This window comes from Pelecanus crispus, chromosome 1 (genome assembly GCF_030463565.1).
Source record: "Pelecanus crispus isolate bPelCri1 chromosome 1, bPelCri1.pri, whole genome shotgun sequence".
NCBI lineage: Eukaryota > Metazoa > Chordata > Aves > Pelecaniformes > Pelecanidae > Pelecanus > Pelecanus crispus.
The window spans coordinates 195,356,113-195,428,201 of NC_134643.1; the positions used below are offsets into that span (position 1 = coordinate 195,356,113).

At 40.1% G+C, this 72,089-nt stretch overlaps 1 protein-coding gene across 1 annotated transcript; it reads right to left on the reverse strand.

Annotated features, from left to right (window-relative positions):
- Positions 1 to 246: 246 nt before the first annotated feature.
- Positions 247 to 31,732, reverse strand: RCBTB2 (RCC1 and BTB domain containing protein 2). The gene is made up of 12 exons (XM_075708184.1): positions 31,697 to 31,732; positions 28,661 to 28,819; positions 28,027 to 28,177; positions 25,727 to 25,893; positions 24,865 to 25,023; positions 23,183 to 23,290; positions 21,062 to 21,204; positions 19,099 to 19,289; positions 7,898 to 8,024; positions 4,680 to 4,816; positions 3,960 to 4,090; positions 247 to 422 (listed from the first exon to the last, which is right to left on the reverse strand). The coding sequence occupies exons 2-12, from the start codon at positions 28,784 to 28,786 to the stop codon at positions 282 to 284; spliced, it is 1,581 nt and encodes a 526-aa protein (XP_075564299.1). The 5' UTR covers positions 28,787 to 28,819; positions 31,697 to 31,732; the 3' UTR covers positions 247 to 281.
- Between the last annotated feature and the right edge of the window lie 40,357 nt (positions 31,733 to 72,089).

Genomic DNA, 72,089 nt, shown 5'->3' on the forward strand with positions numbered 1-72,089 from the left:
GATAGCTTAGTTTGCTTGACTTTAAGTGGGAAAGGGTAGTTACTGCATTAGATTTTGTCCTTAAATTCCGACTGTTGGCAATGAACTCTCACCATGCATCTACGCTGTAGCCATCTTTACAAAACTGTATGTTAGCAGACTTCTACGCATTTCCTAAGCTGATGGACACCAAGTCTTTCTTTCCAAACCTTTGCACATTCTGATCATGGACAAGTTCTCCAAAGGAGAAGTATTTCCAGGGGGGAAGAGGACGTGCTCTTCAGCTTGGTGGTAGTCAAACCTCAATTTCGGAATGCTCCCACTCTGCTTGCTTTGCTAATGAAGTTTTTCAGGAGGTCGTGGTCCATTTCTGCAAAGCCTTGAGTTTGTGTAACAACAGTTAAATGGTTTATGCAAAATCTGAAGCAAAATTCTTCCAAGTCCTAGGAACAAATTAAGGTAATTTATCACATGAATGACTGATAGCAAAATTTTTATTATTATTTTTCTGTTTCAAATCTGTCATTTAATTAGCAGAGAATATACAAGATTGTTCACATTACCAATCCCTTTTCTGATCAGTTTGATTAGATCACAAATGATAGGATGAAATTTGTTCATACAAACTGTTCAATAACCCCACTCTGAGAAAACAGGAGTAGCCACCTAAATCAACTCTAGAACTCCGTCACATTTATTGAGCTCATTAGAAAAGTTATTAATAAATGAAACTATCAACTTTCTCCACATACAACTACTAGACCATTAGTAACTCCTTTCTTTTCCTCCCTGCACTGAGTTCCGTAGTGCTCCTGTGAAAAACAGCAGATATCCTAGTCTTACTGAAAATAAAAGCAAATTATGATGTAACGTTCGATGATGCTCACTGAACACAAACTGGATGTTAGGATACATGTGTGTTTCATGGTGAACCTAGGAATTGCGTGTCCCTGTCTAGGAACTGGGATTCCTAGATAGCAAAAATGGTTCTGTCTTTTCCTGGCCTTGCTGAAACAGGACATTCAGATGTTCAGCACAGGATAGGTACAAGCCATTAGGCCATACAGCCATGATTTCACACAGCAGATTTTGCCCACTCAAACTCCTCACAACAGTGGCAATCCATCTCTCCATGCACTGGGTCAATCCCCTTTAGCTGGTTCCTATGCAACAACTTGCTGTTGAAGGAAAATTAATGATGTTCTGCAGCAAGCAGAGCTGAGGCCAGCCCAAGGCAAGTCTAAACTGGCAGTATGATCCATTATCTATAAAGTCTTCAAGGGTTACAGCAAAAAAGAGGTCTCTTAGTCCATGCCAGTTTTATTCTATGCTAACTACACAAACATTGCAGCCAGGGCTTAACAGTAGAAAGAAATTTAGCAGAATACCTGTGCATTTCCCTTTGAAACCTTTTCCTTAGATTGAACTTTTCAAGTCTATTGCCCCTGTCAAGGTGTACCTAAAGCTTTAAACAGAGGCCAAGCAGCATAAAAGATCCTTTAGAAAGAAATAAGATAGCAACAATGCACAGAAGTAAATTGTATCTCTCATCAAGAAGTGCTGGAAAAGCAAGAAAAAGAATGAGGATAGAAGAAGAAATGAAAAATTTAGAAGAAATAAAAAAATGTAGAAGAAAAATGTAGATTAAAGGCACTGAGCTTAAGTTTCAGCAGACCCCTGAAATGCTACTGCCAGAACCCGGGTTCCTTTACAGTCAATATGCAAATCTTTACATTAAATAAAACAAACAGCACCTGCCTTTTCTGGTACTGATCTATGAAGAGGACCATAGATATCACAGAATTCTGATCGCTGATTTTGCAGCTTGAAGAAATACTGGCTTTAATCATCTTCTATATAACAGAATTAAATCTAAACTTTGCTACAGTGTATATTAGAAATATGCTTTAAAATAATTTGTAGCAGCAACTCTTTGTATTTTTAGAGGATAGGACAAAATATTTTCAAGCATTTTTAATCCTAACAGATGCACAGAGTAGCCAAGTCAGTCTTCAGTTAATTTGATGTGTTAATGGCAGATGACACAGCATTATAATCTTTCACTTGCAGTGTTCGCATTTAATGACAAAAAATTGAATTAATTCTATCTTTTCAAACTTCCAAAATATCAGGCCTCTTTCATAATCCTTCTTTGGACAGTTTTCTGCTGAAGTGCTGATACACTGCACATGGTTCTCAAACCAATTTTTACTATATTAATGTAGTATGCTAAAAGATCCTGGCTTACTTCACGATCCCTTAGACAGAAACTATCCCATGTCTTTGATAAAGAAGCCTTTGCTGCGCTTCTCTGAAGCAGTTCTACTATACCCCTTTCTGAGCTGCGGATGTAGGGAGGAAGGCAACAATGCACTCCTGAGTTGAGCACATGCTGCACCCAGGGCAGGTGAACTAGTTCATCATTTGATGATGACGTTAAAATATTACATGTTTTGAAAGAATACTAGGTATACAGAATAAAACACTGAATCATAGAAGGAAGAGGAGGATAACATATATTTAGTCATCTAGCCAATCCCTTTTATTGTGTTTCAGCCATTATAAATCAGTACTTTGTCCAGGCTAGTTTTACTACTTCACAATACACCTAAATGTATCTTTAACTACTCTTTAACTACTTCACCTGACACATGTCAACTAAAGGTATTTCTGCTTTGGAGACGTTCAAAGCTGTTGAAAAGCTTGTAAGAGGAGGAACTCCAGAGTAAACTTTTAATGAAAACTTCTGCTGTTAGGAGAATCAAATAATTTGGTCCACCCCTCCTGTCCAGTTGAAAGTACAATTCCTCTTTGCTTCAGGTGTTCATGCCTTCCCTTACCGATACCTTGGTTACAACTGCCTTGTAACCGGCAGCTGATAATCTTCTTATCTACTAGTCTGATGTTACCACCTCTTTCCATTTACAAAAACTCACTGACTTCTGGCCTCCTCTTTGCCACTCCTACACAAATTCATCTCCTCTACTATGCTGCCTCCATACAGCACAGACTACTGCAACATTTTTAGCTCGGTTTTTGTTTCAGTCCCTTCTTTCTAGTTGCTTCCTATACCTGGAACTGTTTATCAATACAAGTATTTTCAGAAAACATTGTTACCAGCTACATATTTCAGCTCTTCTAATAGGTAATCTCTGTTTAGCTATATTAATTTCATTCTTACAAAGCAGAAGAAATCTTGAACAGAAAGATGAGGACTTCTCAACTAAGATGCTCAGTTATAACAATGGCTACTAAGTCTAAAATACATATACAGACTTCTTGAATAATAAACACCACCACATCATTACTTCCACAATCAGCGTAGCACTAAGAAGTTGAGAAAAGGCAACCACCTTTGAAAGTATTTGCCTGTTTACAAAAAAAGCGCTTGCAGTACTGCTGATAACAGGTTGAGTGCTAATGAAACATTCCAGAGCCAAGGGCAGACCAGAGGACAGGATAGGGGGAGAGGAGGAACAGTAGGTAATTCGTTGCATGTCAGCATGATTCATTGCAAACAACATGGCAAAAGTGGATTTTTGATATAAGCACAAGTGTAAATAGGGAGGGACTTTACAGGTAAATTCTCCCTCTGCCTGTTAAAGGCGGTACCAGAATGACTGTGCTAGACACTGGCAGACAAAATGATCAGGTGGAGAGCTCAGGAAGTGAACAGGCAAAGCAAAATCCAAAGGTGAAGAAGTAAATGGCAGTGAGAAATTTGCATGCCATGCCATGCCAGATGACAAGACAGGAAGCAGATTAAGAATCCTGACCCACAGGTGCAAGCCAAAAGGCCAGGAAGAAAACACTAGTATCTGCGTTTTTTAATAGCTTTAAAAAGGGGAAACCAAATGTCTGGGAAGCCGGAAAGGGAAATCGCGGTAATCATGCCTCATCTGTTAAATACAGTTATGTTTAATATAAACAGTTTCATTTCTCAGAAAACAACTGTTTGCCTGAAGAGAAGTTCTCCTTACCTGAGCTTCATATTTGACAGCGGCGGAAAGAAGAGCAATGGCATTCTCTTCACAAATGCCTTGTTTGATTGTTTGCTGGCAAAGCTTTTTCAATCTGTTTTCTCTATACAGTGTTGCCAAATCTAGCAGTCCTGTGAAAATTCATACAGCTTTAACTATCCAGGTGCAAAACATATATATTTCTTTTCAAATTAATCAATTGCCCTATTGTTTTAGACTGACCTAATCAATTACTTGTTCTATTTTTTTCCCCTAGATGATTTGTGCATTTTTAAAGGTCCTCAAAAGACATATCAAAAAGGGACCCTTTTATTACTATGCAAGCGTGCTGTCTTCTTGTTCATTGTATTGTATCTCATTCAAGGCATCAATTAGTGACTTACACCCTCTTAAATTCATGCAGGGAACAGCTCCCTTCTTTTCAACATAAAAGTTTTAGTATGGCATTAGTGCTTTTTTAAGGAAAAAAAGCCCTTACTATGAGAAACAATGAGTTCTCTTTGAACATTTTGCATCTTTGATCTTACTGCATCCCCACCACTCATTCTCCTTGGGCATGTTTCCTGCTACTGCATCCCTTCTTCTGACACGTGCCAACTCAAGATTTAAGTGCTAATAAAACTAAAATTAACAAGCCCTGCTTTCCTCACCCTGTTATGACATACAAATCCTACTTTTCACAAACAGCAACCTAGAGTTATTTCCATTTACAGCAAATACCTATTGCATCTTCAGGAGGGAGCCTAATGTTGTCTGTATACAAATATTCCAGGAAGGCTCGGTAAACAGGATAAGAAAATTCACTCATTTCTATAATTTCATCGTCGTTACTCAGTATGGAACGAAAATGTTCACACCTACAAAACATGGACAAGGATTGTATACAATAAAGAGTTAAGCTTGAAAGACGAGCTGCAGCCAGACATTGGTTAAAAAAAAAAAAAAAAAAATCAGCCATATCAGACTAAATACACAACCATAAACTCTAGTTACATGATTTCTTGGTTTGAACGTTACTTTCTTTAAGCCTTATAAGCCTTAAAAATATAATTCAGAATTTTCCTTTATTTCTGTTATTAATATTTTATAGTAGGCTCCATTTCTACTTAGAATAGCATTAAGGATGGTCCATGTGTTTTGATGTCATTTTCTTAAGTACGTTATACATTAACTATTAATTTTATTACCTGGCTTGTAACAGATAAAGTTTACAATTAAGTTAGATAATTCTCACATTTCAACCTGCTTTCTCCAACATGATCTGGTGACAAGGGAAATTATTAATATTTTAAATAACATTTATTCCAGTGTCAGTCCATACACAATTTAGCATTAGATTTTTTAGTCATTATACATGGGGATTAAAAAATATAAGTGAAGACACTCTCACCCAGATCTTTCATCACCTTTTTCTTATAAGTTTGAATACTTTTGAGACAGACAAGATACAAATGAGGAAAAAGCACTGCCTTTGATAGCTGTAGTCTGCAATTTACAGTTCACAGTAACTTACAACTCATTCTAACTTACTGCTGCCTAAAAAACATACTGTAGCATTTGAATTTTTTCCAAAATTTTTGCTGATGGAAAGGAACATCACCACCTCAGGTAACTTTTCCTATAACAGCCACAATTTAATTGGACTCTTACACTACACTACTTACTTTCTAACTATCTCACATCAGAATTTGCTTTTCTTTTACTAAAACTTTTATGTAAAAGGTAGGTTGGTTTCCTTTTAATGACAGTGGGACAAGTCTACACAGTAAAGACAGCATAACTTAGATACAAATGAAAAATAATTATTTAATTTATCACTTAATTTAGCTTTTTCACATTTGATTTTACTGGTTATTTGAAGACTTTTTTTTCTTAGTATTTTATTTTTTTAATAAAATAAATAAACATCCAGTCAAATTCATAAAGATTTTAAAAGTCATTATCCAGCTTCCACCACATCTTGTACCACATTCTGGCATTGGAAGAGGCAGACCAAACCCCATCGCTTTGTTTCCCTGAGCCTCACATGGAGTGGTGGTGACCATGCTATCCATCTAGCTGTGGAATAGACCTTGGGAATGGTCTGTTGTGTTGCCCTAATGGCACCACACAAAAGTAAAAAGTCAGAGAGAAGGTGGTACACATTGCTCCCTTAAAAATAAATAAGTAAATAAATAAAAACCAGTTGGTACTCATCCTTCGGTCTGCAAAGTACCTGGGAGTGACTCATCCTTTGGAGTCCCTCTCTCCCTCCCTCCCTCTCAGCAGAGACAGACCAGACACCTAATTTTAGCTGGCTAAATGAAGAGCAGACGAATCCCACCCACCTATTCACATGTACCTGCTTCTGCAGGCAGTATGTTGCTTGGCCAGCCTCTCACTGAGCTGGGCACTGCCCTGCCATTTTACCACCATCGTAAGCTAATAACCACCACCAATATGATCTAGTTCAACAATAGGCATAGAACAAAATGGGAAAAAGTCTTCGTAAGTGGTAAAGAAATGACTGAATAATGACAAGGAACTTTTTACCAGCACTGCATTCATCACAATGCTCTGGAACAGGCTGAATGCTGCAAAATACCATGTTAAATACATTATCCTCTGATCCAGTTGCATCATGAGACTATAAGGCTTAAAGAAAATATTAATTCTACAGACTGTGCCTGATGCTTTATTATTCCTGCATATTATTTTGCTAATGCCATACATTTAAATCCATTTTAGAATTAGACACATTTCCTTCCCAGAATGCCATATAATCTGAGAAAAGTAGAGCAAGAAAAAAGAAATAATGAAAAGTTACATACAGTCTGATTATCCAGAAAAAGAACCTCAGAAGCATTTTGGGAATACACAAGATTTGAAGTGGTATCGGATGAAGGACACGTGGCATTCCAAACAAAGAGGGCAGACTTTAGGTACAAGTGTAACATACAAGTAATGAAACCAGTAAAGGGAAGAAAACAGTAATAAACGTGAGTAGTAAGAGGAGAGCAGAAAAGACCACAAAAAGGGCAGGCAAGAATTAACAAGGAACTTTAATTTTATGCAGTAATATACAAGATATCACTAACAGGACTCAGGAGCAAAAGTAGGAAGATGAAAGTGGTGATAAGCAGGATAAGATAGCCAAGCATTTTGAGAAAGAAAATAGCAAAGAGAAACACTCTTGTAACAATGAGGAGGATGGAGCAGAAGCAGTTAGAAAGACAGAAGAGATCTAAAGCTGTGTCTCTAGAATATCCTAGTAGAAACTGCATCAGCATTGACAAGCTAATCTCCATATGTTAATAACAATGTGATTACTCTGTAGATCTGTGTATGTCAAATCTCACTGTAAAGTGGTGTTAACTTGCAAAAAACTGTAAAAACAAAGAAGCCAGCTTAAAATTCAAATTCACTGATAAGAAGGTTTAAAACAAGTAGGATAAGATATCTGACAAAAAAGGAAAAAAAAGATAGTCTGAAGAGCATCTACAGAAGTCGCTGAAACAGCTGAAGGGTCCTGTGGAAGGAAAGAAAGGCAGGCAAGAATAAACACAAAACCCCCAAATCATCCCAGTGGAGGAAGCCAAGCATATAAAGGAGGAGAAACTGCAACTACTGGGAAAGCAGCAGAAAGAAGTGAGCCTTCTCCTCAGCAGGAAAAGGTTATTAGAAATCAGGGTCATGGCCATTTAGGTGGCACGAAGGAGGATACAGGACAGATGGAGGAGAGTGATGAAAAGGCTGGTAGTAAGCAGCATGTTTGGTAATTCCAAGCAGCAAGGAAATGAGGAAAAGAGAGTAGCAATGAAGAATAGCAGGTGAATCCCATGGCTGAGGGAAAAGGGAGTTTGTAAGAATAAGTCAAGAATTTTGAGCAGTAATTACTCAGCACAGTGGACTACACTATACAGTTTAGTTTATATTAAACTATACAGTTTGTGCCTTACCTAATTTTGAGAAGAACTTTATGAACATGAATATATTTTCCATCCACTAGAAACTTCAGGTCTGCAGTTTCAGGGTTATCAAATTCCTTCTTTAGTGACTGGGCTACTGTTAGATGGTCATCAGGCTCTACAATAAAAAGGGGAATTAACAGTAGGTAATACAAGTATCTCTCATGATAACATCCTGGGTATCTGCCAGCAATTAACACTCTTAATAAATACAACATCTCTTTAAGGCTAGTAAAAAACGTAGCAGACTATGTGTTCAGTGTGAACCCCCAGAAAAGCAAATAAAGGGCAGCTTTCTTCAGTCCTTGCTAGTTTCCTACTCCAAACAAATATCCCTATTAAAAAAAAGTAAGTCCCACTCCTCTAACTCATCTATATTAAGGCCAGAAAAAAAATATACCATAGTCTCAGAAGTTTAATGCTGCATCTGATAGCAAATGCTATCAGTCATTACTGGGTAAATTATTCTAATGAAAAGTGTTAGTTATTATAAGATACTCAAAAGGTCAATAAAAATCACAATAAGATTTGCTAGAATACTCCCACGAGGAGACATTATCTTACAGCAGAAATATAGCTACTGCATAACCAACATGTTGGTTGCAGTGAAACTGCCCAGTACAATATCCCTAAAGGTGAATACCAACAGTTACAAGTCTATTCAAAAGGTGTTTTTCCTAGACTTACAGTGTTAGAAGCACTCTTTGTGTGAATGTCTGCATATTCCTGTTTGTGTCATATGCGTGCATATCCCACTGTGCATGTGACACTTCCATTATCAAGTTACCAGACAGCCTTGAAAAGTCATCCATTGTCTGCATACAAGTTTTTACTTCCTGAACTGTTTCCAAATCTCCATCATATTTGGTAGCCTCAGAGAACTATCTTCTTTAATGCTACTAAAAAAGTAACCCCCCAAAACCTCATTCTTAACCCAGAAAACATTTTGTCTTCTTACCGTATAAATACACATTATTGGTTTATACAGATTTCGTGGGTCAGTAATAAGCTGTTCTCTACAGAAAATTACATAAATGCTAGGTCCTGTAACCTACCAAGCTAGAAATAAGAATAGTATTCTGGAAATGGAAAGACCTTCACCACAAGCTCTAGAAAAAACTTAACACACACAGTTTGATACTGTTACACCTTGTTTAGCACAATTATTTTCCATTTCATTTAGAGGATGTCACTTATGTTCAGGTACACCCAGTTAGGGCAATTATTATCAAAGTGCATTGGATTACAGGTAAAAATGGGTTACATTGGAGGGGAAAAGCCAATGTAATAATAATAAAAAATCCTTCCGAAATAATGATATTGTGAAATACTTTATTAGTTCTTATTTTGTACAATGTGGTTTATTTATTCAGACCTCTGCTATCCGAATAAGTGTAGTGATTTTAACAACCAATGCAAAGCTGAAGCTTTGTAATAGTTCAAAGGATCCTGCACTATCCTGTTGTGAAGCCTATGTTCAAAGTTAACTGGCAATTCAGATGTCCATCAATATGCATCTCCAGATGACTTCTACGGCTCACAGAGGTAAGCTGAATATAGTGGGGTTCAGTTATGAAATTCTTGGAGGGAAAATAAGTGCTTTTATTTGTTATGGCAGTGAAGGGGCAACCAGAGGAAGGAAGTGAAGAGGCAGTTCACACTGACAAGGCACAAAGCCAAGAAAACTCCTTAGCAGTCAGTGCTAAGATTTGTAATAGAAATGTTAGAACTGCCATGAACAGGGAATGCAGGGGAATGCCTGGGTGTGGAAGCACCGGAATACAACAGACGGAAAAGGGCTATATGCACGGTAGCCGTCCATGGCACCTAGTTCAGCTGATGTTAAGACCCTAGGACACAGCTGCCTGATGATTCTCACCACACTTACATCAGGAGACAAAAACCAGTGAGTCAGTCCTGATGACTGGCCAAAGTGGGACACAATGGAGAGACTCTCCATCAGAGAGAGTCACTCTCAGCTCCTAGAGCGTGCAAAAAGGCACATCTGAAACCAGCACATGGTCACCTAACTAAAAGGAATCCAGCAGACAATGATGAGGGCCTGATAGCCAGCATCCTTTATCCTGGGTCATCACAAGGAACCCTGCTCAGACCACCTGAATACACATTTTAGTGCCGGGATGCTAGACAGACCACTTGGCACATACGAGAATGTGGGTTTGAAAGTCCATCTGAAACTAGTTTCATTTAAAAATAAAATAACCTTCTCCTCCTCTAAGGTTTCACCTTATGCTTTGGTATAATGTTGCAATGCTGTAGTAACCTTATTTCCAAAAGGCCCAAGAAGTCAAGATCAATAAACAAAAATAAAAGGAGCTGCTACAGTCAAAAATTACTCCCAGGGTGTGAAGCAGTGCAAGCAGGCTGGGTGTATCGTTCATGGTGACAATGAAGGTGGTGATAAAAGATATGCTGGGAAACAGTTATGAATGCAGTCTTAACCACGCTGTGTTAAAGAGAGTGAATATCTATGAGTATTAATGATCAATAAGCTTATTAATAAATGGGTTCCTTGGAAGTCTTCAGCATAAAGCTTATAATTACATGAATGATCATACATAATTCCACTCTGGACTCTCTTAGCTGACCTAAAACAGCATTTTTGACCTAATACAGCATTTGTAAAAGAAGGAAAGAAAAGGTGAATTTGCAGAAAGGAGCACTGAAAAATTGTAAGACAGTTTCATTCTCACTCAGGCAGCTGTCTTCTCTGTGAGGAACAAAGTAAGGAAAGAAGTAGTTTTTGCTTCTTGCTTTCCTCCACTCTCTGAAAAATTCCTCAGTACTCTGTGCTAAACTGAGAAGAAAAGACAAGATAAAAAGTGGAGGGGAAATTCTGACAGCATGAAATAATATTTTAACTGAGCAAGAAGAAATGGAAGCTGAAGAGCCCCAGAACCCTGCTAATATACATAAGGAGATACATATAACTGAATTAATTATTAAGCTACATTTACTAAAAATGTCCAATTTTCTTCATAAAACAACTGATTCTTATGGAAGAAAAATCCGAACATACTACAGATACTTCTGTGTAGAACTTAAAACTGACAAACACATATCTACATGGAATGAACCACCCCATTGCCTGGGATTTTAGTGCAGTAACACAATTTACATTGAATTAGTAGTAGGCAAATATTAAGAATATCAAGAATTTCCACAGTAATTAAGCATGTATCTTACAGTTCTGAACAAGCCACCCTAGAAAGCACAACTGCTTCAACCTACAGCAAATAGGTGTCTTTGGACTGTGTGCTAAAACATTAATTTTGGCAAAGAAGTTTCCTGAGAACAGGATTCTCCATTTAATCCTCCAGTCTCTTAAAGCTGAAATATGAGTACTATTAATATAATTTCCTTACCTTGGCATCCAGAAGGCACCAAGGGAGCAAAGAGTGTTCTACAATTGTCAGACAAAAGCATCCAGCAACACAAACGCAATGACAAAGGCAGTACAGAAGTGGAATGGAAGCATGGTGTCCTGGTTTCGGCTGGGATAGAGTTAATTTTCTCCCTAGCAGCAGGCATAGTGCTGTGTTTTGGATTTAGGATGAGAAGAATGTTGATAACACGCTGATGTTTTTAGTTGTTGCTGAGTACTGCTTATGCTAGTCAAGGACTTTTTCAGCTTCCCATGCTCTGCCAGGTGCACAAGAAACTGGGAGGGGGCACAGCCAGAATAGTTGATCCAAACTGACCAAAGGGCTATTCCATACCATATGACGTCATGCTCAGTATATAAACTGGGGGGGGGGGTGGCCAGGGAGCAGTGATCGCTGCTCGGGAACTGTCTGGGTGTCGGTCGGCGGGTGGTGAGCAATTGCATTGTGCATCACTTGCTTCGTGTATCATTATTATTATTATCATTATTATACTGTTACTATTAGCATTACTATTTTACTTTATTTCAATTATTAAACTGTTCTTATCTCAACCCAGGAGTGTTTCTCACTCTTACTCCTCCGATTCTCTCCCCCATCCCATCGGGGTAGGGGGAGTGAGCGAGCAGCTGCGTGGTGCTTAGTTGCTGGCTGGGGCTAAACCACGACAGTCCTTTTTGGCGCCCAACGTGGGGCACGAAGGGTTTGAGATAACAACAGATTAACCAGAGTGTATTAAGGAGTCTGTTAACAGTTGCCGGTCACGATATTAGTTCATCTGATCTGCACCATGTTCTTTTTTTTGCAGCACGCGTTAAAGCTTGTTGTCAGTTTGTGTAGTGTGCTATGCTCTGCAGTGATTCATGATCTTTTGCTTGGGAGGCTCCTTATCAAAACCCTGACCTTGAGCATTCTTTGGTATTTGGGTTTCATACAGAAGTCACTACTGTACTTCGGGTACTACCTCATAGAGAGAGTTAGCAATTATACTTCTTACTCTGAGAGGCTTGTTGTGGAGGAAATACAGAATGGCACCTTTGCTGCTTTCTTCTATGATGTTTCCTCCTTCATTACAACAACTTTCCTGTATCTTGAACACCCCTGGGCAGTTAAGATACTTCTATTGATACTTCTTGGGAATGTTGTTTCCGTTTTGATAAAGGTCAGTAAGCAGTTTAAAAATATCATCCAGAGATCTACCCCAAGGCTGGATAGTTATGAGTGGCAGGGTGTGTGGGATCGTATGCGCAAGTACCTAGGGCAGTGGGGACCTCCGGTGTTTTGGAACTTCACCCCTGAACAAGTGCAGAATCCTGAAGAATTAGTAAAGTATTTGGAAGAAGTATGTTGTCACCCTGGTAGCTCCAGAGAGACACAAATCATTGCAACATGCTGGGGACTGGCCCATGCCTATCGAGCCGTGGTCAACGCTAATCAGTACCCTCAAAAGAAACAGAAGGTCTCTGGATCTGATGACAAAACAACAAGCACTGTGGCTACTCAAACCCCCACTACAGGCCCTGCGGCTACTCCAACCCCCACTACACGCCTTGCAGCTACTCAAACCCCTGCCCCAGGCACTGTGGCTACTCCAGCCACAGCCATGAGCACTGCGGCTACTCAAACCACAGCCATGGGCACTGCGGCTACTCAAACCCCAGTGACAGACACTGCAGCTAAACCAGAGAACCAACCTGCGCCGGTATCAGTTGCCCCTATACAGAAGAAAAAATACTCGAGGAAATCAGTTCGTTTAGCAAGGGATGAAGATGAACCAGGGCCATCACGAGAACCAGAGGAGGAAGAACCCATAAATGAGATGGTGACCACCCGATCCCTATCCCTGAGTGAGCTGCGAGATATGCGAAAAGATTTCGGTCGTCATCCGGGAGAGCACATCATCACCTGGCTGCTCCGATGCTGGGATAATGGGGCCAGTAGCCTGGATTTAGAGGGTAGGGAAGCCAAGCAGCTGGGATCCCTTTCCAGGGAAGGGGGCATTGACAAAGCAATTGGAAAAGGGGCAAAACCGCTCAGCCTCTGGAGGCGACTTCTGTCAAGCGTGAAGGAAAGGTATCCCTTCAAGGAGGATGTTTTATACCGCCCAAGCAAATGGACCACCGTAGAGAAAGGTATCCAGTACCTGAGGGAATTAGGCGTGCTGGAGGTGATTTACAGTGACCTGAATGATAAGCAGCTACCCAAAGACCCAGATGAAGTCAGGTGCACACAATCCATGTGGCGGAAGGTGGTACGGAGCGCACCAGCATCGTATTCCAACTCGTTGGCAATACTAGCCTGGAAAGACGACGAGGCACCAACGGTGGATGAAGTGGCTAGACAACTCCGGGACTACGAAGAAAAGCTCTCTTCCTCCCTACGGGCCTGTGTCTCGGCTGTGGAAAAACTGTCTGAAAAAATGTGCCAAGAGTTCCAACAACTCAGAGAGGATCTGTCCTACTCCCCACCTGCACGGACCAGTGTCTCAGCCATTAGGAGTCAACGTCCCTATGCTCAAGAGAGAGGATATAGAGGATACACACCACGGGGCACCCTGTGGTTTTACCTGCGTGATCACGGAGGGGACATGAGGAAGTGGGATGGAAAACCCACCTCAACCTTAGAGGCACGGGTGCGTGAGTTGCAAGGAAAAACTATTAGAAAAGGCGGTTCTCCCAGGAAAATTGCAGCTCCAGTCTCCAGTGAGCAGTTCCCCAGACAGAGTAAGAGGGCTAATTTTACTTCCGACCTTGATCAGGGGACTCTTGATTCACATTTACAGGAAGTGAACAGTGAATACTGTGACCAGTGTTAGAGGGGCCCTGCCTCCAGCCAGGTGGAGGAAAGGGACAACCGGGTTTACTGGACTGTGTGGATTCGATGGCCTGGAACGTCAGACCCACAGGAGTATAAGGCTCTAGTGGACACTGGTGCACAGTGCACGCTAATGCCATCAAACTATAGAGGGGCAGAACCCATTTGTATTTCTGGAGTGACAGGGGGATCCCAACAGCTAACTGTACTGGAAGCTGAAGTGAGCCTAACTGGGAATGAGTGGCAAAAGCACCCCATTGTGACTGGCCCAGACACTCCGTGCATCCTTGGCATAGACTACCTCAGGAGAGGGTATTTCAAGGACCCAAAAGGGTACCGGTGGGCTTTTGGTATAGCTGCTTTGGAGACAGAGGAAATTAAACAGTTGTCCACCTTGCCCGGTCTCTCAGAGGACCCTTCGATTGTGGGGTTGCTGAAGGTTGAGGAACAACAGGTGCCGATTGCTACCACAACTGTGCACAGGCGGCAATATCGCACCAACAGAGACTCCCTGATTCCCATCCATAACCTGATTCGTCGACTGGAGAGCCAGGGAGTGATCAGCAAGACTCGCTCACCCTTTAACAGTCCCATATGGCCAGTGCGAAAGTCTAATGGGGAGTGGAGACTAACAGTGGACTATCGTGGCCTGAACGAAGTTACACCGCCGCTGAGTGCTGCCGTGCCAGACATGCTAGAACTTCAATATGAACTGGAGTCAAAGGCAGCTAAGTGGTATGCCACAATTGATATTGCTAATGCATTTTTCTCCATCCCTTTGGCAGCAGAGTGCAGACCCCAGTTTGCTTTTACCTGGAGGGGTGTTCAGTACACCTGGAACCGACTGCCCCAGGGGTGGAAGCACAGCCCCACCATTTGCCATGAACTGATCCAGACAGCACTGGAACAGGGTGAAGCTCCAGAACATCTGCAGTACATTGATGACATCATTGTGTGGGGCAACACAGCAGAAGACGTTTTTGAGAAGGGAAAGAAAATAGTCCAAACCCTTCTGAAGGCTGGTTTTGCCATAAAACAGAATAAGGTCAAGGGACCTGCACAGGAGATCCAGTTTTTAGGAATAAAATGGCAAGATGGACGTCATCAGATCCCAATGGATGTGATCAACAAAATAACAGCTATGTCCCCACCAACTAGCAAAAAGGAAACACAAGCTTTCTTAGGCATTGTGGGTTTTTGGAGAATGCATATTCCAAATTACAGCCAGATCGTAAGCCCTCTCTATCAAGTGACCCGGAAGAAGAACGAATTCAAATGGGGCCCTGAGCAACAACAAGCCTTTGAACAAATTAAACGTGAGATAGTTCATGCAGTAGCCCTTGGGCCAGTCTGGGCAGGGCAGGATATTAAAAATGTGCTCTACACTGCAGCCGGGGAGAATGGCCCTACCTGGAGCCTCTGGCAGAAAGCACCAGGGGAGACTCGAGGTCCACCCCTAGGGTTTTCGAGTCGGGGATACAGAGGATCCGAAGCCCGCTATACTCCAACGGAGAAAGAGATACTGGAAGCATATGAAGGGGTTCGAGCTGCTTCAGAAGTGGTTGGTACTGAAGCACAGCTCCTGCTGGCACCCCGACTGCCGGTGCTGGGCTGGATGTTCAAAGGGAGGGTCCCCTCTACACATCATGCAACTGATGCTACATGGAGTAAGTGGGTTGCATTGATCACACAACGGGCTCGAATAGGAAACCCCAGTCGCCCAGGAATCTTGGAAGTGATCATGGACTGGCCAGAAGGGAAAAACCTTAGAATATCACCAGAGGAGGAGGTGACACGTGCTGAAGAGGCCCCACTGTATAATAAATTGCCAGAAAATGAAAAGCAATATGCCCTGTTCACTGATGGGTCCTGTCGTCTTGTGGGAAAGCATGGGAGGTGGAAAGCTGCTGTATGGAGTCCTATACGACAAGTCGCAGAAACTGCTGAAGGAGAAGGGGAGTCGAGTCAGTTTGCAGAGGTGAAAGCCATCCAGCTGGCTTTAGATATTGCTGAAAGAGAAAAGTGGCCAGTCCTTTATCTCTATACTGACTCATGGATGGTGGCAAATGCCCTGTGGGGGTGGCTGCAGCAATGGAAGCAGAGCAACTGGCAGCGCAGAGGCAAACCCATCTGGGCTGCCGCATTGTGGCAAGATATTGCTGCCCGGGTAGAGAACCTGGTTGTAAAAGTTTGTCATGTAGATGCTCATGTACCTAAGAGTCGGGCCACTGAAAAACATCAAAACAACCAGCAAGTAGATCAGGCTGCCAAGATTGAAGTGGCTCAGGTGGATTTGGACTGGCAACATAAGGGTGAATTATTTATAGCTCGGTGGGCCCATGACACCTCAGGCCATCAAGGAAGGGATGCAACGTATAAATGGGCTCGTGATCGAGGGGTGGACTTAACTATGGACAGTATTGCACAGGTTATTCATGAGTGTGAAACATGTGCTGCAATCAAGCAAGCCAAGCAGTTCAAGCCCCTTGGGTATAGTGAACGATGGCTGAAATATAAATATGGGGAGGCCTGGCAGATTGATTACATCACGCTCCCACAGACCCACCAAGGCAAGCGCTATGTGCTCACCATGGTGGAAGCAACCACTGGATGGTTGGAAACATATCCCGTGCCCCATGCCACTGCCCGGAACACCATCCTGGGCCTTGAAAAGCAAGTCCTGTGGCGACATGGCACCCAAGAAAGAATTGAGTCAGACAACAGGACTCATTTCCGAAACAACCTCATAGACACCTGGGCCAAAGAGCATGGCATTGAGTGGGTGTATCACATCCCTTACCATGCACCAGCCTCTGGGAAAATTGAGTGATACAATGGATTGTTAAAGACTACCCTGAGAGCAATGGGTGGTGGGACATTTAAACATTGCAATACGCATTTAGCAAAAGCCACCTGGTTAGTCAACACCAGGGGATCTGCCAATCGAGCTGGCCCTGCCCAATCAAAACTTCTACGTACTGTAGAAGGAGATAAAGTTCCTGTAGTGCACATGAAAAATATGCTGGGGAAGACAGTCTGGGTTACTTCCCCCTCTGGCAAAGGCAAACCCATTCGTGGGATTGCTTTTACTCAAGGACCTGGGTGCACTTGGTGGGTGATGCGAAAGGATGGGGAAGCCCAATGTGTACCTCAAGGGAATTTGATTTTGGGTGAAAATAGCCAATGAACTGAATTGTATGATATTAATTGCTTTATAATACTGTATGTTATCTCTTAACTGCATGTTAATATAATAATATAGTAGGTTAATATTAAGTATATAATACTGTATATTATGATTGCTATATGCCACATCAATGGTATTGCAGTAAGAATTGCCCAGCTTAATGAAAATGAACTTTGATGAAACCATGTTGGAATGAGAACTGACTTCAGCATGCAACAGTCCAACACTGCACACCACCTCTCCTGCTCTGAAAGACTGTGATGACAGATGGAACCCAAAGTCATGGGCTAAATGAACTCAATGGACATTTTAGAGGGATGGGCCATAGACGAAGGGAATGATATCTGTGTGTATATCAAGATAGGGAAAGCGGTGGTGATTAATTGGAACACATTGGAAAGGGGAGGGCCTGTGCATGACGTAGATGGTATAGAATAAGGGGTGGATACTGTCCTGGTTTCGGCTGGGATAGAGTTAATTTTCTTCCTAGCAGCAGGCATGGTGCTGTGTTTTGGATTTAGTAGGAGAAGAATGTTGATAACACGCTGATGTTTTTAGTTGTTGCTGAGTACTGCTTATGCTAGTCAAGGACTTTTTCAGCTTCCCATGCTCTGCCAGGCGCACAAGAACCTGGGAGGGGGCACAGCCAGAATAGTTGATCCAGACTGACCAAAGGGCTATTCCATGCCATATGACGTCATGCTCAGTATATAAACTGGGGGGGGTTGGCCAGGGAGCAGCGATCGCTGCTCGGGAACTGTCTGGGTGTCGGTCGGCGGGTGGCGAGCAATTGCATTGTGCATCACTTGCTTCGTGTATCATTATTATTATTATCATTATTATACTGTTACTATTAGCATTACTATTTTACTTTATTTCAATTATTAAACTGTTCTTATCTCAACCCAGGAGTGTTTCTCACTCTTACTCCTCCGATTCTCTCCCCCATCCCATCAGGGTAGGGGGAGTGAGCGAGCGGCTGCGTGGTGCTTAGTTGCTGGCTGGGGCTAAACCACGACACATGGTGGACTCAATACTGTTAGAATTACAAATTAACAAGTTGCTGCATTCTAGCTTTTAGCTTAGGCTCCTAGATGACACCTACAGAGAACCCCAAGAGTCTCATCTTTGATTAGGTCCGCAAACCCAGTAACTTTATTAGCAACCAATATGGGATTGAATCTGTAGCTGAAAAATTAACTCTCTGTTAAACAACACTATATGCTTAACTCTTTCTAGTCAGGTCAGCAAGACAGACCTTAATCAAATATCTGAGATCCAGCAACTTGTCTCTTCAGAAGCTTAGGTCATGATCACTTGTGATGAGACTCTAAGTGCCTGTGGCCAATTCTGAGCATGGGAATTTGTCTTCCTCATTCTTAGTAGTCTAGTTAAGGACATCAGAGAAAGCTTCAGGGTTCCTAAATGCTCTGCGTGGCTCCCTCAAGTCTCCAAATTCAAACTCAGCTTCTCCACCCGTGGCCACTGTACAATAACATTCAGTGGTTACACAAAACAACCCCTCCCCAAACCCAAGGCATTTCCCCACAGAAATAAACCATGTCAATAAAACAGACACTCATTTAGCATTGCCATCAGGCCTTAGCAATTTTTTTACAATTCCATATCACCATTTACACAGATATAATATATGATTATGATTATGCTTATGCTTCCCAGTATAGATATTTGCAAGAAACTAAGTTTAGGCTTCAAATACATGCAACTGTTTTATGCACTAATGATTCTATTTAGAAGATGTAAAAAAAAAAAAAATTTAAGCTCACCTACTGATAGAAGACGCCACGTAACAGCAGGGGTAGCAAAGCAAGCAAACACATCATCAGTGCAGGCAAAGTGAGTGAGGTGGGGAAGGATCACTGACTGCCCACGGCATTGGCCCCACATATACACCTGGCCACTCTGGGTCTTGGCAGCCGACGTGTGAGCAGAGTGGCAGGCTGCAATCTCTATAACTCTGAATTTACAAGCAAACAAGAAAAAAAGCAAGTCACTCTCAATAAGAACAAAATGCAGTGAAGCAGCTCGCTACCTCCTGTCTTTCTCTGGTGCAAAACGTATTTGTAAGCATGCATGCACTTCCAATTGCAAGAATGTTTTCCTATCATACGCAGCAAAATTAAAAGGGCTGTCAATGTTTCTTCAAATAGCATGCACTCAGAAAGTTTCTCAGTGAAAAAGCATCTTGGGAGTGAGGAGGCACTGTTGCAGCAGAGCAGTATATCTGCTGCAGCACATGCTCTACCGACCCCCTCGGCTCCCTCAAACAAAGCTATGATGAGTTTCAATCTCTGAATGTCCTCAGTGGTGCTGGGCAGTGAGGTGAGTGGCTGCATTAAGCTGTAGAGAAGGGGCACTTGGAGAGGTTGAAGAAAAAAAATGAGGAGGCGTTTCAAAAAAAATGAAAAAAAACAACACAAAAAATCTTTTTCCTGCTTGCTTATTGGTAACAGTTATAAACCAACAATTTAAACATACTTCTTTTAATTAAAATCCTGAAATGTCATTACTCATACAATTATTATCACTTCCACTTAACAGACTTTCATTTTGAAAATAAAAATTAGAAACAGCACTAAAAACTGTTTCTAAGTGTATTTTAGGTATATTAGGCTATCTCACTAATCCTAAAGTTGATTGAGGATTTCAAAACTCCCGCTGTGTACAACATTACACAATCCACTGTTTTGCAGCCTGAACTACTGCTTGTTTACTTGTTTTAACAGCTGCCGGGGGAAAATAGCTGGGAAACAACTTGTTTAATGCTGTATGTACAAATCTTGCAGGCTTTAGTGAGGTAATATTCTCACTGACACCAGGAATACATATTCTGGCCAACAAAAGGGAAAGGCAGCATACAACATTAAAATTTATATTAAAATGTGGTAACGTTTTAACTGCAGCCAAAGTGTCTGGAAAAAAATCAGTAACATTTTAAGCAAAAGCACAAACACACATGAAGAAATAGCAACATTCAAAAACAGGCCATGTCTTATCACCAGAGAGAAGTTGCCTCTTCCTTACAGTAACATACACAGACACAAGTTTAAAAGGGACATCTCACTTTTCTTATTTTTCATTATAGGAGGCCAAAATCAAGACCTCAGTAGTAAGGAACAGATTCAAATTTCTGGCCACATATATATATGGCTTTACATTAGCAGCAGAAATAACTGCCCCACTACTCATCAAGTACTTACAGGAAAATATTTAACTTGTAAAAATATAAGCTTAATTTTCCGGCAACAATACCAAGAAAGAACTCCTTCCTTTCTCTCTCTTCTGGGTTATGAACTGGGTTTAATAGCAGAAATAACACAAGTTGCAGATGTCCACTCTTCACTTTTTCTGTGTGTACTTCTTGCCAAAAGTAGCATATTAAAATAAAATTTATATTCAGAGACAATAAAGCTTTTATCACTGACTTCAAACAATGAAACTACACCACTGAAGAGAAACTGCAATTAAGGCCTATAAAGTACAGTGTGAGCCAAAGCAAACAACAGCACGTTTGGGCTACTCGGAACATTCCTTTTCTCTTTCACAAGAATGGTTATGGGGCAGATTCAAGCACTTCCAGTGAAAATTCTATTTGCATTTAGCAGAACCACCATTGCAAAAAAATTATAGGCTATTTCTTCCCAAAAATAGATTGAAAATGCCATTGTTTTCTGTAGCTCTTCTGAGACTATGCCAACTAATGTCTGACTGCTAGACTGTAAGTATTACCTGTCCTTATCCACAATAACTGTTGTAGGGTAAGACTGGTTACTTTTATTCCCAGTACCCAACTGGCCATATGAATTGGCTCCCCAGGCATAAATCTGACCTTCATCTGTTAGCACTAATGTATGTGCGTAGCCACAGGCAACCTACAAGGAATAATAAAAAGAAAAATCTCATTTTTATGTAACAGTAAGTTAATACAGACAGATACATGTTATGCTATACATTAATGTTATTGATTCCATACCAGTGTAAAAATTACAAAAATTACAGATAAGTTTATTAAAATGGGAAGCAAAGTAGATGAGGTGACTTTGAGGAAAAGAAGTATCAGTGAGGAACCCTGCCAGATAATCTCAAGAGTCCAACAAAAGAATAGGTAGAAATTGAGAAAGAAGGAAAACTATATGGCAAATATGAACAGTATGCAGAGAAAAATGCAGAAGGTGGCAGATTGTCTTGCACTGACCTTGTTCTATGGGCAACTGCTCCAACGTGAACAGCTTACCGCTGTAAAAACCGGTGAGGTCTCCCTATCTGCTCCTCTCCTCCCCGACCGCCAGCCACACAAAACTGCCTCCTCCCTGCGCCAGTTCTAGTGCTCACCAGACCCTCTGCTGAGATAACTTACACCACTGGAAGGAAACCCTCCACAGCTGGGCCTGAGGACCACCAGTGCCCACACAAGGTCAGCAACAGGAGCAGCCAGCCAGGAAAGATTAAACTCTCCAACCTGATGGCAGCACACAACTGTGTCAGCTCATACCCTCTGGTGGAAACCCACTCGGTCCTGCTGAGCTGCCTCCTCAGGTACCCTGCATAAGCTTGCTCAAATATCCACTTTACAATATATACATGCAGCACATGCCCCACATACAGATATGCAGTGGCAAAATTACCAGCAGCAGTCTTGCTCTGCACGAGTTAATGTAACCTATTATAGCTAGATGGCTATCAATAACCAATTTACGTTGCTCAAAACTAGCTCACCTATCTTTATAAAATCTGCAAAGCAGATACACCATAAGTACATCTAGTGCACTGGCACCCGTGAAGCATGTGATGTGCTTTAAATGAAATAAATCCTTAAGTTATTTACTGATTGGAGGTCTACAACTTGGTATTAAACGATATCAAGTAAATGAAGTGGATGGAAATAGGATCCACGTCAAACTTACTGGAGCACTCATACTCTCTAAACAGGAGCATAAATACAGGGGAAAATAATATTCACTTTATTACGTTACTCTCCAACAGCAATTGTTACCAGCAAAGCTACTGTCTACATCCTAGGAACTGAATGTAAAACTATGTAATTAAATGAGTTTATTTGAAAAGGTTTAAAAATTCCATAACTTCCCAGAGTAAATGTAACAAATAGGATCCAAAGTTCAAAACACTCTTGTGAATTTTCACTAGGTTACAAACCCAATGTTTTCTAGCAGAATATGTCATTTTCCTGACAGTATCCTCTATTTTGGATAAATCAATTAGAAAACTTCCAGTATCATTTCTGCAGTTACTTTAAATATTTATCAGTCAAAAGAAGGTATCAGTTTGCTAGTTACACAGTTTGCCAGTTATTTGGTAAAGTGTAATAACCACCCCAGATCAAGACGGACCATGGAATCATACCACCTGTTGGCCAAAAGCAGTTGGAGACAATTTGTTCAGACTCCAAACACCAGTTAGTCACTGTGGCTGGACTGCAATTCTAAAAGTGATATTCAGTCTGCCAGAAAGACAAAATGCTAAACTGCAGCATTTTCCCAGAAAAGAAGACAGGGGTTATTGAAGAATGGGGTAGCCTAAGAAGACTTTCTTATTTACTAAAATAACAGGATTTTTTTTTTTTAATTAAGTTTCGCAGGAAAAAAAAAAGACCAAACATTTCTAATGCCCTAGTCCTGTTTAAGTACAATCCTGACCTCACTGAAGTCGACAGGCAAATTCCCGCTGAACCCCACAGGGTCACAGTTTCTCCCCTACTGACACAGGTCCCCTTTAAGATACATATCTTTATTCAGATAAATGGCACGTTAAACAAAGAGATAAATGTAGAATAAGCATTGGCATATTTTCAGTTGTTGATGAAGTGTTTGACACGGAGCATCACGCACATACCCGCTGCACACGAATGCCTTGCAAAGCTGCTATTCGGCATGGTGTTGGCTGATTGCCGCCGCTGCCCAGTCCAAGCTGGCCATTACCATTGTAGCCCCAGACATAGACCTTAAAACCAGAGACAGGGATTTTAACTGTTTGCTACTATCTACTTCTTTTGAAAGCAATGTAACTACTTCAGAGTTACAATAATAGTTTTCTTCAATATTTCCTGTCCCCACACCTTAGGATCTGTACTTTATTTGTAGATACACACAAACACACACACATGCATACATACCTATATAAACATACATACATACACATATCTATACACACATGTATATGTTTTTCTGTACCAGAAATTTTGGATGCTGCTTCTGTTTAAAATACCAACTGCATGCTCATCTAAAATTCCAAACCTCCATATTCATGTTGCTCTTTAAGAGTTAGATTATGTAAGACTACAATATTATAATATGAAGAGTAGAAAATAAGCAATTCATATGGCTGTTTCCCAGCACAGAGCAAATTCAGCATGAATACTTCCCCTTTTCAAAGAGCTAATTTCTCATTCAAAAAATCCTCTAACAGGAAAGAAAACACTACAAGTATAAACTGAAAGCTATGCACAACGGTTTGAGTAGGCTGTTAACAGCTTTATGCTGAACATAAGAAAAAGAGAAAATACTGAGCTCTGATAATTTCAGTGACGTGTTCTGCTGCAAACAGTCAATAGCTACTTAGGTCTAAACTGAAATACTTGGAACGATGGAGCTAGAGAGGATGTAGGCTGCCCAAAATCTTCAGCTCATATGACTAAAACAACAAGAACACTACAACCTCTTTGTATCTTTGCCATGAGGATAAAAAAAAATGAGGGATTCAAGGGGTACTGCAGTAGAGCAAATATATGCAATGTATATATTTTTATTTTCTCTGTTTCCTCTTGAGATGAAGTGTGCATATATGAACACTGAAAATTAAAATAGCATTCACTGATTATTCTCACATTCTTGATACTTAAGACTCTAGTATAGACAATAATTCATTTTTCTATGACTGCTAAAGACAGCAGTGGAATAATGTATTAATCAGTGCCTTCATTTTTGCTAGAATATAATACCAGCTTTAAAAATCAGTAAATCAGTGACGCAAACTTAGTTATTTTTACACAGAGAAAAATGAAGCTAGCATGAAATGCTAAGTATACATATATAGATTTGATATGATTTAATCCCAAAATTTGTAAAAATCTCCTGACTTTCACAATGCTCTTTTTACTTCAGAACTGTATTTTCAAGTAAATTTGAAATTTGATACTTGAATTCCTTCAATTCAAAGCCAACTTCAATAGTTGATATAGAGTAATAGCTGCTAAAATTTATGAGTAATCTCATAAACCAAAAAGCCATAAAACAAATGTTAGTTAACACATTTTCCCTGTTTCACTCTACCTCCTTTCTAAAGAAGAAACCATAATCAGCATGGATAGGAAGCTGTGCTTAAGTATGTCAGAATGTGCAGGACAATTTATGACAAAGGTTTTTATAAGCAGTATAAGCAGGTAGATTTGAGGGAGTCTGGAAAGGTATGCTTGTTTTCTGAGTAGTAGCTCATTACTGACAGGTTTGAAATGATCTACATCCCTTGATACTACATAAAATAAAATTCAGTCAGAAAATTCACTTGAAGTTTCTTACCTCTCCATTTTCAACCACAGCCATAGAGCACATCTGTCCACAAGCTATATTAACCACTATTTTATTTTGTAGGCAGCTGGTAACTCTTCGAGGAATTGGTTGATTAGCTGTTGAACCAGATCCAACTTGGCCTGAGTTATTATAACCCCATGTGTATACCTGTTGTAAGAGAATTGTCATAAAAGAAGGCTATATAACATACAGTTCAAAGTACATATTCAAGAGAGAAAAAAAGTTATACGCATAAAAAATTACATTTTGAGTTCAAGTGGATGTATTCTTTTAAAGATCTAGGCAGATACATAGGTTTACAATTTAACTGTTTCTATCAAAATTATGCCACTTATAATATTTATATATTCCATTCTTTTATACACCGCCAATCAAAGGTAAGAGGCAACATGACAGCTGCATTAATGCTGGAAGAATCCATTGCTAGTTTTCCAGAACCCAAAGTAGAATGGCTAACTGGACACAAATGGCACCTCAAAGTAAGTGACAGAAAACTTTTTACTTTGGTGGGTAGAACTCCTTACATGAACATGATTTATATTAATGTCAGCTTTAACACTGTTAAGCATTTACAGTAGAGCATAGCATAGGAAGGAACTGGCTGCCGTCTACAAAGAAACTATAATTTCTTATTACAAGCAGATGTGGCACAGAAGTTGATGTTCTGCACGCACTTCAAAGCAGCTAGACCCTAAGAGGTCTTCCATTTTTATCAAACATTTGCATTGCATCAGCACTGTGAGGATAGCAAGAAACAAGGTCTAATGCTCTAGGTGCAGAATGTTTTCCTGTTTCTCACATATGTGAATTTCATTAAGAGAAAAGAGAGATTTATTCCAGCTATTCTCACCTCTCCATCAGATGTTAACACCATAGAATGATGAGAGCCACAGGCAACTTCAATGACTTTCTTGTTCACCAAGTTAGTAGAGACTTGACAGGGAACGAAACCATGATTTGTTGTACCATTGCCCAACTGACTATAAGCATTATGACCCCATGTATACACTTCTCCTTCTATAATAAAAATGTAAAAAGCTGGTTTAAAATCTCTATTTTTCCAATAAGTACACAACATAAAATTACAAACTGTAAAGTCAAATTCAATAACAATATACATATTTAAGTGTGTGTGTGTGTATACGTGTGTGTGTGTATATACATCTGCCTTTTGGGGCTCTTAAGCCCATGGACATACCAATGCTACCTTCACATAGTGTTGACCACAAATCCAAAAGGATAGTATCGCCATAATCTTAGTAAAGGAAATCATATAGCTAAAAGAAAGGACATAGCGCAATACAGAAGAGAGAAGGATGAAATGACAGTCAGGAGACCCCTTTTCAATTTCGTTGTTACTGACAATCAATCAAAATTTCTTGTCTATGCCTTGGCACTGTTTCCCACTTTGGAAAATTCAAATAACAAGCTTTCATTCCTTTACAACGTACATGAAGATGCTTGTAAGAAAAACTTATTATTGCTTATTAATAAACATATTTACTTATTATTTAATACACTATTCATGTCCTGTATTTTGAGAAACATGCTAGTAAAATTAGAAATGCAAGAAATGTCTGACTGGGTTAGGCTGATGGTCCACCTAGTGCAAAATTCTGTCTCCAACTGACAACAGAAAAAAGGTGCTCTTTAAGGGAAACACCAGCCTGGTCACTTTTTGCAGTTCCCAAGCATTTACAATCACTACAGTACAGACACTGCCAGGTACTTCTGATTCTCTTTAATATACATATATTGGCCCATTATCCATGAAGCTAACATATTTTTGTACTCACTTTGTTTCATCTGTTTTAAATCAAGTGTCCTCTAGTTACAGTAGTGCAGGACTTGAAAAACAGCTGTCCTACATTCATCTTGTCTATCATCATCATCATTTTCTAAACTTAAATCACACTGTTATTGCAGGAGAGCTAGGTTTGACATGCAACTCCATCAGATTTCTAAAGAGATCACCAAACTCCTTATCCCTGAGAAGGGTTTCCTCAGAACTACAAAGTCAGAATGTGCTACACTAAACCAATAGTTCTCTACAATAACAGGTTAAATCTAATGACTTTATCCTGTCAAAAGCAAACAACTTTCTCTTCCTTTCACCAACATGAGAATACAAATTTCAGTAAACAGGTGAAACAGCCATTTAGAAACATACAACGTAAACTGGAAATGATAGTAATTAACAAAAGAATTGTGAAATATGTAAGGGCTTTCTGAATGGTAGTTTAAAAGGGGCTGTACTGAATGGAAATTATTCATGCAAATGGAGTTATGAGTAAAAATCATCAAGGATCAGTTCTGGACCTGTTCTTTTGCAGTACTTCAGTTCATCATCTGGGTAAGGAGAATGAGTGTGTCAGTGAGATCTGCCAGCAACAAAGCTCAGAAGAATACAGATACATATAGAAAAAGCATCCAGAATGGTTTATCCTGAAGACTGGAGAAAATGGTGGAATGTAACTGAATAGAAAGAACAGTCACACATTTACAACACAATTCCCCTCACCTACCTTTAGTCATCTAATCTAGACTACTCAAAAAGATTGCTTCTCTTTAATGGAGAGAGAGACAAACCTTAACATCATCAGTCAGACTCTAACAGAACCTCACTGGGAACACGATATTAGTCATCTGTCTTCGAGAATAATGTACTTGATTATGAACAGAAGGGCCACTAGCATGATGTGGATAATAGAGGGTCAATGAGACAACAGAAAACAAAAGGCTGAGAGGCAATATAACTGGTCTTTAAAGCATATTCAAGAGTAGGTACAGGAGGGAAAAAGATGCATTTTAGGTAAAGGACAATGTTGGCACAAGAACATATGGGCGTAAAGTAGCCACTAATGCAGTTCAAAAGCAATTCGAAGTTCCAAACTTTACTGCAAAGTAAAAAAAAAAAAAACTTCCAAAAATAGTAACAAGATCAAAGCAGAGCTTGAAAAACTTTGAAAAGAACTAGCTGTGAACAGAGCTAGCTGACATGTCATGTTCACCAATGAAAATATGTTGGACTTGATAGCCCAGAATGTCTGTCCCAGTTCCTCTCTTGCGTTACCAGCACAGACCTTTCACACCTGCTGGACTAATGAATGTGGACGTATCTGAAAAAGCAACATTCAGATCATACTTTACCTTCTGTAGCAAGAACAACATGAGGGCCACTTCCATAACTCAGACAGGCTATCTTTTTGCCGCATAGAGAATCTAACCTCCTTGGTTCAATAGTGCTCTGCATGTCACCCGTTCCCAAACACCCACTGCAGTTCATGCCAAGCACAAAAACCTGTTGTAAAAGAATCACAGAATCATAATTTAGGTTGAAATGGAGGAACTCTAAATGTCAACTAGTCCAACCCCCTGTTCAACAAAGGCCTAAATAGATCATTTGACTCAAGGCCATGTCCAGTTGAGTCTTGAACTCCTCCAAGGAAAAGATCTCACAACTCCGCCAGGATTTAACCACTCTCATCATAAATTTTTTTCCCTACAACTGGATCAGAATTTTCCATCTCCCATCTTGTGTCCATTGCCTCTCACCCCATCACCATGCTCCTCCAAGAAATGTTAAACTCCATCTTCTCTTTATCCTCCGATGGTGGTAGGAAGCCATTAATTTGAATTGAAAATGTTTTAGTAGCAATCAAAATGATCAGGCATTTTTGCATGCAACTTTTTCTAGGTATACTATCATTATACTGGCTTTCAGAATAACCTGATACATAAATGACTGAATACATCATGTTCATACACACTCTGGGACAATTACCTCGTCATTTTCAGTTGCATACAACACTTCATTACCAGCACTGCCAAATACACAGGCTTGACGAATTAACTTGAGCTCTTCTTGGGAACAGAGAGAAAAAATTGGCCATTTCCCAACATCCAGCATCTTCAGGGCTGACAATAATGTTGCCTCCAAGACCTGATATTATAAAAAATGATATCAAATACCTAGACAGAGAGAAATGTATACCTTTGCACAGTAAAAAGGATAAATTTAGAGAAACACCACCATCTCCTTGCTCAACCAGAAACCAGTATTTGAATTCTAGACCAATACTTGGAGGGAAGCCATTAAAATAAACAAATAAGCTGCATCTTGACCTAGAAAGAAAGCATCTACATGCATGGAGAAAAGTATCCTATAAGAAGTTAAACAGTGAGGTTGTATTTTCACTATATTCATACAACATAACTGCTAGCTTATAGAATTCAATGTAGATATAAATCTAATATAAAGCGTAAAGTATACATGCAAAACTTGAAAATAATTTGTGTCTTCTCCTCTGGTGCTAAAATTGGTAGTAAAAGAAGAAACCATACAAATCTGCCCAAGAATATACTTATCTTTGAAATATATACACATTTGTTTTCATGCATTGAAAATGCAAACTTAAGAAAACTTGAGAAACTTTTTCCTTCTCCTTTACTTCTGAAATTTACTTCTGTGTTTCAACAATTATTGAATCTTTGGGAACTTCCTAAGAATATCTGCATTTTATCTAAGTAGACATATAACAAAAGCAAAAAGATAATTGAGCATTCTCCATCTTAGCCAAGGACAAATGACAAGTTTATAGTTAAAGGAAAAGAAAAACAGATCACACCTTAAAACCAGTCAAGCTAATGTCTGACTCTCATGCAACATTTCTACTGCTTTAGTATATCATAAATCAGAAAAATGTTGCAGTATCAAAATTTAATAGGAAATTTTGCATGGAGCATGCATTGAATTTTCTTTACTGAAATTAAAACAGGCTCAAGAAAGGCAGCACTACTTGCCAGATCAGAAGGTAAGCAAGAATAGATTTTGCCTATCACAGGCATTATGTAGTTCACCATGTAACAGTGAGGACTGCATCATTAGTTTATTTCTAGCAAATAGCAGACTTACAAAATGATTCGTTACAGGATATAATTTTTTCTACCTCTGACTGAAGTGAAGATGTGAATAAATTCTAGTCTGGAGTCTGAAGCACATTATATCAGTCATAAAGATATTGCTTGTTTGATTAGTATCACTTCCTATGAAAAAATGTACACAGAAACATAGATAATATTTGAAACTAAAGAAATAATCTCTAAATTAATCCTGAATTAAAATCTTTAAACAAATAGCAGTTAATCACACAATTCTTTATAGTATACTTCTGAGGAAGGGAAAGGAGGGCTGGTCGTCTTCCCTAAAGAAAAGCTGTGGCTTTGATCACACTAGTTCTTGCCCCATCTCCTCACACCAAATAACTGACCAATTTCATTTTTGCAAGTTTCATTGCATTTCAAATTTGCAAGTGAAAGGGAAGTAAGATTCCGCTGACACAATCCATTTGGCAGGCAGCTGGACAATCAGACATGTATGTTATGAAATAAGTCAGCAAGCAAGTAGGTCGAAGCTAGTCCTAGCAAATGCTGTCCTCCATGACACATAGCAGGGTTATAAGAGACTAAGGACAAGAATCCATACGGAATCAGGCTTCATTCATCTGCTCTTCACAGAACAATCTGTTTGATGTCAAGAAGCTAGCATTAATTCTATGGAGGATTTTAGGCACTTTTAAAATATGATAATGAATACTGAAAGCATCACAAACTAGTCTTCCAATTGCATCAACAAAACTGCATCCCACTTTTGCTCAAGACTGATGAAGCCTGAGGTTCAAAAGGACAGTCAGGGTGCCCTTCAGTTGTACAGATATCCTTACTGGAATAATATATTGGTTTCTTTAAAATGTGGGCTCTAAGTTCCAAGTACACAGGGTCAGAACGCATTAATCTTAAATAGAAAAGGTTTCTTCTGTAACCTCCTTCTACAAAGCGCTCATGTTCTACCCTCATAATTAACAGGTTAAAAAAATCCAAACTGTAGGATTTCTTAACATTAAAATAACAAACTGAAGGAAAAAACCCCACTATTATAAAAAGCACCCAAGGGAAACATGATACTGGTTTTGGTGGGTTTGTTTTTTTTTTTTAACAAAAGAAATAACAACAAACTTTGTCAGACTAAAAAATATCCATAATCCAAATCCTATCTCTGGAATTATTACATTCAACTCAGTAAGAGATATTCTCTCATCTTTCAAGATTTTTTCCCCTCCCACACTTCTCCCAAAAATATGAAAGACAGCTTGAACTATCAGCCTGCCAATATTTATGTCCCATAAGTGATCAGTTCCCTCATATTGCACAAAGTCATGAAAGACAGAGTTAGACCAGAATTTGAGATTTCATATGGTCCAGCTACCTATCCCAAAGGTGTATCAGTTATGCCTCAAGAATTCCTAAACCTTCTACACTTCATTTGACCTCAGCAATCAGTTTGAAAGCTGGTTATTCAGTTTTATTTGTCATACATATTACCTTACAAGGCATCATCATTAAGCTCAAAATCTGAATGATGTTTCAATAAGTTTTACATAGAGTGTTCAAAGAAAATAAAAGAGAAAAATGGGAGGAAGTTTTTACATTAAGTTATGCTACAAAACTTAATTCCAACAATTTTATGTTGTTGAAACATTAGGTTGGAACATGTAACTTTAGAACTTAATATTAAATTAAACCAGCCTTGTAAGCCAAAGGAGCAATTCAACCTAATTAAAATGAATATATCGTTCTTCTAATATTTTGTGGATCACATAAGCAACATTTCTTTCGCTAGTATCATCTTCCTACCTATAGTTTTGGTGTTCTGTTTATCTTGAAAGCTACTAGCACGTACTAAGCTACTGCTAAATGGAACCAGGCTTCTTCCTTTTGAGTGGAGCAGTACGGAATTCTCAATACAAATTCACACTCTGACCTTGACACTGACTCCTTGAGAAGAAGGAGATTCATCCTCCATATGGATTTGTGCTTGTGTCCCCCTGCAGAGAGAGAACTGTGATTAAAATCACCATATCATATTGCTGCAGCAATACTTTACTTAATATTAAGCCATAACTATTTGCTTCCGTGGGGTAAGAAAACAAGAAACATGAAGCTCAGTCAATTTTGGTTTTATATTCAACTGTACAGTGATGAGTTAGACAGACTCTGCTCTTCTGTATTCTTACCTAAACAAGTAATTCTTGGACAAAATATTTTTTGAAAACAAGTAGTAAAATTAATCTGACTGTGATTGGAAAGGAAGAAGTTTTATTAAACACAACACTCCAATGTCTTTTTATTGCAGTAAAAATAAATTTAGAATCTTGCCGATGCAATTTTTCAACACATTTCTTTCAGCAAAGAAAAAGCACACTGGCTGGAGCTTTTCATTTCTGACTTAAGCCTTCAAATATTCCAGTTCAATTCTGAAAACCAATGTCAGAAAAACATTTGGGTCTTTTCAGCTTTACTGAGAATTGTTAAAATATTCACTCTGTTTCAGAAAATATTGCCAGCCCTGTAAATGACTTGCATAATTTCCATTACATGCATCATCAACAGAAACAGATTTTCAGATCAGATGTTTCTTCCCAAATAAATATGCACAACTCTACTATCCTTGAATTATTTCCTAACATGAAGCCATACAACTCCATTTCCAGTAAAATTGCAAAAATGAGTAAGCAGCTCTGAAGCTGTGCAAGCTTCTTCTACTCAACAAGTGAGGAAGTTGTACACATAATTTTCTTTGAGGTATACTGGTTCAGGCAATGCTAAACAACTGTTTACTTTTCACTGAAAATTAAATCTCTAAAATTCTGCCTACAGGCAGAATAACATCCAACAAACAAGAAGTTACCATTTTACTTAGCTACTTTTCAGAGGCATACCACACTTTAAAAGAAGTATCAAATGTAGTTTTATAAAACTACCTAACTTAGTACTAAACATGTCTCTCATGTAAGACTTCATGCCATGAGGCCTAGGCCAAGGACACAGAATACATGAAATTCATATGATTTAAATTTTATAAATGTTAATGATTTAACAAATATTATTTGATTTACTGAATAAACAAAAATTATTTTTATTTACTTGAAACAAATAAAAAACCCAAACAATTGCTGCAGCTCAACTATACTGAATATGCACAGTTAAGCTTATGCTTTAACAAACCCCCCAAATCTGCATACACACAGTGCATTTCATACACTTAGTTTGAGACATTAAATGATAAATTCAGCTCATGTGTGAAAGTCCAGCTACTTTCTTGTCCATGTTGACTGTGAGCTTAAGGCTCAAGCATACAACCAAACCAAAATAACTTGAAGCTAAGTCATATTCCCTTTCAAGTAGGAAAGGCTAAATGGCTGATTCAGTTCCCCACACGTTAGCACCTACTGCTGTTTGAGATGACCTTGGGGATCCCCAACACCAAATGGGGCTGGCAGATGTAATACAGGACGTGTAGGGTACCCATGCCACGCTGGAGCAGCAGCTAAGAACTAAACGGCACCAGACGGATACGCACGTGCAACTGAACAAGAGCCCTGCATAAGCACACGTGGCCACTTACCAAGCTTTACAACTTAATGGATACAGGGCAACTTGTTAAGCTCTCCCTGTTAAGTGATTTGTTATTTTCTTATTTTCTTCAACATACTTACTTGTCCAAACAACAAGAATGCAACCAGTTGATTTTGTGTACTTTATCTGAACTAGAAACAACTCACCCAATTAAGGCCTTTGGCACAACCACAGCCTGAGCAGGACTGTATTACCAAACTGCAATTCTGAAACATTTAATTTCAAGTATGTGAGTAGCCCTACTGTGAAACCAAATATCAAGGCTATCCAATATGCTGCAGCATCAATTTCCAGCACTCCCTAGCAATGCTGATACATGTTACCCACTTCTTGGCCATCCTTAGCCTATACTGAGCCCACAGGGCTGATGTGTTCCCCAAGACAGTAACTATTAACTATGAATTTTCTAATTTAAATAAATGCAAAATTCTGTATTTCCTTCCTCAAGCCATTTGATACATAACTGATATTCACGATTCTTCAAGTATTTCAATTCAATTGCTTCTGTTTAGACAAAAGCATAGTTTGACTTCAAAAGCAGTTTATTTGTTAGTATAAAGAAAGATACATCAAGAAGGACCATTTCAGTTACCCCATGAAAGGTTCTCCAGCCCACTACTTTTTCAGTCCCACAAACATGCTGACAGTTTTGAACTAACTTTTCAGGAACAAAGATCACCTACGTGTCCTCACAAGTCAAAAGTTACAACATGGTTTATCTTATATATAACTAAGAGAAAATTACCCTGCAACTCCATTCTTCAAGCTGTTCTGCAAACATAGACACCTTATTTCTGAGCAGCCCAACAGGAGTACATGGGATGGCTCAATTTATAGCAGTTTATTCTTTTATTCAAATTCACATATTCTAATAAAAGTATGAACTGATTGCCACATGTCTGCATCTGCAAAGATGTTCTTTCTAAGAACCTGTAATTGATTTAAGAGTACATATTCACCCTGGGATCCTGAAAATACAGACAAGAAAAATATTATTAAGCCTGTCTAAGAGTTACTAAACCTGTCTAAGAATCATTCTTATCTGTATACCTTTAAAATACTAGTGATGATTCATATTTACCTACTCGTAGGAATCTTCACTCCAGAAAAATAACCATTGTATATACAGTTAAGCAAAGAAAAAACAGTATTTTCATCAAAAATTAAAAGATAAAAAACTGTACATTTGAGTACTTCAGGTACAGAGACAAGCATACCCTAGCTATTTCAGACAAGTTATTGGGCTCATTCATCTACTAAATCTTGCAATATGTGTATAATTGCTAAGGAACCTTACTTTAAAATACCTACCCACTACATTTAAAAAAAAATGCAATACTTACTTTAGAAAGTAAAAAGGTAAGCAAGAAATATTTCTCCTGTATTAAAACTTTATATACATTTTCACTAGCTGTGTTTAAAAAAATTCCGAAGTGCAGATCTAAAGGAGAAAACTTCATTGTTGTAAACATCCATTTCTTGAGGAAGTGCACGGCATTCTAATACAAAAATATTTATATTAAACTTTCACAAGTCTCTTATCTGGAATCCAAGTACAATTTAAGAACTTGGACAGCATACTCCAGCAGTCTGAGTTTAGGTCTTGGAATCTGAAAGTTCTGACCCTGGACCCGGTCCAGCCATGATAGGTCTCTGGGTAAGGCACATACGCTTCTGTGGTACAGATAAGATTTTCTTAAGGAACACAAATACTAGTTTTAGTAGCCAAATTCTATTAGCAGTCTAAGACCATTTAATCCTAAATATTTAAACAGGTTCACTGACTTATTTGAATGTAAACATTCTTGTAGATTCTCTCTCCAGGAACTTGGCAAGCAAACAAAAATTTTCAGAACTCCACTTAGTATTTCCTCCCACTTAATCTGAGCATTTATGAATTTCAACTACTGAAGCAAAGGTCTGTCTGGAGGTTCTTCCCCAAGGACTCCAACCACAGGCTTAGGAAAGATTAGGAGGAAAAAGTCACAGAAAAATGGGACTTGCTGACACCTTTAGGAAAGGAGCCTAACCTCCTGTGATATTCTTGATTTCTCAGCAGTTTCCTACCGGAGTAGTCATGAAATGATGCTAACCTGTCCAAGCAATCTTGCAGAAGACAGACCAATAATATTGTCAGTTATTCCTACTGAACAGGTCACATTCCCTTTCTGGGAAGATATGAGTCTATTTTCAAAATTACCTTCCTTCTTCATGTACAAAAGTGAAATGTCATTACTCTGTCCCGTGCTGACAATAAACTGACAGAACTCATCTTGCCATTCATTCTTCCACTGATGCAGTATTTTCCACTACCAAGAAATTGCAGACGTTGAGAAACAGTTAAGTGATTGTTTGAAAAACTGGTATCTCCACCTAAAGCATAGTCGTCTCTTGTTCCCTTTTTGCTTCCTGACACCAGACTGTGACTTCTCGGCTCCTGATGCAAGCCCCACTGGCTGCCTACTAATTGCAAGAGCAAACCTACATGAAGTTTAGAGGCTAGATCCAAGAAACTCAGAGGTTCATCTACATGCAGTATGCTGTATTGGAGCTAGATGCTTGAAACCTAACTGCAAAGGCCTTTTTTTCCAGTAACATCATCACCCCCAAAAAGAAATTGGTTGCCAAGAACGAAAGCAGTGAAGAATAAGATGCAAACAACACACAAAAGAAAACATGGGCACATGAAAAGCAAGGAAGATAGTGGGAATACTGTTCTGTTACCCATGCTTAGCACCATCCTTCAATACAGGTTCAATACTGCTGTGATAAAGAGCAAATACCTCAGGGAAAAATGTATTGAAATAAGCGAGAAGACAGGAAAGAAAACAAAGAGCATGATTTTTCAACTCTCCAATGGTTTAAAAATAAGTGTTAGGGTCTGGTGTGAAATTTCTGCCCTATGTGGCAAAATTGCTTTGAAAAATCGTATGTAGATTCCTGGGACACCTTCCCCTCACCTCCAAAAAAAACCTACCTTGGGGTTTTCGGCTAGCAAGACAATTTGACTAGATGATTTTATAAAAATCAAATTAAGACTTTTAAAAGTCCTATTTGATGGTAAGACACACTGCTCATGTTGAGTTTCTTTATTTCTCCCATTCCTATTTCAATTACTTTTCTTCCCCTTAGAACTGCTGTCTGTCATCATCACTGATGTAGAATGCTGTATTGTTTACCAGCGAGCAACAAGAGTGGAAGTGACTGAAAAAATCAATCATCCACCAGAGGGAAAATGTTTAAAGCAAAAGAAAAAATATCTCAAATTCTTTTCTCATTCCATAAACCCTACAGTCACCCTGAAAAAAACATTTCAAAGCTTTGGCTACCCATCTACTTGACTGAAAAAAATGAAGATTTGAATAAAGCAACTAACAACTAATAAGAAAGAGAAACTATGTAACAAAATAATGAAAACCGGAAATAAAAAGACTCGAAAATAGTAATGAACTTTATACTAAAATTAAGCCTCTAATAAGACTGACTGAAATGTCAACATCAGCAGCTAAAAAAGCCTGATAAGGAGGTGTCGATCAAAAAATATTTCAACTTAAAAATATTTACACTTCTTTCTACAGGTGCAAAAACACCTTTTGAAAGCAATCAAGTGTTTCAGATCATGGAAACAATGCAAGAACTACCTTCAATGCTGAAAAGCATTATAGGAGGATGCTGGAGTCATTTTCACATCATTAGTGGTTTACTTCTGCAGTAAAAGATAAAAAAATATAATTAGCATTATCTCCAGACCTTGAAGTATATTAAAATAATCAAACATTTTGTTAGACAGTCTCTTGGGAACAGCATGTCAATCCTGTATCTACATCTAACCTAATGTAATCTAGTGTAACCTAAATCTAACCTCAGATGCTGAAGAAAAACATTTGTTCGCATTTTTTAATGTGGCTGATCCAAGATTTTCAGAAAATTAACTTGAAAAGCTCTTCCTCTTTGCTGAATTGTTAGCCAGACTCTAAACACACTTCAGTTCCTGTAATCTGTACATACACACAGACATAACAAAATACAACTGATGCAACTGTTAGCTCTTGCCTATTTTAAACGTTATATAAAATTCAAGTTAACGTATAATTGATTTGGTAGAATTTAAACTTATACTGATTCTTCATTTTGACCTTCTGACATCAGAGTTTGAGGAATCGGCTTTAGGGAAACAAAAGTATTCCAAAGATTTGGTTTTAAAAGAACTTTATTAAATATATTAACCACGTAACAGAGCAAAATAATTCAAAATAATGCAATAAATATGTGAAAGAAACAGCTATTATATTTTTAGAAACTTGAAGAATCTTAGTACAGAATATGTTAAAGCTTTAAGAAAAGCTAACAGGTCATCAAGTTTTTCAGGATAAGCCACATACAAGCTTCAGATGTTAGGTGGCAATGCACCTGCATATGGGAGCCTGACTGGACATCAGTTCAATGCCATAGGAACAGCATGTCAGGGAAGACCCTTTCTGTTATTACACAATCATAAATACTATATTGCATTAACAGAAAAACAGCATGCAAATGCATGCATTTTGTTGTGCCACCTCTAATGGGATCTGACCTAGGCTAAATTTTTAGCAGTCTGCAGTTACCTGATCCAACCAAACGTTGAGCCATATACCAGGTCTAGCTGTTGGATCTTTGACCTCACAGTTTGCCCCAGCTGTTAAAGAAGAAATATTCACAGCTTCTACAGTTCTAACCTTTAATCACTTCCTTAGATGTCCAAGGAAGGCCATTATAGCGTCATTTAGACTAAAAGCTTTAATTTATAAAATGTATCTTCTAAAACATACTAAGCCTTAACAAAAAACCTAAACAAGCCCAGAAGCACCACTAAACCAAACCTGGCTTGCTTTTCTACATTCCTTGCTTACTTCAGTTTAGCAGAGTTTTCCTGCACATCGGAGCCTTGGTCCATGATAAGGGTTCCTGCCTACAGCTACGAGGGCTACATGTTGGGTCACCAAGAGAACAGCTTTTCCAAGACAATGTCTAGCACGGCTCCAGCATGCATCTGGCTATAGCTACGCTTCCCTATAACACTGAGCACTTGCCAGAGCACTTCCTATGAACCCAGCATGCAATGCCTGAGCGGGTGGGAGGACGGTGCAATCTTTCCCCAACACAAAGTCAGAATTTGCCTAGGTATATACATCAAACACACATATATAAATGCATATCTTAAAAAAAAAAAAAAAAAATATATATACACACACACAGAACAGGTATTATATACCTGGAGCTGAGAATTCTGATAGTTTAAACTTTTATAGTTATAGCTGTCTGCATAAAAATAGAAGAGAGAGATAAAATAGTAAATAGAATGTGTATATGAAAGAAAAGTTAGCCCGCTTCCTCTATGAGTAAATGACTGTGTAACTGTCCATTTTGGGTATTTCTTTAACAGCCTTCTGATACTGGAACTGACCAATGTTAAGTGGCAACAGCATTGGATTAGACGTAACACACAGAGGTTTCCCAACTCTTAAAAAATAATTAAGAGACAAAATGTTAGTCTTTGTGGTATAAGCTTAAGCAGCTAATATTAAGTCTACCCACTGCAGCAGTCTCCTCCAAACTGCAACATATCATATGAATCATGATGCCAAGGTTATTTCACCTCAACTTTATCACCTGTGGTCTTCTATTCTTGTTTTTACTTACATGATTAAAGAAGCTTTAAAAACAATTGCCTATAACGAACTCAGAATTACTTTTGTCAATTTTCACTTTAGAACTGCACTTTCTCTCTTATATTTTTCTTTGCTTATCTGCCCTTTTTCTAGTCTTTGTTCCTAAAATCCTTTTTGAGATGGGTAAAGTTCTTTTCAGTAGACCTTTTCTCATTTTTTAGATACAAATTCCAAACAGATTCTACCTTTGGCGTAAAGCAGCTTCATACCTTCTTTGCTTCTAGGGCCCTTAGGACTCCAGTGCAGCTAACGTCACTAATCAATCCTCTTGATTTTTCAAAGTTTGCCCTTCTAAAATTGAGAATTTCAAACCTGCCTCTGTTTAGTCCTCTATTTTATTTCTATTTAATCTAATTAAAAATGTGATCCAAGATCACAAGCTGACTAATAAACCAGCTCTTCTCAGAATTTTTCATAGTACTTACTGAGAGCAAGTCTAAAGCAATTCACTGCTTATTTGGTAAGCTTACAGCAGTCATATGTAAGAACAGCTGGATCACGGTATGTCCTTCCCAAATGATGCTGTTATCTGTATCTGCGAAAGAAATCCACCTGTGACATAATTCCTCATAGTATCTCTCAGTAAGTGATATCCTTACCCAAATCCAACTCTTGTGGTCTATGGCAGACACCACCAAAAGCTCTTATAATTTTCTTTTCTCAAAGCAATGATACACTTGACTCATTTTTTTATCAACACAATCTCTTCCTGTTACTTCACAGTAAGTAAAGTAATGTAAAGTACTTTACATCACATCATTCACATCCAGTGTCATTCTGTCACATTTATTTCTCATACCTGGACAGTATTAGCTCTCTTACCCCACATTCAGTAGGATCATTATTTCTCCATGTTTCCCTTACTCCATGTCTGCTTTCACATCCTTCACCGCTAGTTCAGCCCCAATCATTTCCGATGGTGCACAAACACAACCGGCTGCAGACCTTGCTCAGTTCATAACCTGGAGTAAAATCCCTTTGCTAATTGTGCCCTCTCTTTTTACCCATCAGTATTAGGACTTTCATCTCCACCAGGAGGAAATACAATGCAATCCTCCCATCTCCCACACATTAACAATCCTTGGTTTCCCAAGTGTTCCTTCTCGGCATTAAAACTGTAACTGGCCATCAAGCTAAGCTTGTCTGTAACGTACCAAGAGCTTCAGGCTGCCCCTGCACGCTTGCGGACAGAGCTCTCCAACGCTATACAAATGTAGCCCTGACAAAACTAGCAAACCCTCTGTTATCAGCCATTTATAAACCAGGTGCCTGGGAAGCATAAGCCAGGGGAACGCCAGACCACCCCACCCCACCTCACCCCCCACCCCACCCCAATCCACACCACTCCACCTCACACCACCCCACTCCACCCCACCCCACTCCACCCCACCACTCCATCCCACTCCACACCACACCACACCACTCCACACCACCCCACACACCACTCCACACCGGCCCAGCACACGCAGAACAGGCGACAGCACCCTTCCCCAACCCTCCCTCCCCACCCATGCCCACGAGTGGGGTGGCCAAAGGGCAGCCTGGGGAAGGAAAGCCACCTTTCCCCCCTCACCGGAGCCCCTTCGGCCTGAGGCTGGGCCAGGCCGCGGGCCGCAGCGGCCTGCCGGGGGCCCGCCCCGCCCCACCGGCGCAGCCAACGGGGGCGGCCGCTGGGCGGGAAGGGCCGGAGCCCGGCGCCAGGGTCTCGCCCTGGGCCCGGCCCACAGCGGCGGTGCCGCCCGCCGCGCCTCCGCGCTCCTCGGCGGGCGGGCGCGCAGGGCTCTGCCCGCGGAAGGGGGTCGGGGAGGGCGGGGGCAGGTGGCGGCGGCCATCCCCGTGCCCCGTAGCTTACCTTCCCCGCAAGCGGCGGCGGCGGCGGCTCCTCCTCCCCCCTCCAGTGAGACGAGGGACGATGCCGCCGCGCTCAGTCGCCTCCTCAGCGGCGAAGGGAGGGAGGGAGAAGGGGGGAGGAGGAGGAGGAGGAGGGAAGGGGGTTAGCGCCTCCCCGGGGCCCACCTACTGCGGCAGGAGCGTGGAACGCGGCGGCCTCCGGGCCCAGGGCGGGTGGGGCTGCCGGGCTGCCGCGGGCCCGGCCGTGGCTGCAGAGCCGCGCTGGCTCTGCCGGAGAGGCCTTCGCTCCTGCCCAGCGGAGGCCAGGAGAGGCCAAGAGCGGCCAAGAGCACCCCTTCTGTGTCTTCTCCGCCCCGGCCCGTCTCTTTTGATGATACGGCCGCCTTGGGCAGGCCTGGGGGCCCCGAGCGAGCACGGCACTGAGGGAGGTAACGCCACTTTCCACCAAGCCTCAAGCTGTTGCCTGGGCCTGGATGCATGTGGCAGCACCACACAGGGAGAGACGCGAAGACGAGTGTTGAGGGCATGTCAAATACTGCCATGCTGTTCCAACGTGCAATCACTTACTCTTTTTCCCTAGGGAAGTGAGAGGGTATAAGTAGTTTCCTATTTCTCCTAAGATTTATGCTTAAAATTAAGCACGCCCAAGGAGGATAGACGTGAAAAGCTTTCCTAAAAGCAACAACCTGGCTGTTTTGCTTGGTTATGTCTCTTACCTTGAGTGTGATAATACCCCGCTCTCTTGCTGAGGTACATGTTGAGAGACCTTTGCTGTGGTATTCAATGATACTGTTAGGTTATTGCTGTGGGAACCTTATTCAGAAGGAGAAAGTTTTCTCTGGAGCTAAGGAACTAACTTGCTGTTGAAAATTAAATTCCTTTATCTCCTAGGGGAGGTCCCAGTTTTTCTTGTGGGAATCACAGCCTCCTAAGAAGGTTTTGATATTTTGAAGGTTGATGCACTTGGATACAAGACTTCGGATGTCCAAAAATGAGGTTTGTATAAGCACCTAAAATAGCAAGAACTTGTCCTCATAGTTACTAAAGGAGTAAGGACAATATGTTCTCCATACTTGCTGCGTCGTATGACAGTCTCGTGTGATATGCTACACGTGCCTTGCATCCTGTTCTTCACATATATAGTACGTGAAGTGCCTGTATTGCTGTACTGACTACCAATGCTCTGTCCTAAAGCGCTCCCCTAATGCGTGCATGTTCTCTGCCACTGGCTGTAGTTTTCTGTGGAGTCGCTGTCTCCTTTTAGTTTGTCAATTATTTTTTACACTTCAGAATGCACTCAACTTCTATGCATGCATCCTGAATGCATTGTAATCTGCAAAGGGTATATGTTTTGTTGGCTCAGTCACTTTTGGTTCTTCCAAGATAAAATTGAGAGTATTTTTTGCTAGGAGTGGTTTCTTCATTCAAAAGAGATACCCATAATGATTTGTGTAGACTATGGATGGAAGACAATGAATTTTTTTGGGCACTGGGCTCAATAAGGACTTTTGTGGTGCCCGATAGTTTTGTTTTCTCTTTATATAGAATAAAATGATCACTTTATAACATGTTACCATGTTCCCTTCTCAGTTTCCTGCTTTCTTGAGCACAGTTCAGGGGGAAAAAACTTGCTAGATCTTAGATACATGTGTAAATAGAATAATATACATGATAATTTCAGTCATACAGACAGTGGTAACAAGACCCAATGGAACTTGAAGTTATTCATTTTCAGACTGGCAGTAAAGCAAAGAGTAATTGTCCTCTAAAACAAGTTTCATCTTGGGCTGTGAACTGTTTATTGATTCTTCAGTGCACATTTTAAAACAGTATTAGATATTTTTCTAAAAGTTATGCTCTATTTAACTCAAGGAAGTGCTGTGTGCTGTGTTAGGCTGAAGGTCACACTTAGAATCAGTGGAACAGATGGTGTATTTGACCCACTGAAACAAAGTGCAGTTTAATACAGTGAAGTCCTTAAATTGAGAAGCAATGGATGTAGATCTGCAAGCAGAAAAACTGCATTCTGGAACATTTAGCTGAAGGATTGAGGTCCGCGAACAACAACTGAAAGTGTAATGCCAGAGGATGTAGAAGTGAAAAAGGCTAATGTCATTCCTGAATATAAAGAGAGGAATCAACAGTAGTTAAAAGGTAATTTGCCTCCACTAATTAGTATTTTAAGCCAACTAGTGGGACGCTGCATATAGTGCTACTATACGTTTTGACAGAGAAGTTGAAAATGGGACAGGCTCCATGAAGATGATCAGTGATTTGAAAATAAGAGATACTCAAAGAGGTTATTTGTTTAGTTTATTAAAAACAGCTTAAAGGTCATTACAGTTTATAGGTTCCTTAGAAACTATTAGGTACTGAGTGGCATTTTAATTTAATGGAAAAAGCCATAACAAGAAGCAGTGGAGAGAAATTAAGGCCACAGGAATTCAAATCAGAAATGGAGCACAAATTTCTGACAGTGAAAGTGAAAAGTGGTCTCCATTTTTTATGCGTACAAGTAAAAACCTGATCGGGTTATTTCTGCCTTTCCTTACATGCCAGTTGTTCTACACCTGTCTCATTTTCTTCCTTTCATTTGAGCTGTCTCCAGTTTGTTTTTCTTCTTTCCTAAATGTCATGCCAGATTTAGTTCTAACTCGACAGCATGGAATGGAACAGAATGGAAGGGAATACGTGCCTCTCTTGTCTTGCAAACACTCTTGTCAGTATGTACCAGGATTGTATTTTCCTTCTTTTTCCACTAGCAATGTATTGTTGGCCTCTGCAGTTTAAGCTTCAAATCTCCTTCTTAATTTACTTTTCATTTGAATTTTTACATTTCCCCTTGGTCTTCAGAATGACTTGACTGAAGTTGATCTGATTTCCTTTGTTTAACTGATGTGTACTTTACTTTGATTTGGCAGGATTATTTTGTACACTGTAAACATATAATTAGACATTATATGAGAATGTAGCAGCAATCCTTCCATGTGGGAGTCTACAGATATAGCCCAGGTACTTCTGGAGATCATGCTCTCCTGTGACTACAAAACTAGAAGCGGCATAGAGCATGGCCATGTTCTTCTCCAGGGCTACAAAGAAAAGGAAGGGCTTAGCCCATGTAGTTCAGGTGGGGAGAGACTCTGCATCCAAACACTTGGCTTATAGTACTCCATCTGCTACACCTTGGTATAATCCTGAAACCGCAAGAGAAAGATGGAGGGATTACTACTAAGGACCAGAGGAAGCCAAAGAGGAAACAGAGAGCAGAGCAGGTGTTTTTAGAGACCCAGTTGGTAAAAGTGGAGATATTTGGAGGTAGTCATATTTTCTGTCAAAAACATTTAATAAAATTATTATTTGCAAGATCTAAATGGTAGCTCTGTATTTTTTGAAGCATCATCTCTTCTCACATGCAAACCGTCCTCCCACAGTAGCATCCAGAGCTGTCACCTGCCCCTGTTGTCTTGAACTCATGGTAATCTGATGCTCAAAATCAGCTACAGAATTCTGGCCAGAGCATGTCAAAACATACTGTCTTGAATGCTGCCCCTGCCATCCATCCAGCTCCATCAAATATAGTTACAAGCAGACTGAACTCACGTTAATTAACAGATCTCCCTGAAATATTTGAACCATTGGGAAGGGTTTCTGTACTTCCTAGATGACAAGAAAGCTTTGGACTGACATATCTTTTTGGGGTTTGTTATGAAAACACGGACTTTTGTAGTTCTCATTTGGTAGTTACAATTTCTGTACCTGAGCCCAACTACTGCACTGCCGGGCAGAGGTACAGACTTAGTTTGCTAAACTTGGTTGCAAAATAAAGGTGCTGAGTAAATCTTTTGTTGTGTTGTTTCTTAGAAAGTCTTTCAGCGGGAATGAAGTGAGAAAGCTAGGAATCCTTTCAGGTCAAAATAAAACCAGCTTCTGACCTCAGTAGCAGGGTTCTTATTACCTGTGTTGTGGTTTTGGGGGATGACATTTCAGTTATGAACATCAGGGGAAACTCCTGTTGTCTGCAGAATTAATAGAGAGCACAAGAGGCCCATTTTAACCTTTGTGGAAGCAAGATAATGTAAGTGGAAGGCAACTGTAGGCTGATGAGTTCTGTCAACAGATGCGCAATGAGAGGAAGTTTAAGAGATTTAGGGCTGGATTTATATAAAGTTGTTAGAACTGAAGCAGACAGAGCAAGTTAAAGAAGGGGGAGGTTTCCAAGAAGCAGGTACTTGACAAGAGTCTTCTGTTGGACAAAGGTCCAAAAAAGCAATGAAACATTTTAATGTGCTTTGAGGTTGGTTACATTCCTGACAGTAAAAAGAGTCTTAGCGAATAAAGGTTAAGAAGCCCCAGTTATGCTGGTGGATCCATGAATTTTCAAACCCATGAAGTCTGGTTTTGTGTTCTGACCACATCCTTGCTTCAACTCAAGGTACGATCTGGTCATGAAGTACCTTATAGTCGCTATGGATCAATACATCAAGTCATTTTGCTGTAACAAAATGGTTTACTGTGGTTAAGTAGCTTTATCTTGACTGTTTTGCCTTTTAATATGTTTTTTCTTCTCAAGTTGACCAAGATCCAAGCAATCCTTAGAACTAATTACATTATCTTAGTGCTGCCTCGGTTTGTTCCCTGCTACCTGCCTTGTTAATCTATGCTTTATTAATACCCTACTACCATAAACTAAAATAAAATTAGCAAAAATATTAATAGTGTAAAATGAGTAGTGCTAGCCTTTCTTCAGTTATTTTTGCTTGTAACCTTCTAACTGACAGATATATACGATTTCACAGCTACATCAGTCAAATACAGAAGAGAGGAGATATTTCTGTAGCTTCTGATAATATGTAGGACATTTCACATCAGAATGTCTTTCATTACAGATGCTCATAGCTCTGAATCTTACTCAATTAATAGAAGGGCAAAATTCATTGCCATATGTGGTGACAGCTTTTTCATAGTAGTTAGCAATGGTTCTCTATCCAAATGAATTTATTTAATAAACCTCTGTAAAGTCTGTCTGGGTCGAGTTCTTTCCAATATTTTCATTAATGGCCTGGATGATACTCATTACATTTTTGGTTGATATGAAGCTGGGAAGGACTGGCAGTGCACTGGAAGACAGAATGGTTTTAGCTAGTACAGTAGCATCGTGTCACTGCAGAACAGGTAAACTTCATACTAGGATGTTTAAAAGGATTATCTTAAGATAGAAAAGAAACGTTTTCTTCATACTGAGAGAGTTTCAGCAGAATATTGTTCCTAGTCATGGGAGCTGCAGAAAGTTGTGGAACAGTTGTGGAAAGTTTTGTTTCTAGAAAGTGGTAAAGAGACTAAGTAGATCAAGGAAAGTGAAACTTGGTAAACAATTAAAACTGGGGCAAGGACTGAAGGAATAGGGCTTCTTAGACAGAATAAGAAAGGACTGAGGGAAAAGAACATTCTGAAGAACGTAAAATGCTATTGCAAAGAGGAAGGGGAATTTTTTTTCCCTGCATAATCAGGAGAAAAAGTGAAGTAAAGGAGATTTCAGCTTTGGCAATAGGGAAAACTGTTCTCACAGTAATAATAACGAAGTTGGGAATAGATTGCCTGCTGAGATTGTTGTTTCCATCGTTAGAGATTGTATATCAGAAATAAAGTAACTTTTGTCGATCCTAATTCAGGTCATGGAAGTCAATCAGATAACCTGTTGAGGTCCTTTCCACTTTTAGGATTCTGCCATTTGTTCCATTTACTGTACAGAGAATTACAAAGTATTTGCAATAAAAGTGATACAACTTGTAGTTAAAATAGGAACAAAGAGCAGTTTTTAAACAAAGCAAAATGTCTTTCCTGTAAATGTTAATTAATAAAAAGATTACTTCACAATAACCTAATTATTCAAAATACTCAAGCAGTTTTAGTGGCTGGATTCCCTTTAAAAATCCATTGAAGTGCACTATTCTTTTTTTGGGGTGGAATGTTTTAAGAATGGAATAACAGACTACAAGTTAGTCTTCACATAGCCGATAGAGCAACAAGTCTAGAAACAATCATATATTCTGCTTCCACATTCAGTAATGTCTTACACGTTGGTCCTGGCAAATCTTTGTTTATACCAAAATGTCAGTTTTGTTGCAATTTTGTGATACTACCCATTATGTTTACAATAAATCAGATTTTTCCTAGTTTTGAAAAGTCATGGTTATGGAAATATAATTCTTCATAATTTTTGTTTTGAGTAAACATTTCAATAGATAATCCCTGGCTCCTCTTCCCCTTGAGTATAGCTCTTTTAACATCTTCAGTAGTACTGGTTTTCAGTCTGATTATTCCTTTTTGATCTTTCAAGATATACTAAGAGAAATACTGACTGTTTCACTATCAGTCTCTGAGTGAAGGAACAGGGCTTCACTACCTGCAGGATTACCTCTCTTAGCTACTACATATGAAAAATTTGCTTTAAATTATTTTTTAATGTTTGAAGCTCAGACTTCAATGAATGCCCATGTAACTTCTGAAAGTGGTTTTCTTTTTAAGTTACTTCATACTATGTACAAAGAAGAAAACAGGACAGAAACTAGAACTGTGACTATTACCATTTTCTACTGTTATTTAATTCCTTGCAAAGATGCTATTTACAGCACCACAGACATTCTTTTTCCCACAGAAAATGTTACAGACAGGAAATGTTTCGGATAGAATAACCTGATAAACATTTTACCACAGCTTGATAACCATTTCCTGTTGGTAGGATTTGTTTTAACTGTTGTCATTTTTTTGTCTTTCTTGCTATAATTAACACACATATGTTGTCTGGCTAAGTGTGTTCATCCTGTCAAACAAAGGTTTCAGCAAGTCAGACATTCGGTTATAATATGATGCAAGATTTTATATTGTCCATTTCCCTTCATTCAAACTTTTTCTGGAGCAATAAATGAAATAGCAATACACGTGCAGCATTCTGGGAACTGGGATTTCCCAGAAGTTTGGAGGTTCCTCAGTCTTTCAAATAGAGCATTATCTGCTGTGGTCTTAGTGATTTCAATAAGTTTCTAAAATAGGTTTAGATGAGAAGGTGGGACTTCATGTAGGATCTAATTGTTCAGTGCAAACTTGGACTTCAAGTGTCCCGGAAGGGTATCAGAAGAAATTTGGCACTTTCTAAGGAGCTTTAAAGCATTGTCCTTGCAAACTAGTATTAAAATGAGGCTACGTTCAAGAATTTTACTTTACCAAAATGTCATGTTTTCAGTCAACAGACCCACTTTTGCCATTTTTAGAGTTACCTACTTACTTTAGTGATAAGAGACAGGCAGTATCACTTACATACAGCCGGTTCTGGTTCTCATTCACACAGATAGGAGGCATATTTGACTATGACTCTACTAAACAGTAGATGGCCAGGATGCAGCCTCTGGCCCTGAAGCCTAGAGGCATAGCCTAGTTCATGTCGGTATTATTTAGGGCTGTATTTCCCCTACGATCAAACTGGCCAATCGATGCTACATATCTCTTGGCCCTGGAGCTCCTCTGTGCTGTTTAATATCCTGTGACCTTCAGACATAATACTTATTTATGTCTGTGGGGTTTTTTTCCACTTCATTGTGTTTGAAAGTGACTGTTTATTGCCTTTTGTTTAACAGTTTTAACTGCACAGTTTTCTTCCCCACAGATTTAAAAAAAAAAAAATAAAAATTAAGGCACGTTACTGAAAGCAAGTAGTATTTGAGGGTGCAAAGCCTGCTGAGATAGCATTGAGGGAGTCTGTAGGGAGCAGACTTGGAGAAGTGTTGCCCACAGAGCCCACTGGCAACAGTGCTTGGTGTGCACTAACCCTGAACTGTGCTAGTTGGCACAGGCCAAGTCTGCCAGGAAGTCGGCTGACAAGCAGTCTGCATGTTCAGAGGTCGAGTGTTCAGGCTGTGCGTCTAGGTTATGATGAGTTTATGGAGTCTAAGGCTTTGTCTTAAGTTTTGTTTCTATTGGAAAGGCCTGAGGAAAGAAGAATGTGGAGGTCAAGGCTTTAGGCAAAGGTACATGTGTAGAGCTGAATTTGAAAAATAAAATTATTATTGGTGTGTTGTGGGTAGGTATATTTTGCATGCACACTCTGAAGGTATCCTCAGAAAAACATCCAAGGAAACAGAATCTGAAACAGTGAAAGTTTTTTTTCAAATTAGGCTGGAAGAGAGTGAATAAAGTATTCTTGCAAAGAGTTGATCCAAGTCACGCAAACCAGTGCTGACTGCGTAAGCTTTTCAGGCACCTGAAAGAAGGTGACATTGATGTAATCGTCTGTGTCACTCACTGAGGATATGCGTAAAAATTGGAAGTGTTTGTGGAACAGGAAAATGAACTCACATCCTTGATTTATAATTCCAAAACAAAACAAAATCTGTTACACTGAATCCTGTAATGGCAAGGATAAAGTAGATTGATTTTCCGTTATTGGACTCTAGCAATAAATAATAAGTAAGGCAGTGTGAATGCTATATCTGGATAGTATATCATATCCTTTATCATCAGGGCAGACATCTTAGAGACATTTCCTTTGACCCTAATGAATAAAGCAGTTTTAAGGTTCTACACAAAAAATGTAAAAATTATGGTAGCATATATGTGATAAAGTGTACAATTTTCATTAAATTGCCTTTAAATTTGTAGCTGTGTTATTAAAAGACAAGATAATTGCTAATTTTAAGCAAATGCTTTAGCATTGATTGGTCTTATATATCTTTCTGGCAAGGAATATATACAGTAACTTTATAACAGATAATGATGTTGATATCTCAAGTTTTGTGGGTTTTATATTACTTGACACAACTGTCTTAAAAACAGTATGCATTTTTTCACTGTCAGTAATTTGCAAGTCACTCTATGGGCTGTTGAAAAGCTAAATAAAATCAAGCAGTTGCTCTTTGAATATGTGTTAAAAAGAAGAATATAGATGATAGGAGCATCCCATTTTGTCAGAAGCAAAGAGCAATATTACATTATTTATGGTTGCTGTTAAAATGTGAACTTGTAAAACTAATTGTCAGAAGAACAGAAAACATTTTTTAATTAGACCTAACATTTCAAAGAAAAAGAGGTTTTCCTCTTGTAATTCAGCCTGCAGAACTTCCTCTTACAAGATTCTGCGAGTGCTAAAAGTTTGCATGAACAAGTGAAGGGAGAGCAATCAACTGAGATTGCTCAACAGAGTCTCCAGCTCAGGAAGTCTCCAAGATACAAATGTTTGAAGATTAGGAGAATATTTAAAGGAAGTTTCATATTTACTTACCCCATTCTTTCCTAACACTTTGCCAGGGAACAGATTTTGTTAGTGCTGGGGAGAAAGCACTTGCTCTGGTAAAACTTTGGCCTGCCCCTCTATGGCCCTTTTTTCATTCTGTGTCCTTATGTAGAGGATGCTTAATTATGTGTTTAGCTTTTGAGAAAACACTGATATGCACTTTTTACTTCCTGTGAGGAAATGCTCAATGCTTTCTGGGATTGGGGTTTTTTGGTGTTTTGTTTTTAGCGGAAGCGTTGTTGCAGTTTGTTGATGTGAGGACTATTCTCTATTAAGGTCAGAGGGACTGAAGATTTTGGACTAGTCTAGGAAATGTGATGCAAGACTAGCTGGGCAGCTAGGCATGCCCAAACTCCTAGTGAATCTAACATTGAATGTGTTTTATATATACTATACTAAAACATACAGAAATGAATAGCTTAAAAAAGGAAGCATATGATATATTCGGTATAAATGTAAATTATTATATTGCCATTAGAAATGTTGTACTATTATACTATATACACATTATAGAGTATGTACACTGTATATAGATGTTGATACACTTAAAATGCTACACTAATCCATGATATATCAGCTCTGAAGATGACTTACAGAGTGCCATACATGAGAGAAATAGATGGTCGTATTTATTAAACAAGCAAGACTTTGAAATGAAAGTGAATCAATTAAGCAACAAGTCTGGGTCTACTTGAGGAAGTGAACATTCCTAAAGTATCTGTCTTTATTATCAACCTTAAAGTTGGGGTTTTTTCAGCTTCTTCATAGCCTTATTAACCTGCATTTTGAGAACAAGTGGACAGGCGAAAAAGACTTGCTCTGTTACCTTTCTAATTTTGTATACCTTAAGCATGTGCCTTGTTATGCACCTTCTGTTTATGCTTCAGGATCTTAATATATCCAGTGTGCACTTAGGTTAAAATCTTTTCATCCTTTCCATCAATGACTTTAAAATATTTAGTTAATTCAAATAGTCCGATGTCAGCAGATGGCTGTTGAGTCAATGTCTCTATACAGTATTTAGCATTCTTTGGAGGAAATGTGATGTAGAAATGGAATTCATTATTTGCTTTTAAACTCATGTTATGTTTTCCCCTAAGTGGTGTGTAACCATTAGTTCTCACTCTATATGGGGAACAGAAAATAAACAAATTGCTCAGGGGAAAAAGCTGGAACTATAAACTGGAGTTCTCAGCTTCATTTGAAATATTCCTGAAATCCTCAATCTTTTCCAGTGACAAGGGTCTCTGGATCACCACAAGGTTTTCAGTGTTCTTTTTTGTAGACTGGGGAATAGCTCACACTGCACTTCACAGCTTTTTCATATATTTCGATAACTGCAAGTCATGATGTGTGGCAGTTCATCAGTCACCCTGTCAGTTTCTCTTCCAATGGAAAAATGAAAATGACTCTAAAAACTGATGGAAGCTCTTCCATTCAGGGGAGCATTTGCTATCAGGAGAAAAGTTGGAAGAAGAAGAAACCTTGCCAAAATGCTCATTTTGTCCTAATTCTAATGTCAAAACCCTTTACTTTAAGTAAAATTAATTTATTTGAACCATAAGATAAGAATTGTGCTTTAAAGTTTAGCAATGGAACAGAATAGTTCATCTGAAATTCTTGATTTGCATGAAAAGCGAATTCCATCTTTTTTTTTATTCCACTTTTAACTTCTTTGTCTTTCAGGGCTATGGTTTTTCTCTTTCATTACAGCTACACAGTTCATACACCACATGTTCTACAGTATTCCTTTCCTTCTCTTTCCCCCAGCCCCCTTCCTCTCAAGTGTTGTATGTCTTCCTTGAAAATCTCACAGATGGGGTGAAATGGCTTCAATCCAATCTTGCCTGCAGTCTAGGCATTAAATGCCCAAAGCAGGGCTCTGACCATCCTACTGTAATACAAAAAACACTTCTTAAAAACAATAGATGCAGAAGTCCAAGAAGCACTTTTGATATGTAAATCACATTCTTCAGTAGAGTATCTAGCCCAGACCTGTAATTAAGCACCAAGACAGAGTTACTATTTCAGATGTCACTTCTCTTTGGTGCTTCCTCTTGGTCTGAGCATTGTGCGTAAGCATGCTGTATGGTATAACCCTCAAGTTTGGGGCACGCAACCCTCCTAAGTCAATGTTCAGGGAGTAAAAGTAACTTCCATATGATGGCCAATTCCACTTCCTTCAGTACCAAACGTCACACAGCTTTGTGTATGTCACAGCTTTACTGGTGGTGGTGTTCTCTCGTTAATGGTTTTGAGATAAAGGCCCAAGGGTCCCAAACTGGTCCTGACTGTTCAAGAAATGTATCTGAATTGGGATCCTCTGGAAGAAGTCTAATCACCCTAAGTAAAGTAACTTATTTTCCATCAGTGGATTAGTAGTTCTTGTTATCTAAAACATTTAAATCCTACGTTAGACATCCTCACTGTGAAACTTTTCCTCTCCCTTCTTTTTCAAAACTGATACAGAGACTAAACTACAAAATGCATTTTACAAAATCACAAAGGGTTTCAGATACAGCCAAGAATATAAAAAGGCTTCCTGAGGAAGAGTTCAGTGCCTTAAATACAGACTGTTCAGTTTTTACTTCGCTCTGACTTCAGAAACGAGTTCTCAACATCTGGCACACTGCTTGGTTATGTGGATGTTGGTTCTAATCATCAACACCTAATTTGTAAAGGAGGCTAGCAAAGTAGTACAGTTTTGGGTAATGGATCCAATCAGCTTAGCACAGAAATCCGTAAGATCTTCTGCGCATATGAGATTCAGAAGTTCACCTCATAGATATGCATTCCACTGACTCCATTTTCAAAGGGCAAACTTGTGTCACTGCTCCATGCCCAAACCCTTCTTATCTGTAAATCAGATGTACCATCACTAAAGTTATTATGTTCATGTGAGGGAGGACTTTTATGACAGAACAACCTTTTAGCCCACAGCTCATTACATAATTTTTAAGGGGGACAGATTAAAAAAAAAAAAAAAAGTACCCTAAAAATATATTGGTATACAAGCTAGCACGTGCAACCAGATGGTAGGACTCCAGCTGCCAGGCAACTGGGTGCAACATCATGGCTTTGTGTTAGCTCTGAAGTTACTTAACCCCATCAGACAGCAACAGCCCCTCCAGGAACATAGGACACAGCTGGAGCACATCTTGATTTGCTCCTTCCTGCCAACTCCCAGGGCCTAGGTGGGTGAGTTGCAGCCGGATCAAGTGGAAAAGAGATGCAAAGTTCTCATTTGGAGGAAAGGGGATAAGCAACAGACCTGTGTCCCACTCCAGCTGCTGTGCTCCAGCCACTGCCACCAGGCTCTTATGGGTTCCATCCTTGTAGGGGGTGGAAAGGGTGTGAGGAGAAGGGCTCACTTGGACAATGGCCACTAGCCAGGAAATGCTGGGGCTTCTTTACATATTCAGCTAGAGAAACTGTCTCGTCACACCCCATGGTTCCTCCCTGAGGAGCCTTCTCTGTCCCCAGGCAAGGGGAAGAATGCTTTTTGTGTCTCAATAGCTTCTCTGAATGAGCACAAAAGACTAGTTTCTCAAGGGCTTGACTGTATTTCCCAACCTGTATCCAAATGCCATTTCCAGATCACCAGTATGCCTGTGGGTCCAGTGGCTCTCAGTCCACTGACACCTGGGCCAAAGCAGATCCCAGACCTAAGCTTTGTGCTTGCACCTGAGAGAAGCAGGTCTACTTGTGAGCAGTGTAGGGCAGCACAGGCTGGAGATCTCTTTCCCCATGTCAGGGAGCCAAACTTTCTCCATCCTTCATACCCATTGCTATTTCCCTTTTGGGATGAGAATGGACTGTGCAAACCCAAAGAACCCCTGAAATGACCATCTGGAAGTGTGCACAAGACACCAGTCTGTCCGTGTCCCTGTGAGTGCTGGTCAGAATGAAAAAACAAATGAGAATCCAGGCCTTTCAACAGGGTGTGTATCCACCTGAGCTCATTCCTCCAGGACACTCATGTCTGAGGCTGGGCAGTGGCTTTGTGGCAATTTTCATAACAACTCAGAGTCAGGAACCTACATTCTGCCCAGGTCCCAGTTTTGGTATGTGAGTCCTCTGCTTGTTACTCTCCCATGCATCATTAATGGAAGCACTATAGTTTTATGTTTCTTCCTGCGATAGTTTAACTAACCAAGATAATAAAACATGATTATATCAGCATTGCAGGATTTGCTTAGTGAACAAAAAAATTATTAAGATGCAATCTGTTTTTCTAGACAGATTTAAGGGAGCACATCAGTAATTAGAAAATAGAACCACCCTTAGCACATTTTTAAAAAATGTTTTTTTATGTTTTGGAAGAGTGATTTGTGGGGTGCTTATGTTGTACTGCTTATCCATAAAAAGCAACAACCACCCCTCACACCCCTTTAAAAAAAAAATAAAAAGCAAAACCTGAATTAGGAAAAAGGAATATGCTCTTAATGGGGAAACACAGTAACATTGCAAGCTGGGATTAGTATTGTCACTGTAATAGGAGCTTGCACTGGAATATCACATAAGAAGTGTTGTGCATATTAGTCACATAAAATACTAAGTAAAAAGTATCTCTAAGTCGTGAATCCCATCTATGAGATGCTGAGTACCGTCAGTTGCCAGATAGCAAGTTCTGATCACCTCACAGTTGTGGCACCACTGACATTTTAGGGGACAGAGGTAGAACATACTTGAAGAATGAGGTTGGATTAAGAGGGTTAGGCACAATGTATTTATGGTACCAAAGTCTCAAGGTTCAGGGGTGCACACCAAACCACAGCCTCTCAAAGCCTTAAAAAACCACTAAAGATCTCTTAAGTTTCTCCTGCAATCCTGAAGCTTAAAGCATTTCTGAAATGTCTGCCTAAACATCCACATTTCTCCCATCCCGATTTAAGGCTGCTTATGCTTCCCATCTGCCCTGGCCAACAGCAGGGTCAGCGTTCCTCCAGGAAAGACCGTGGACCGGTTTGTCTCTCGGCTATGTGATCTAACTGAGATGGTTTGGCACAGTGCGGCTGGTTCATAGGGCTGATAAACACCTTGAGCACAGCCTGAGAAAGTAGGTATGGTTTTCCCTGGACATACAATTTAGGCTGCCCCCAAAGACTCCCAGAGGTTATTATGAACAGGCTGAAAATCCAGCGCCAAGTTGGGTTTAAGTTTGCTCTTGCAGAGCAACGCTGACTAATGGGGTAGGATGCAGCTTCCCTCACTATTTTGGTGATGCTTACACTGGACTCTAAAGTGTCCTGCTACTTTTGTCTCTGTACATCCGTCATGTTTAACACAGCTTTAAGTGCTTATCAGGTTGCAATGCAAATGCAATTCCATAAGTGCTGCTGGAGTTAAATGGGAGTACAAGCAACATAACAGTGAAGAATGAGGGTAGTTAGGTTGAATACTGAAGCTACTTTTGGTACCTTGTCTTTTCAGACCATGAACAGGGTTGTATAACCTGATTGCCAGCATTTTCAAGATGATTTAGTGACCGAGGAAGTCCTTCAAGACTTCCATTCTGTGGTCACAGGATCACCTGACTTCATGCATGAGTGTGACATGTAGGGTGGCCACTCTGCAGCTGCCGTCGTTGCTCCAGTGTAGCATCCTACACACTGAACACCGATGTCATGGAAAGGCTGCAGCCAGCTCAGCACAGAAATAGTGCTGAATGTGGCTCAGTCTTACTTAAGCACCTTCCTTACTACCCTGATCAGTGTTATTTCTTCCAGATGGAGCCAGTCAGGATGCTTCAGTCATGAAGAACAACAACAGTCAGGAGAAACCCAAAAGCCAGAAGTTGTCATAAGCAACTTGCACTGAATAAACAAAGAAAACTTCAGCTTTACTTAGAACGTGTAACCTGGTATCTCCTTGCTGGCTTTTTCTCTTGTCTCTACCACAGCCTATTTGTCAGGTCTTCTTTAAGCATCTCTGCAAAGGCAATTCCCAAAACCCTTTAGACCAGTGAAGCCATGTACAGTTTTCTATAAAAGCATGAAAGAAGGAAGAATGAAGCCCAGCTGTCTCTTCTACACTATAATGACAACAAGTCAACCATAGAGGATAGTCCACGTATCTCCATCCCTGGTAATCCTTCTTGGTAACCACCATTTTGTGTCTGTCTTAAAGTCCTTTGTGTCCTTTCCATTACAGAAAATGTTCAGGGAAAAGAGTTTGCCCTCTGGTTCAGTGTGTTGGTGTTGCCAGGACACAAGTCTATGCAAACAAATGTTAAGCTCTTTAGGGCTAAGCAGTAATTATCCAGCTTTGCCAGCTGACTGGTTGACTTGCTGCCAGGGGACTGAAGCAAGGCTTGCAACTTCTAAGTGTATTGCCTGACAAGTGACAGAACATGCAGCGGGGTTAAGGGTACAGATTAACATTGTTCAGTGAACAGAAAAACAAGCAAAACAGGGCTAAATGGGGTGTGGTCAAAATAGATATTTATTCATCTGGAAGCCATCTGGACTTCTGGGTGTAAGCTTCATATTGCAAATGCTGGGATGGAACTATTCAAAATTTCAAGAGGAGTTTCTCCCAGCTCCAGTTTACCAAAAGTATTTCCTTTGTGCATTTTTGTCCCCTGCAGGGGCTTCACATACAGAGAATTGTTCTTCAGAAGCTCTTTCTTAGCTTTTATTCCTTCTTAGTGGAATTTCTTTCTGAGGAGCTATGGATACAATCCTATCTAACGCAGTTCTTTTCTATCCTCTACTCAGCCTCTGAAAAGAAAACTTTTCACTTCTTCCTCCTGGTTCTTTGAATCCAAATAGCTAATCAAACCTGTAAGTTAACTGAAAAAATTCAGTTACAGTGAAGCAAAAAACCAAACTAATATTGGTTTGCCTTTGGAGATAATCAATTAGGGGTGCAGCTGAACTTCAGTATCAGAGCCTAAATTAAGGAAGTTTTAAATTATATTTGAATCTTCAGTTTGTTCATTGCTCTTCCTGAGCAACAGGAACCTTGATAGGATGGAGTTCTATAAGCAAGATAATTAAGAATTAAATTATGAACCAAAAAGTATTTTTCAAATTGTACCTAAATCTTCCCAGCACATGCATGCTTTACCATCTGCTCTACAGTAAAATATTTCAGAGGCAGACAAATTTTGCATTAGCAAATAAATGTGGGTAGAAGTAAACCTATGTGAAGGATGCCAGGCTAGAAGTGAGTCTTTTCGTAGTGTGGGATATCAAGAGGAATCTGGCTCGATACCCCAGAAGCAAGGGGCTTCACAGAAGTGCAGATATCTTTGCTTTTTGGTGAATCTAAAATATTCCTTCTTTCACGCTGTGAAAAGCCATGGCCTCTTAAGCGGGGACAGGAGTTTATAGTGATGTGAGGTAAGAGAAATGTCTGTGTTCCTCAGTGAGGCTGGATCCAGTCCCCACACAAGCAGGCGTCACGGGTGGGAGCATCTTTCCTACCTTTAGGTATCTACAGGGTAGACCTATACAATCACCCCTCACTTTATGGGCAGTGGAGAATAATCATCATTTTGAGGGGTGATTTATTTTATTTTAGATGTCTGCTGTAGGACAAGATGAATTAAATCCGGGCAATGTCTCTTCCTCTCTGCTGCTTACAGAAGGGATTTAGGATGGAGACTGGCACAGAAATCCTTGTTTGATGGAGTAAATCCATCACTGGCTTCTGCTCAGATTTCATGGGGACATGGCTGCTTACAAAGCAACAGCATGATAACCTGCTGAAATGTACTGACCTATCGGATGATTTTTTGGTAATTATAACTTGAGGTTGTCTATTTGAGGTGTGTGTAGAAATACTGTAATACTGTTGCAAACTACGTATGATATCAGGAAAAATTCACTCTGATGTTTTCAGTTGATTTTGATCTGAGCAAATAGCTTTCATTCACACTTTATTCTTTTTCTACTCTGATTTGTACAAAGAATTGGAAATGTCTGTTCTCTGGCTCCATCAGAAAAAGCTGGGCACAATCTTTGAGCACTTAGGTTTAAACTGAAATAAATAACTTTTCTGGACATTTAAATTATAATTAAGATATTAGACAACATAACTAAAAATAAATCTTGATCTCTCCTTAGAACAGTGACATCAAAAATAAAAAAGACATTGGATATTATTAGTTTCAATATGTACTGTGTTACTTAAAATGCAAATTACTTTCTGAATCCCTAAACCTGAAGGTCTAATTATTGGTATCTATTCTTGTCACTGACTAGCTCTCTCTTTTCTGGTCATGCTAATAATAAGCCTAGTGCTACTTCTCCCTGTTCTGATTTTCTGGGAGTTCCTCACTATCTACATTTTCCTGGGTTTTTAAACCAGCTTTTCTTAAAAAAATGAGGTCCATATGATCACTTCATTTGCTGATCTTCCCCCCTCCCATGCCCTTGGCAAATGACTTCTAAACTCATTCTCCTGTTTCAACCAAATGAAATGGAGGGATAGAGGTTTCCAAAATAATTACTCTTCTACCAGATTTTTGGAGACTTGACAGCTAGATAGAGGAGAGAGCTGAACTGAGCCTCTACTGATGGACAGACAAGCAGACCTGGGCCATGACACATTGCTTGTGCCCCAGAGTGCACTTTTTGTGGTCCTTGGAGGAGTCCAAGGGGACTTGGGGGGGATTTGGGTTACTGTAGGGTGAGTACATGGGTGCAGATGAAAGGAGGGGACCCAAATCAAGAAGTCTGATTTACCTATTAGTTACCTATTAGTTGTGTCATTCATGAAGCAATTTGTCTGTCTCCTTTTTTTTTTTTTTTCCTTTTTCTGGTTCATTTTTCTTTGCTTTACCCTCTTTGAATGAACTGGTAAGAGCTTTCTAAATTTGTCCAAATGTGTAAACAGACTGAAAACAAAGTCCATTTGACCTTGTTCATTGCCTCAGAATAACCTTCTCAGGGCATTTTAAAGAAAAGTTTGTAAAATTCCAGGAAAAGTGATCTAAAATCTCAGAGTTTTAATCTGAACTCCTTGAACTCAGGAGCAAGGCTGACATTTTTCTGGCAGATAATGACACACACTTTGTATGCACCCCAATTAGTGTTACATTTATTCACATGTAGAAGCCTCAAGTGGGATTGTGGCCTCTTTGAGGTTGATGTTGTACAACTGTATATGCAAGAGAGAGAATGAAACACAAACCAAAAGCAAAAAACATTCAATAAAGTTTTCTATGAAGATTAGAGACAGCCAAGAACTTTTCACCAAAGTGGCTGTCATCACAAAATGCCAATTATTTGAAAGGAAAGCTCCTTTTGCACAAATGCAGTCATTTCAGCTACATTTTTTGTATAAGATGGAAGAAGTCCAAGGCTTGGTCAGCCCCGTGTAGAAACCTGTTGCTGTCTGGAGAAGCATCAGGCACAGGCACACATCCATACACAGGGTAAAAACCTCTCTGAAAATTCAAGTATTGGGTTGTGAAGCTCTTATGGCGAATCCTGAAAGCCTTATCATAACCCTCTGCCTGGATGTCCTGCTTGTGAGGTGATCCATGTGAGCCTGGTTGTGGGAGCTGCTCCATGGCAAAGCATGGGGTGAACTACCTGCAGGTCCTCAAACGGGCACACCTGCACCTTGGCTCTGGGGCTCAGGGTCTAACCCAAATTGTGAGATGCTTGGGCTCTAACCCAAACTGGGTAAGCAGTTCCCCTCTCAAACCTGTAACTAGCTTTTCTAGAAGGGGGCTGGCTGCAACTGCATTCTTCTGGGAAGGCATCAGTAATTCAGTCCCGGATTCCTGTGATAAATTTGAAAGTGTTTTTTCCTTGAGTAAATGGCTTGACCTGCTCTTTTCCATGTTTTTGAACCCCCCTGCTTTTTGTGTGTAGAGCATTGATTCTGAGGAGGATAGCATCATTAAGAACATGCGAGCCTGGGAGTACAGCTGTGTGTGGTCTCTCTGCAAGATTTCAGAGAGACTTGCTCTACCATAAGCCACATTTGAGGCTTGAGCCAGTGAGTCTTTAGAAGACGCTGTGCTCTTAATACAGAGTTTTGCAATCCTAATCACAAGTAGTACTCTTTCTATCCAAATAGACTCCATTTGGAGGAGGCAGAGCTCTGGTAACTTGTTAAAAAATGTCAGAGAAACCACCAAATCATCTTCTGCATCTTATGAAGCTTGAGTCTTTTCCCTTAATAGAGCTCTTGTTTTCCACTTGGCTCTACTTGTTATTAGCTTGCTATTAATATAGTGTGTGCAATATATATAAACTACCATTTTCCGAACCCTACAACCTGTGGCATTCATGGTACCATAACATAAGGTGTTCTGGGATATCTTTAGAACCTATCTTCAGAAAGATTAAAACCTATCTTCAGAATAATTAAGAGGATTTAGGAGTGTGAGAGGACGTATGAAATATTTATGTTTAACTGAAGTCTTGTTCAAGCTTTGCAGTTTCTAAACAAGTCTGATGTCTAAATCAGATTGTAAGCTCAAAGCCATGAAATCATTCCATACTTTTTTCTTAGCCAGGCAGTATTATGGACCATATTATGGAATATTATGGTTCCGTGAATACTGTAATGCGGTTTTCTTTCTCAGTTGTGTCCTGATGCAGACATTTTCAGTTTCTAGTTGCACTTGAAAAGAATTTGGTCTTCTGAGGAGCAATATAGCTGTGCTCCCCCACTAGAATGGTTGAGTTTGTGGCCTGTCAGATACTTGGCTGTCTTTGTGCTTCCTCTAATATGATCACAGCAATGTTTCCTGGAGAAAAGTTATTAATGCTCATATGCCCATGGAACATCCTTTGCCTCATCTTGGCTGTGAAAATTAGATATTTTGAAATTATGACTTTGTTACAACTTGAGGCAACTGGAAGAGACAATTAATATTCAGAAAGAATATTTGTTTATCCTCATCACACATACAACCATGAAACTGATTTCTTACAAATTCACAATCTAGTATTGGGGTGGACTGAGTTATCTGCTGGGTAGCATCAACACAATCTTTCAATAAAGTGCTGCTAAACTTTGAAGGTTAACTACCTTTTTTCCTATTGTTCTTTTCTATGAGCGCTTACAATATTTTTAAACACAAAAACTTCTGGGTTTTTTTTCATAAATGGAAACGAGCTTTTTGGATTTTCAGGCAGTTTCATATATTGTAATTACTTCAGTCATCACAGGCTTTTATGTGTTGAACCACAAATTGTAAGGCAGATAGTTGTGTTTGGACTGACGGAGACCCAAACTTGCAGTGAACCAAAGAAGACAGTGTGGTGTGTCCCTCTTGCTGAATACGTTTCAAACCTCAAAACTTACATCTTCTGGATTAGGAAAGAGAGCCTAAGGCAAAACTAGAAGAAAGTATTACTGTGGGTTAGTCTGTTTAAAATAGTGGAAAGATTTTGGAGAAAACTTCCTAATTCAACACCTCTTTGTGCTAGCAGTTGTATTTCAGGGAGTGGCAGAATTGTGTCCCACTCCTGCAATGTACAGCTGACATTGGCTTATTACTACAAATTAAAGCAGTCTGTGGACTAATTTTAGATGTGTTGAGAGTGAACCAAAGAATTAGAAAGTTGTTGCTTTCAATTTTATTGTGAACTTGTTCTCTCTTAGGGACGTCAGGTTTGGTAGGCAAGAGAATCACATGTTATTTGTTCCTTTATTTGTTCATAGCAAAGTACATCAGATACATGGTATTTCATCATCTCTGGTCTCTCAGGCCCCTTGCCAGTGAAAAATGATTATAGAGATGGTTTTTGATGGCATTTATGCACAAGATGCTAGGCCCAGTCACTTCAAATATCATGGATATATGCTGATAACACCCAGGACTCTATGCTTTTTTTCATCCCAATGACAAAAAGTAGTCATTAGGCCAGTTTAACAGTACAATTAGGATTGGTTTCTGATTGCATTGGATGAATGAACATAGAAAAACAGATGGGGTGTGTTGGGAATCTGCCCTGTCCACCTTCTGCCTGTGTTATCTTCCTTTATCAACACACATCAGCTCCAAACGCCCACCTGCAAGTCAAACAGCAGCAGCTATAACCACACTTGCAGGGCATACTCTACTGTGACCAATTTCACTGATAGACCCTTTGCCTACCAGAGATGCATCTATTCAACTGTATGTACCATGATGCAGGAAAAATACAGGTTGTTGGAAAGTATTTCTTGACATTGTTTCCATATGTTTCTCCAAAGGAACAGATACTGCAATGTGTGAAAATATGATTAAGAACAAATGCTGACTAGTTGCAGGCAAGAGTGGTCACAGAGGAAAGATTTATTTTGGCTGCTGCTGAGAGCTTTCCTCTTTAAATTTTTAATTGGTCCTAAAAATCAGACCAGATACATTTGCTTTCTGAAGAAAAGGTTTTGCACTGGTGACGATTCTCAGAAGCTCTGAAACCAATACCTGGTTTGAATTTAGCAACATAGTGTATAAGATCATGGAGAGAATTTTTTACTGTTAAACTCCTCCACATAATCCAAGAGAGGTAATGGTTTCTTCCTGCAACACCATGAACCAACATAAAGGAAAATAAGACCATCGCTGTAATAGCCTTTCTGGCTTTCCTGGATTTTAGGCCATGATGTTGTAAGTGATAAAGCTGTTTATGCTGCTGAACAAACAGGCAGGGAAGGATGGAAAGGCACTTCTCATGGGATCACACATCTAAGCAGCTGTAGCACCTGGGAGAAAAGAGGGAGCTCATTGTGTCCTTGCAGTCAGGAGCAGTTCTGTCGACAGCAACCAGTTCCTGTCCCTTGGGCTCTGCACCCACACTCTACCTTTGATCTCAGCAGGTTGTATAGGCACAATCAAACCCTTATTTTCATTTAAGTATAAGCTTTTCCTATACTGACTTTTTAGCTCAAGCTTTTGGGTAATAACCTTCTGACCAAATTAGACAGTGTGGTGTCAATGTCTATGTCTGAGCTAGCTGTGCTATAGAGTCACTAAAGAGGGACAGCGGTGTTGGGGCATGATTCCTCTTTAAATGTCTGACATAGGTCAGATACACTGCCTTAGGTATACCTGCTTATCTCCTTTTACTGTAAAGAAAATATGTGATGTAAGTAAAACTACACAGATTGTAAGTTATGTACAATTTGGCACTAGCAGGAATTCTATTTCAGTAATAGTGCCACCTTACTACCAAATTATAATTTTAAAATATTACTATAATAGTGTCTTCCAGTTTTCTTGGAATTCACAGCAACATGCTGTTTAGATAGGAGTTACCACTTAGAATTAAAAGGCACATTGAACATTTCCTGTGACCTTAGCCAATGCTATATATAAATGGAATCAGCTCATGGATGTAATAAGATATTCATTCTGAAATTACTGAAAACAAGAGAGGAGTGCCCACACTTAGAGCTACTGCAGAGGAAGAAATTACTGGGTTGGGGCACAGTGGTTTAGAAGTTTGACTTCTGGCCACAAACTACTCAGTAATTAGACTGTGGAGACAAATTTTGACACCACATGGATGGATGTAGAGTTGGAAAACAAGTAAAGGAAGAAGGCAGCCTTAATTTTACTAAAGCTTCAAGTGTATAATTGATTCTAGAGCATATTCTGGATTGCCTGTAATTTAGTACCTGTAGGTTGTACAAGAGGCACAGTAGTAGTGGCGGAGAATGTAATTTGATAATTCCCATTGTGTTCCCAAAAGAGCACAAGAAAGAGCATAAGATAGGTAGGTTGCATGACGCTGTGCATGTCGTGTTTGCTTTGTGAAACACGGCACTGTTTGCTATACTGATCTCTGGGTGTTGTCAGGCATCAATAGCTGCAACTTGCAACTGTGTTCACTTGTATGTGATGGGAAGTGTTGGAAATGGGAGCAAAAGCATCTTTCCTAAAGTATCTTTTATTCCTGTGAAAATTCACCAAATTAGCTTAGTATAACATGGCTGTTTTCCTAAAATAGTGTTAGTAACTCAAAAGTTTAACTCAAATGTTCATACTCAAGTGTGTAAATCATTGCAGCAGCTAATTCCCTTAGCAGAGAGGACTATAGGAAGAATGATGCTGTATGCAATTCACGCCAAAGACAGTGATACTTGCATAATTATACCCTATAAATAATGTTTCCATATATAATTCCGTGTGTTCTGGCTATGCTGTGATGTGGCTTTTCCACCCAGAGCTGCAGGAAAAGGGGAAGATGAGAAGTAGTACCTCATCAGCAGCTCTGGCCAAAGGCATTTTTCTGTGAGGTGCTGCTGCAGGCTGAACTTTTCTGTGGCTCCTGCGAAACCTGCCTTTGAAGCTGCTCAATGTCACCTTTTAGAGATGTACTCTACATCCTCTCCAGAAACAGCCTATACTTGAATTAGGGGGGTTGTCTGTAACCTCTTTTTTGGCCATACACAGGGAGTATCTGGGTTGCCTTTAACAGAGGTGCAGAACAGGGGGGAAAGAGGCTGTTGAAGCCACATCCCTTCCTCTACATTTACAACCTTTACAACCTAAAGGAAAACCAGAATCCAGACATGGCAGAGATTTTTATTTCCCCTAAAAAAACCTGTTCACTTCAGGTATGTTTTGATTACTTAGTGCTCCTCCTAAATATACTGTGTATTGTAATATACTGTATATATATGCGTGTACTGTGTTTTAAATAAGAGGTTGCATGATCTGAAACCTAACTCACAGGTTCATTGAGTATTTCTGAAGGTGAAAGAAATCATGTATCCAACCAAAACTGAAAATGGAAACTGGAAACATAACAAAAAGAAAAAAGGCAAAGTACTATTACTGATCAGCCTGGAGAAGAGAAGGCTGTGAGGAGACCTTATTGCAGCCTTTCAATACTTAAAGGGGGCCTATAGGAAGGATGGGGGCAATCTTTTTAGCAGGACAAGGAATAATGGATTTAAACTAAAGAAGAATAGATTTAGACTAGACATAAGGAAGAAATTTTTTACAATGAGGGTGGTGAAGCACTGGAACAGGTTGCCCAGAGAGGTGGTGGAGGCCCCATCCCCGGCAACATTCCAGGTCAGGTTGGACGGGGCTCTGAGCAACCTGATCTGGTTAAAGCTGTCCCTGCTCACTGCAGGGGGGTTGGGCTGGATGATCTCTAAAGGTCCTTTCCAACCCAAAGCATTCTATGATCTTTGATTACCGTTTTGGCCAAGAAGCTGAGACTGATGTATTTAGATCTAGCAAGAGATATCCTGAATAAATGAGAGCTATCTGCACCTCTTGCACACCAAGCTATGCTAAAAGAGCATGAAGGCTTTGGACCCAAGCTCTCAAAAGTTAGGAAATGCCAGAAAAATATTACACAGACAACTTTAATTTTTCACCTTTGTACAGACATGTTGCAATACAGTATTTAGCTATCGGTTCCCTGGCTATTTTTGCTCCAATGAATTTCTGCTTTAATCTGCACAAAGAGGAAGAGTGCTGATTGTTCAAGAGTTACTCCTCAGCAGTTTGTTTTATCCTGCTTTAGTCTTCAGCCTTTGGCCTGGTTTACTGGCACTGAAATTAGGGGACAGTTGTCCAAGGCTCCCTCTGAAGTCAGTGGAGAGACATTAGCGCTCCTCAGGGTTTTTCAGTTCAGTCTAAAATCTGAGTCGCTTTCTGGAAGTGTTTCTTTCTCTCCTTTCTGCGGCAGGGAGCCTAAGGTGAAGAAGTGCCTGTATCATACACCTTAAGTGAGTATTTAAAGTTAGGTGAAATAAAGCTGGTCCATAAACCTTGTTTACAGCATCTTGTTCTGCTCCTCTTCTCAAAATAATGCTTAATTTCCCTATGTGATTTGCCATGATACATATTACTTCAGTGGCTGAATGCTTCACAAATTATAAATTTTTTTCAAGATCCTCTAGAATGAGAGGATAACACAACTTGAATTTGTCTGTTGAGAGCTGAGACCCTGAGTAACATTAGAAAAAAAAAAATCTGCTAATGTTTATTTCGGTGTACTTTGCATTATATGTGGATTAAGAGGGAGCTCTCATTGCCTTTGGCTGTAGCTCTGCGTAGATACGTGATCTCCAGATCAGCTCACAGTATTCGGGACAAGCCCAGAAAAATGCACTTCGTGAGCCCCTGTGAGGGATCTGGTGTAGGTGACCAGCCCAGGACTGTGGTGGGACTCTGGTTCAGCTAAATTACCTTCCACTTATGGTAGTTTTTCTTGTAGCATTTTGGCTTTTCTTCTACATTTCTCATCCAAAGAAAAGCCTGACCTCAGTAAAATATTGGCCCTATGGGCTTTGTGTCATGCCATGAGTGCTATTACTTACGCTGACCACAGGGAAAAAAGTTCAGAGGTAGAATCAAACATGACTGCCAACTTTCCTACATTTCAGGTTTTCCATATCAACATCTTGACTCAAGTCTGAATGTTTTGAAATTTCAGAGGCCAGAAAGTCTGGAGTCCACTTCTGGATTTTAATTTAATCCCACTGCTCTTGGAATCAAACATGTAGATTTCCATCTGATTAGACTGAGTTTAGACATAGCCCAGATAAATACTGGCTGTCTTATGTTAGCTAGGAAAGATTTGGATCACTCACCCTAAGAATGTAACACTGAAGGCATAAGCTTAGTTAAACAGAAATCAAGAGGTAGAGCTAATGTTTGTAATTGCTAAAATTACCAAAAAAAAAAAAAAAGCACAAAGAGAAACTTTGTATCAGCTTATTATGTTTTTCATGCTCACAACCTGCTTTTCTGGCCAGAACAAGAGAAACAGCAGATGTAGAGGCAGTGAGGTTGGGGTGCATTTCAAAAGCGTTCCTCAGTCATTGCCTTTTAAAGCCCAAATAATCTAATTTACAGTACATTTTGTTTCCATGTCCCACTGGTCTAACATCAGTTCATTTATATCTATGTCATTGTAACATTGCTATACCAAGATTTTGAAAGGTCCCTGTGACCTTACCTATATCTCATCAGAGCTGCTGGTGCAGCAGCCACCCCAACTCTCAAATGCCTTATCACAGCCTCCGTATCACTCAGCGTCAAACACTGTGATCTCATGCTAAATCCATCCACACTGAGAAATCAATACATCACAAAACTTTCTTGCCTTTTATCTGACAGATGCTTTCCTCTGTTTCAAAGATAGAACATTAATACTTCTCTTAAAACTGAAGTAAGATCTCAGCCACGTTGGCCTCTCGAGCTGTACTGTCTGCACCACAGCAATGACCAACTGACATGGTCAGCAGCATGCAGCTCAAAACCAGCCTCATCAAGTCAGTAATTTGGCAACCATAGAGGCAGATGCATCTTTCATGCTTTCACTCAGCTTCTCCCGTATTGTTAGTAAATAGTCTTTAATAGCCAGACCAGTCATCCCCAGGGTACTCAGCCCCCTGAGCTGGAGTACAGGGACGGGGAGCAGAATGGAGCCCTCATAGTCCAGGAGGAAGCAGTTAATGACCTGCTATGCCACCTGGATGCTCACAAGCCTATGGGGCCGGATGGGATCCACCCAGGAGTATTGAGGGAGCTGGCAGAAGAGCTCACCAAGCCACTTTCCATCATCTATCAGCAGTCCTGGTTAACAGGGGAGGTCCCTGATGACTGGAGGCTTGTGAACATGATGCTCATCTACAAGAAGGGCCGGAAGGAGGACCGGGGAAACTACAGGCCTGTCAGCCTGACCTTGGTGCCGGGAAAGATTATGGAATGGTTCATATTGAGTGAACTCAACAGACAAGTGCAGGTCAACTGGGGGATTGGACCCAGCCAACATGGGTTCATGAAAGGCAGGTCCTGCTTGACCAACCTGATCTCCTTCTATGACCTGGTGACCCGCCTGGTGGATGAAGGAAAGGCTGTGGATGTCATCTACCTGGACTTCAGCAAAGCCTGTGACAGAGTCACAGCATTCTCCTTGGGAAGCTGGCAGCTCATGGCTTGGACGGGCATAGTCTTCACTGGGTAAAAAACTGGCTGGGTGGCTGAGCCCAGAGAGTTGTGGTGAACGGAGTTAAGTCCAGCTGGCAGCCGGTCACGAGCGGTGTTCCCCAGGGCTCTGTTTTGGGGCCAGTCTTGTTTAATATCTTTATCAATGATCTGGATGAGGGGATTGAGTGCACCCTCAGTAAGTTTGCAGATGACACCAAGTTGGGTGGGAGTGTCGATCTGCTGGAGGGTAGGATGGCCCTGCAGAGGGACCTGGACAGGCTGGATCGATGGGCCGAGGCCAGCTGTATGAGGTTCAACAAGGCCAAGTGCTGGGTCCTGCTCTTTGGTCACAACAACTCCATGCAACGCTACAGGCTTGGGGAGGAGTGGCTGGAAAGCTGCCTGGCTGAAAAGGACCTAGGGGTGCTGGTTGACAGCCGGCTGAACATGAGCCAGCAGTGTGCCCAAGTGGCCAAGAAGGCCAACAGCATCCTGGCTTGTATCAGCAGGACTAGGGAGGTGATTGTCCCCCTGTACTCAGAGCTGGTGAGGCCACACCTGGAATACTGTGTCCAGTTTTGGGCCTCTCAGTACAAGAAAGACATTGAGGTGCTGGAACGTGTTCAGAGAAGGGCAACGATGCTGGTGAAGGGTCTGGAGCACAGGCCTTATGAGGAACGGCTGAGGGAACTGGGGTTGTTCAGCCTAGAGAAGAGGAGGCTGAGGGGAGACCTTATTGCTCTCTACAACTACCTGAAAGGAGGTTGTAGGGAGGTGGGTGTTGGGCTCTTCTCCCAAGTAGATAATGATAAGACAAGAGGAAATGGGCTCAAGGTGCGCCAGGGGAGGTTTAGATTGGATATTAGGAAAAATTTCTTTACAGAAAGGGTAGTCAAGCATTGGACCAGGCTGCCCAGAGAGGTGGTGGAGTCCCCATCCCTGGAAGTGTTCAAAAAACGGGTAGACGTGGCACTTTGTGGCATGTTTAGTGGGCATGGGGTTTTGGGTTGATGATTGGACTGATGATCTTAGAGATCCTTTCCAGCCTTAATGATTCCTAGTTTTTACTTTCATTATAAATGATACAGCCACCAAGCCAGGAGGCATGGGGTTGCTACTCTACCCTTAACTGGTTTAGTGGTGGGCTTGGTAATGTTAGGTTAATGGTTGGACTGGATGATCTTAAAGGTCTTTTCCAACTGAAACGATTCTATGATTCTATTCTATGATTAAAACTGACCCTGGTGTTTTTACTAGTTTACTCTATGATGTGACCTATAAAATGACCTTGTTCAAGTCTTCTGCCATGATTTTTGCTGGCTCCCCCCATGAATGGATCAGGCACACAAATCATACATAAGCCATCTGTTAAATAGGCATGTGAAAGCTCTCCCTGTTTAGGACCATCTTGTCTGGATGTTCTTTACTGGAACCACAGATTATAAAATGTTTGTCTTATGTTTTCTCTTTCCATTTTTGAGTTAATGTTGGTGAAACAAATACTCTCAGAGCAACAGGGATGTGCAGGCAGGTTTTGAGCTCAAAAATCATGGCCTGTCTAGTCCTGTGGAAACATGCTAGAGAATTTCTACCAAAGGTATGAAATTTGTTGACTCAAATGCACAAAAGAAAAAGAATCAAACCAAGAGTCATTCAAACCCAAGCAGATATCAGATGGAGTTTAAGCCTTAGTGAAGATCCTTTCCTGAGAGAGGGCATCTGCTGAAGTCTCATGCCCTTGAAGAGTCCTTTATAGTGGAAGGACAGGATAGTTTCTTTATTGAAGGTGGAGCTAAGAAGAGCTGTCAGTTCTTCTGTCTTTAACAAAATGGCTCATGAAGGAGAAGAGAGAATTGCAAAATTAGGGATGTGTGTGTAGAAGCACAGCTCGGGTAGATACTTTCAAGAAATGGTAGTTGCAGATGGGAATTCCCAGCTAATAGGTTATCCCAGATAGCTGATCCTCTGGTTCCTGATGATCAAGCTGGTTTGAGCTGTGCTATGGCTCACCTGGCCCAGTCTTCCTCTTGTATCTCTCTGTTAGCAGACATGACAAGCTGCAGTTGCTGTATCTCCGTGTTACACTAATGCTATGCAGCATCTCCCTCCTAAGTAATGGGGGGAGACTCCACGTGTCCATTATGCACCTGAGTGGTGACTGTTGTGTCGAAATACAAGGTTTCATTATGTCCAAAGTGTTCATGAATCCCAGACTGCAATAAGGGTGTCATGAAGAGTTACTTCTCAACAAGACCAGTGCAGTTCTCCCACCTTTTCTCTCCCATCTGGAAATGGTTCATCTGCCCTAAATGGCCTATTGAATGTGATAAAGGAAGAAAAACCCCATTGTTTTCCCCCTCCGAAGCCTGCCCAGCAGCAAACCACAGTCACACACCCCACTGTAATTCAGGACACTTCTGTCAGCCATGCGCAATGCCTCACTGTGGCCCTTGCACACAGGGAAAGGGTGAGCAGTGGCTGCCTAAGTCAGCCCTAAGAATCCCCACTTCATGGGGGGAACCTTATTCAGGGACTAAATCATATGAAAAGTATGAATAAAAACAGGCTAAAACCAATTTTAAGTATTTTTAGTATCACCGAGGCTTGGAAAAGTGGAGAACACTCCTCATTGAAATGTGTTCTTCTAGTTCATAAAAATCCTGTGGATGAGAAATGCCCTTTTACACTTTGTAAACTAGGCTGAGCTGCTTTTTATGCTCCACTTAACCTTTGTTTGGTGCATGTTTTATTCCTCTTCTAGATGGCGCCAGTGCCTCATTACTAAGACGACTCCTTTCTCTTCATGGATCTTACTTTCGCAATTTTATTTTAATGACTGCTTGTGTAAACCACTGAGATAGGTATTTGTCAAAACCCAGCTTTGCCCTGCTTTCTGCTAACTTTTGTCAACTGCTATCATTTTTCACAAAGTCTTGACTTTATGGTAGGGGTTGCTTTCTACAGATGTTCCTTCTTTTAGTGTTTCTTTGACACCTGTTTTATGCCTTATTATTGTTATATGGAACATGCCAGTTTACATGAAATATGAAAGGAGATTAATGATATTACTCTAATTTTTCTGTACTCCTGGGCCCTTGGGAGAGCAGCTGTGTAGTAACAGACGCTCTCTAAGAGCAGAATGGAGCCTGTGTGTACCGAGGCATCCCAGTTCACGTGTAAGGAAGAAATCAGGGACACTGCTTGGTTAACCTCCCTACAAAAAAGGTTTTGTCGTGCCCTTTCACATGTAGCTGGTGCAGTCCAGTTTGTCTTCTAATATGACAGAGTCATTTTAAAACTCTACTGCCTAATATCAGTTGGTTCTTCCTGCAGGCTGGATGTCTCTGGTTACGAAGAAATACGTTCTTCCACGTCCCAGCTGTTTAAAAAGGAGCTGATGTCTTTTACTTTCAGATGCATCATGCAAAGACACAAGAAAAGCAGCTGTTAGCTGAAAAGAGCTATTTTTTAAATAATGTTTTTTATTACAAGGGTGATGTTGCTTTGTAAAGTCTGGCCCAACTTTTCTATTCCTCTACCCACCCTGACTAACAGATTTTTTATTATATTGCTCTGCTGGTCAAAATCCATATGTGTCACAAGGTTTTCTACAGCATGTGTCATTCAAAAACCCAAGTGCCCTCAGTAGAACTGGGATTTTCTGGCCTTTCAATTGGGAGTGCTGAAAGAAGAAGCTGGATTTTGCAGCATACCTGAAGGTTAATCACAATTTGTATCATTGTGATTTCCTTCAGGATCTCATTCCCCATCAGCAACCTTGAACTGAAAACATCTGTCTGTGACTCACTGTTTCAATGCCGAGATTTGTTTCAGCAGCAGGCAGCTGCCTGGGTAGCGCAGGGAGGAGGTGGCATTGCTGCAGTGGGTGGCAGCGGCCTGGACCTGATGCTTTTCTGCTCAGCTTCGAGGATGGGTGTTGCTCTGCACCTTCAATACCTCAGTACCACAGCCTTGGTAAAGCTAAGGGCCTGCTATTTGCAGCCCTGCAGCCTGCCTTTTACTCACAGCTCTGCAACCTCTC

Coding starts and splice junctions, on each gene's coding strand:
- RCBTB2 (XM_075708184.1), bottom strand. CDS start 28,786: ATGCTGGATGTTGGGAAATGGCCAATTTTTTCTCTCTGTTCCCAAGAA. Junction 25,024..25,726: donor TGTTAACATCTGATGGAGAG/GTGAGAATAGCT, acceptor CTCTTACAACAG/GTATACACATGGGGTTATAA. Junction 19,290..21,061: donor GTTATTGTGGATAAGGACAG/GTAATACTTACA, acceptor TTGTAAATTCAG/AGTTATAGAGATTGCAGCCT.